The sequence below is a fragment of the Pinus tabuliformis genome, chromosome 2_1 (assembly GCF_031772625.1).
Source record: "Pinus tabuliformis cultivar Carrire ecotype Pingquan chromosome 2_1, CPIR1, whole genome shotgun sequence".
Lineage (NCBI taxonomy): Eukaryota > Viridiplantae > Streptophyta > Pinopsida > Pinales > Pinaceae > Pinus > Pinus tabuliformis.
The window spans coordinates 24,981,223-25,039,985 of NC_142299.1; the positions used below are offsets into that span (position 1 = coordinate 24,981,223).

Genomic DNA, 58,763 nt, shown 5'->3' on the forward strand with positions numbered 1-58,763 from the left:
CGGGAGGATTCTGGTGCCCATAAAAAACGTGAGTAACGGGATCATATGTAACTTCCAACGGCTCCGGGTTCTCCTCGAAAGGACGACGAGGCAGGGACGAAACGTTCTCGAGGTACTGACCGTTAGCATCATAATAAAAGAGTGGACCTTGGTAATCTGGGTCCACAATGGGCTGCCCATGGGCATCATACGGCCCTGCTCCTGGAACACCACCAGAAGAGGGCTGAGCACTTTGTGCAGGATCAATGACTCCAGACGAAACCCCTGGCTGGCCCTGGTTGTAAGAGGGACCAGCTCCAGGGTTTGTGGATGAGGATGTTGTCACAGCACTGACGACCGGAGTCGGGCGCGCTACACAAACGGTTGGATTGGTGGGAACTGAGGTAACAGGTGTATTAAGACCTGAAGTAATAGGCGTATTAAGAGGTCGCGAAATAAAGGGCCCCGTGGTGGCAATAAGACTAGGATCCCATATAGTCGTAGAAGTAGTTCTAGCAGTTATCCTATCCCTCATTGACTGATATCGTGGAGGGAGTGGAGAGGAAGCCGGGATCGGAGTTTCAATGTTTGTCACCATGGGTGTCTCACCTGTGCTGGAAAATGTCTCATCCATGGGGGAAGTGGACATTGGAGACGACATACCGAGAGGAGTACGAGGGGTATAATCGCTGTCAGGCTCCTAGATAGGATTCCAATCTTCTATGTAATCTTCGTCGCCCAGGGCACGTACATTGATAGGCTGGATACTCGGGACAATGGGAAGAGTATCGCTTACAACTGGTACCTCTGGAGCAGCAGAAGATGGAGAACCTTGATCACTTGGACCGGGAGTTGACGGGTCAGCCAGGATGACAAGACCCCTTAGAAAACCTAAAGCAAACTAACGATAAAAACCCTACTCAAAACTAACGCACACAAGATCTAACCAGGTGATGTTATCATGGTCGAATAAATTTTAAGACACAAGAACCAAACTTGACCTTTTCATGTTTCAAGAGTCGAGAAAAAGACGAAAAGATGACTCCAGTCTCCTTCGAATGTTTAATGAGCACGAAGTGACAAGACGCTCGCAGGCACCTTTTCATTTAGGGAGTCCGAAAAGGATCAAAAGTGACTGCTCTGGAGACTCTAGGTATAGGGTTTACCAAGCGACCTGTAAAACTGCTTATACACCTTAGCAATCGTATGAGAGCCAAGGACTTTCCGTACTGCAGTCAATCTTCCCGAATGCTGTGTTCGGTGCGTTACGGTTCACAAGGCGGCAGACTCGGCTTCCTATGGATAAAGGATAAAAGCCTAGTGGGGTCTCCCTATATACGCGACGGTACGTGGGAGCACAGTCCGTGTTAGACCACTATCGAGTCACAGAAGGAGGAATCACCCAACCATAATGTGAAACAACAGTGACTATGTTTAAAGACGCCGGAACACGTCTCTAACCTAGACCTCTAGATGTTTGCGTTTAATTCCAATGCGTTTTTAGATTCATTCGGTTCATTTTATGGTTGATCTTGAAATTAAGTTTCGATTTCAGGCCCTATCGTATGGTCTCTCACAATTTCCTAGATGCAAGCTATATGCCAAAGAATACCATTTTGTTCGATGAATTCTAACTATGAGAAGGTTAAGAGCTTTTCAATCAAACAAAATGAAATCAAACCATCAAACAACCTAATGCAGCTAATGACAAAGAAATGAATTTTTTTTTTTTTTTTTTTGTAAAACACAAATTACTAAAATGCTCTTCTTTTCATTAACTATTGAATGCAAAAGATTTAGTTCGATTCTCTTTCAATGGCACTAATGCACTTTAAAACGAATTTTGAGAGACAAGAACACCAAGCAAATCACTTAATGAAATCACACAAAGTTCCCAAAACATCCAAAAAAGATCTCCAAATCAAAAGGAAAAACCAAGTTTCGCACGAGCTATGTGATCTAAGCTCGGCAAGACAAGCAAGGAAGAAGCAAAAAACCGCTTGGAAACACAACCAAAATCACTTCAACAATCGCTGGACAAGTGTAAAAAACAAATCTGAAGTTGGCTGATCAAACAAGAGAACAAGATCCTTACGGAAGGCTTGACACACACACGGCCACTAGATGCCCTAGGGCTAGAGTGCGAAATCAATGGAGAAAAGCAAACACCCGGAGGATAAGAGTCCCAACCAGTCAATTAGAGATTCAACACAATCCAGCAACTGTAAAAGTGATGGCGGAAATACAAACCAAGCAGCGAAAGCAAAGAGGAAGGTATTTGCAAAACCGAAAAATGAGCAAAAACGAAACCCTGTGGAACAAGACTTCGCAAACAAGTAGCTCAGAGTTCAGGTAATGAAAAACAAGTCACAAACCAAGTGGAGAGAAGAGGGGAAAGTCAAAGCAACAGGTTCAGGAGGCTAATTTGGACAAAAATGAATTCTACAGGATCAGCGCGGGTAGCCTTCAGCAACTCGGCGCTGACAAGAGAAGGCCTGTAGCAACTTTGCGACGTCAGCGCGGAAGAACATGGATAAAGCGCGCTGTCTCAAAAACGAGGTCAGCGCGACTGTTAATCGTACAAGGGCGATGACAGGGAAAACAAAGAAGATGGTGTGCGACGTCAGCGCGTCTGTTTTGAATTAAATCGCGCTGAGGGTAAAAACGAGTAGAATCAAAGCAAAAACTCCCAAACAAAAGGCAGAAACTCTTTTAAAAATTAAGCCACTTCCCAGATGGACCCAGGAAGGCTACAAGCAGAGAAACAATCCCCAAAACTTGAAAAGAGAGAAAAATTAAATTCAAACACAAAGAATGGACACAAGAGACAAAAGGCTGATCCCCAGCGGAGTCGCCAAATTGTTGGAGAGGTAAATCCCCTCTACGGATAGAGGCGATCCCTACTAGCCCAGCAAGGGTCTAGCAACAATCAGTCAATGCTACTATGCAAGTTCCTAATTGCAATTAAACAAGAGGTAAAGAGCACCTACTTGGATTCCAGCGCTGTTGTTTGATGAAGAGATGCCACCTTCACTCCTTCGCTCTGGCTGGTCACGATCCTCCGCGATCTCCGCGAATAGACACCTGCACACACGAAGAGGAAACAAACACAAGCGTGAAATCTAATAAAAGCAACCATACATCAGTCAGAAAAGATGTAATTCACATTTAACCATTGCATAGACAAATGAGAATGGAACAATAATAGTAGTCATCTATTATTAATCAAGCAGAGAAGAGTACAACCAAATGTTCTGACGTCGGTAACCTTCTCAGGAGGGGCCAGTCAGCAAGTGTCTCAAGCATTCACCTTTGGAAATGATTCTCCCAAGACAAGAAACTCTCTCTCTCACACAAGCAACACAACACAACCTTCCCTAAGCTATCATGCCCTTCCACACTTATCACACCAAATACCTATAGTAGCAGCATTGTGAGCACTATAAGCTCTACACAATCCAAGCTATTCCAAACTAGCTGCTCATGGTAATGGTGGAAGTTCATATAGGAGAAGGAGCCTCCTAAAAGGGTGGAAGGATGAGCTTATCCTCAAGGGAAGTGGTTGCAAAGGGTCGAAAAGACATGCCATAGAAGGGAGTCGATACTCACAAGGCCAACAACCAAGTCTGGATCAGCACGGGTGCATAACTGGTATGGCGCGCTGACGTCGCAAAGACATAATGGAAAAGGTCGTGTCAGCGCGGGTAGGTACAAACAGAGGCTGCGCTGGTCATGAAATTCGACCAGCACGGGAAAGGTGTGTGCTTCCGCGCTGGCAGCGCACGCGGTCTGCCAATCATCGGGGATATTTTAGAAACAGATGCGCTGATGAGGAAAACTTTGGAAAAGTGGGTTTTTGGCCAGTTCAGAAGGCATGAACTTGATTATTGTGAATTCCTGACACAATAGGGTGACTGACAGGGAGACAGTGACAAATTACTGTGTAACAGCGCCCACCCATTGCCCTCCGTCCAACGCTGTTCGCCGTGGCGCGGGAGCTCGCCCTCTTCCCCGACTTGGCGGCACGCCCCGCCCCGCCCCGCGGGCAGCCAGCGGACCAGGGGAAGAACGAAGGGGGGAAGGAAAGGGAAGGAGAGAGGGAGGGGAGAAAAAGGCGTAAGTTCCGCGACCACCGACGGCGCTGCGTGGAGCTCGCGCAGCCTTTCCGTGCGCGATCCGCGGCTCTCCCCAAATTCGGATTCCCACAAAAAGCACATACAATTCAACAAACCTCTTACCCACTCTCCCCCGCGTCATCTTCGCTACAGTGACGCGAACGGTCCTAGATTCATCACCCACTGCCGCAAATGCGCTCCGATCCCGCTCGCGACTTCCGACTAGGGTGATGAATCCGTGCCCCGTTCCCGAGTTTCCCTCGGAGCAGTCCTCTGTTTCCCTCAGTGGCGCTCCCCCTCCCCCCTTAATGCTCGGGCGACCTCCTCATTCGCGGGATTCCATTGCGCATCAATATATAGGCAGCCCCGCGCCGCAAAACGAGACGAACACGCGACGCGACCCAATAAAACTGTCAAGTGCGCCTGACCACGGAGTTCCGCACTAGCGCCGGCGCGATCGCACCCGCGAGGATACCTTCCACTGGCTCCGCTGCGCCGCACAAAAAGGGGGGAGGGTGCAACACTAGGACTTCCTGGGAGGTCACCCATCCCAGTACTACTCTAGCCCAAGCGCGCTTAACTGCGGAGTTATGATGTGATCCAGTGCATTAACGCTGGTATGATCGCACCCGCAAAGATCTCGCCCCCTCCCCCTCTTCAAGGGAGACCGTCGAGCCATGCGCAGGGCATGGCGCCCACCCATGGCCCTCCGTTCGACGCCGTTCGCCGCGGCGCGGGAGCTCGCCCTCTTCCCCGACTTGGCGGCGCGCCCCGCCCCGCCCCGCGGGCAGCCAGCGGACCAGGGGAAGAACGAAGGGGGTAAGGGAAGGGAAGGAGAGAGGGAGGGGAGAAAAAGGCGTGAGTTCCGCGACCACCGACGGCGCTGCGTGGAGCTCGCGCTGCCTTTCCGTACGCGATCCGCGGCTCTCCCCAAATTCGGATTCCCACAAAAAGCAGATACGATTCAACAAACCTCTTACCCACTCTCCCCCGCGTCATCTTCGCTACAGTGACGCGAACGGTCCTATATTCATCACCCACTGCCGCAAATGCGCTCCGATCCCGCTCGCGACTTCCGACTAGGGTGATGAATCCGTGCCCCGTTCCCGAGTTTCCCTCGGAGCAGTCCTCTGTTTCCCTCAGTGGCGCTCCCCCTCCCCCCTTAATGCTCGGGCGACCTCCTCATTCGCGGGATTCCATTGCGCATCAATATATAGGCAGCCCCGCGCCACAAAACGAGGCGAACACGCGACGCGACCCAATAAAACCGTCAAGCGCGCCCGACCGCGGAGTTCCGCACTGGCGCCGGCGCGATCGCACCCGCGAGGATCCCTTCCACTCGCTCCGCCGCGCCGCACAAGAAGGGGGGAGGGTGCAACACTAGGACTTCCCGGGAGGTCACCCATCCCAGTACTACTCTAGCCCAAGCGCGCTTAACTGCGGAGTTCTGATGGGATCCGGTGCATTAACGCTAGTACGATCGCACCCGCAAAGATCTCGCCCCCTCCCCCTCTCAAGGGAGACCGCCGAGCCACGCGCAGGGCATGGCCCTCCGTCCGACGCTGTTCGCCGCGGCGCGGGAGCTCGCCCTCTTCCCCGACTTGGCGGCGTGCCACGCCCCGCCTCGCGGGCATCTAGCGGACCAGGGGAAGAACGAAGGGGGGAAGGGAAGGGAAGGAGAGAGGGAGGGGAGAAAAAGGCGTGAGTTACGCGACCACCGACGACGCTGCGTGGAGCTCGCGCTGCCTTTCCGTGCGCGATCCGCGGCTCTCCCCAAATTCAGATTCCCACAAAAAGCAGATACGATTCAACAAACCTCTTACCCACTCTCCCCCGCGTCATCTTCGCTACAGTGACGCGAACGGTCCTAGATTCATCACCCACTGCCGCAAATGCGCTCCGATCCCGCTCGCGACTTCCGACTAAGGTGATGAATCCGTGCCCCGTTCCCGAGTTTCCCTCGGAGCAGTCCTATGTTTCCCTCAGTGGCGCTCCCCCTCCCCCCTTAATGCTCGGGCGACCTCCTCATTTGCGGGATTCCATTGCGCATCAATATATAGGCAGCCCCGCGCTGCAAAACGAGGCGAACACGTGACGCGACCAAATAAAGCTGTCAAGCGCGACCGACCGCGGAGTTCCGCACTGGCGCCGGCGCGATCGCACCTGCGAGGATCCCTTCCACTGGCTCCACCGCGCCGCACAAAAAGGGGGGAGGGTGATGTTAACGCTTGAGATTTCACCCTAGGCTGAGGAAGGTAAACCTTCAAGGCAACATCAAACCATTTCACCTCGTAGCTAGCCCTACGGGGTATGAGAAGGCTCTCTCCGGTCAAACTCGGTAGATCTTTCAATAGGATGAGCTGACCCAATTAGGAACACTGATATTAGGCTAGTAAACTGATAAGGAGGGTTGATTTAAAGTTTTTGGGGTTTTTGGTGGCAATTGGAGGGAGTGCAATTCAGGGTGTGGGAATTGAGCTCAGTTTTTGCAGGTGGGTCTTTGGGGCAAGGAAGGAGTTTGCGTTGATGCCTTAAGTTGAGATGGATGATCAAGGAAGAAAGAGAGGGAGCTAAAGAGGGCAACCAATGACTCTGAATCCTCTTTAGACAGTGGAAAACATAAATATTAAACAAAATTGAAAGCTGAGCATGGCATGCATGAATTCAAACTTTATCACTTCTTTTGTTTAATTAGCAGCAATAGAATAAGAGATGGAACACATAAACACACTTACAATGACAAGTAGGAAACACACCATCAACACAATAATCCACAATAATCCACAATGATGTCTGCAAAACCCTGGCCTTCCTTTTCCTCAAATTGCAGAGATACAAGTAAAATATACAATAGAGCTTCTCCCTCAAGAGTCCAACCATGAAAATGAGCAAGAGAAGGCATAATATAGACCATCTAACTCCTTTCCCCACCTCTAGGGGTCGAGCTCAGCTTCGTAGGAGCAGTTTGAACTAATTCTAAACTTAGCACTAGATAATAGGCAGTCAAAACAACTTGCCTCTAAAACTTAGCTAACTCATCCATGCATTAAATATTCACTATTTACATCAAGGAAGCTTCTAGAAGGGTTAAGAGAGATTAAATCTATCAATGTGCCATGAAAATTATCCATACATCCATCATTTACAAGTACAAATGATTAACCAAGGTAAAAAACAGAGTTTGCAGGCCTGAAAAGTCAAAACTGGCAATTTTAGCTCGAGTGGTCGCGCCCCCTACTCGAGTGGTCGCGCCCCTTTGCAGCACGTTTTGAGTGGGTTCCAGTTGTCCAAATCAAGTGCAAGATGGCTCATTGGAAAGCTCTGTGTGTCTACTTTCCATCCCAAGTGGAATTTCTAGATTTGAAGTTGATTTGACCCCTCAAAAGTCAATTCTCCCAAGGTCACTTTCTGCAACTGAAAAAGTGGGCAGAAAGTCAAAATTTTGATGTATTTTGAGCTTTTGGAGGCCCAAATCTCAAAACCAAGTTGACCCCAAGTATAGGTAATTCTAGTTTTTTCATGCCCTTTCCAAAAATGTCAACTTTTTGTGATTCTGAGCAGTCCTCCCGAGTGGTCGCGCGCGGGGTGAGACCACTCCAATGGCCAAAACCTGTAAATTGCACCAAAAATTCACAAATGACAAAATTTTCTCCAAATTTCTTGAAATTTGGGCTGGGAGTCCCCAATCAAGTACCATGCTCAGTCAAAGAGGCTTTAGCCAAAGTTTGGAGTGGATCGGGCGTTTTCCTTCGTTTTTGTGCTTTGGCCAACCGTCCTTGGAGCACCTTCGTTCTCGCCGGTATTTTTGACATTTCTCTCAAACCATGACACCTGTGTAAAAAGTGAAAGAGGTTTTTCTTCCTTGGCATGTTGTGGACAAAAACCTCTCTCAATTTTCCAAAATTCATCTTTTATTGCTCTGAAACAGCTTTTGAGTGAAACTTGTCCCGATGTGTGAAACAAGGGATTTTGTCGAAATGGAGCGAAATGAAGGGGATAGAGGGCTTCTAAATTCTTGGGGAAATTTTTGGGAGTGGGTAGGGATGTTAGGAAGCAGGGGAAAGTGGAATCTCAGAGATTGAGTGAGGGGAAGGGGTCGAAAAGGACAAAACACAGGCCAAACCTAGAAAATCGCCAGATTGTAGCTAGAAACTAGGGTTTGCGCAAAAATGAGGAATTTGGCGGATCTAAGGGATGGGAAGTATTTGATAAGGTACTTTAAGGATAGGGGAAGGTGTATGAACATCAGGAAACAAGTTTTGCCGGTGATTTGACCATCCAATAAAAATTAGCTTACAAAACCCTAGGAGAGGGAAATGAGCTTGCCTAAGCACAACTGAAGCATGAACAAGATGTAAAATGACCCATTAGATACTGACATGACGATGAAAACCCTCTGAATGATGATACACTCAGGTGAATGATGACATAGACTGACATTTGGGCAAACCCTAGGCCTAATGCCTAGTGACCAAATTTTGCTTGAAGACTCACTGAAATGACAAAATTTGACCTTGACACCTCAAAATCACTTTGTAAGAGCACATTTGATCACTGGAGGAAGGCTGGAAAGGCTGACACTAACATTGGCTCCAATGGGGATGGTAGCTCCTTGGAGGTGCCAAGAACCTCAGACCTCTGGGAGAGCAGACCAGTGCCTTACAATTATTGGGCAATGGAGTCAAAAACTCAAGCTGAAATGCATGACTGAAAACTGACACAAACTAACTTAACAACAAGATTAAAAATTGACTCATAAAGGACTCATGACTCAACTAACAACTGACTTGATACTTAAACACAACCGACAAACTGAAAATGATGCTCAAAGTGTAGCTTATTCATCACAACCTACTCTAACAGTTTCATTCATCACCTGATCAAGTGAAATGAAACAACCAATGCAACCAAGTAAGTATCCCGTCTGTTGTTCGAATTCTCCACAAGTGTTCGCTTATGAACAACAAAAGAGAACTAATAAAATGCAACTCCCATGACAACTTAGAAACAAATCCGTGGAATGATATGAATTCTCTATCCACCTCCAAAAACACTGCATAAGGATCTTGAAATTCAAGCACACTGGAACTTAGCTCATCCAATGGATTACTTCTTTTCTCCTCATACCATGAATGCAAATGTTGATCTGAACCTTGTGATGAGACCTCTGCTGAAAATGACGAAGAAGCTGGCTGCCAGATCAAATTCATATCAGCACATTTTTCAAGCTCACATGTAGTCAATGGAGATAGATTTTGACTACAAAACTCATCCAAAACATCAGCTATGGGATCATGAAAAACTTGAAAAGACTGCTGCAATGTATCCATTGAAAATGCATGACATCCTTCTAGCTGTTCATCTTTTTCTTGAGAGATTTTACGAAGATTCTTCCTTATAAACTGAAATGCTTCGAAAGAAAAGGGTATAGAATCTTCCTGTATCATCAAATCATGTATTTCGGCTGCCATACCTTCATCTGTAATCTGCCTTTCAATTTCATTTGGTAGCTGCAAATCTGAATATGTAAAGTCTAGAACAAGGTTTTTATTGCCTTCAAGATGGTCTAGATCAAGACTTGTTGACAGCTGATTTCTAATTTCATGGAAGTTGTCTCTAATGAATTGACATGAATCAAAACAAAAAGGCAAAGATTCTTCACTTACTTCAAAATTTGCTGCACTTTCCTCGTCAATGTCATAGCTGATATGTGATGGCTGAACATTGTATTCAAGCTACTGAAAATGAACTTTTTCCTCCCACCAACTAGCTACTGATTTGATTGCAAGATTAGCTTCTGTTTGGAGAACATAATCATCGTCATACTCATCAAAATGAGGCAAATCATCACTATAAAACACATCATCAAGCGTGCATGTTATATCAATAGATCTCTCTTCTCTAAGGTGATCTACAAAACAATCATTATCAGATCTATGACAACTAGGAAAAGAAACAAAATGTTTTGGATCAGCAACTTGTTCTTCTTCAATCAGCGAGCCTTGATCTTCAACATCATAAGCATTTCTTGCATTGATCTTGTACATCATCTCTTCCACTGCACTTACCAAAATATCAAGCTTCATCTCTAGAGATGACGATTCTTCCGGATCTATGTTTTTCATCTCTTCTTCTTTCAACCTTGCCCTTCGGATCAGCAGATGAGCCTCTACACTTACTGCACTGTTTTGCATCTCGTGAAGTGTTGCAATATCCCTTTCTCTCAGCTGAAACTCCATCTCCGGATCAAAGGCGCCCGGGTAGTGCAAGAGAGCAGATCTAGGAGTAGGTCTTATATCAACTGGCATTGAATAATAAACTTGATTAAATCTGGCCGAAAACTGTTGTACTGTCTCACCTGGCAATCTTTTCAACTGGTTATACTCTTCTACAATCAAGAAAAGGTTCTGCCCGATCATCCACCTATCGAGAAAAACTTTGACAAACTGCTGGAAATCTGAGATGCTCGCATCAGGCAGGGCTTTGAACCAACTCTTCACTTTGGCTTGCAAAGAAAGAGCAAAAAGCCTTATACTAACATCTTCTTCATCAACTTCAAAAAGATCAAGAAAGGACTCAAAATTCTGTACATGTTGCTCAGTGTTGACATTCTTACCTTCACCATCAAACATCGGCAAGTATAGATCATAGTTTTTGGGGAAAACATGAAGAACAGAAGGCAAAACAAGAGGTTTATACCGATCTGGAATTTTACAAGGTGTAGGGGTATGTACAGCAGGTATAGAATCAGTCTTGGTTGCTTGGGATTCATCAATTAGAAGATGGCCATCACAAAATTCGGAAAAAGGATCTTGATCAAGCTCAAAGGTATGCAAATCTTTGGTATTCACAGTCTTCAAAGGGAAAGAATCAACTGCAGGACGAGGCTCTTTTCTCAAGCATAATATACTTTGCAAAGCCTTCTTGACATTCTTGGGAAAAGAGAAGAAATAATTTATGACACAGAACAAAATGTCTTGGATGAAATTCCAACTTGAATACCTGATTTTGCCATATTCTCCTTTCATGTTTTTGTTGGTCGGGATCATCCTCCAGTGGAGTCTTTAGATCTGATCTTCAAAACTGATTTAGAGTCGCCAAGTGAATGATTTCAGCCTTTCAAGTGTCTGATCGTTGTTCACCATCAACAATCAGATCTGAACTTGATACATGTACTGGGGTAAACTGCAAATGAAGTGGTCGTATTCACAAGCTCACGGAGATTGACTGAAGCAACGTTTATCTACTAACGCTGATGTAAAACAAGAGCGTTTTCGAAGGCTACCTGGCGTACTTCAGGCTCCGTCTAAGACTTATGAAATAACACGTCAATGAGCAAACGATCAGTTGTTCTCCCCAGTATGGTCGCCACTATGTTAGCGCTTGAGATTTCACCCTAGGCTGAGGAAGGTAAACCTTCAAGGCAACATCAAACCATTTCACCTCGTAGCTAGCCCTACGGGGCATGAGAAGGCTCTCTCCGGTCAAACTCGGTAGATCTTTCAATAGGATGAGCTGACCCAATTAGGAACACTGATATTAGGCTAGTAAACTGATAAGGAGGGTTGATTTAAAGTTTTTGGGGTTTTTGGTGGCAATTGGAGGGAGTGCAATTCAGGGTGTGGGAATTGAGCTCAGTTTTTGCAGGTGGGTCTTTGGGGCAAGGAAGGAGTTTGCGCTGATGCCTTAAGCTGAGATGGATGATCAAGGAAGAAAGAGAGGGAGCTAAAGAGGGCAAACAATGACTTTGAATCCTCTTTAAACAGTGGAAAACATAAATATTAAACAAAATTGAAAGCTGAGCATAGCATGCATGAATTCAAACTTTATCACTTCTTTTGTTTAATTAGCAGCAATAGAATAAGAGATGGAACACATAAACACACTTACAATGACAAGTAGGAAACACACCATCAACACAATAATCCACAATGATGTCTGCAAAACCCTGGCCTTCCTTTTCCTCAAATTGCAGAGATACAAGTAAAATATACAATAGAGCTTCTCCCTCAAGAGTCCAACCATGAAAATGAGCAAGAGAAGGCATAATATAGACCATCTAACTCCTTTCCCCACCTCTAGGGGTCGAGCTCAGCTTCCTAGGAGCAGTTTGAACTAATTCTAAACTTAGCACTAGATAATAGGCAGTCAAAACAACTTGCCTCTAAAACTTAGCTAACTCATCCATGCATTAAATATTCACTATTTACATCAAGGAAGCTTCTAGAAGGGTTAAGAGAGATTAAATCTATCAATGTGCCATGAAAATTATCCATACATCCATCATTTACAAGTACAAATGATCAACCAAGGTAAAAAACAGAGTTTGCAGGCCTGAAAAGTCAAAACTGGCAATTTTAGCTCGAGTGGTCGCGCCCCCTGCTCGAGTGGTCGCGCCCCTTTGCAGCACTTTTTGAGTGGGTTCTAGTTGTCCAAATCAAGTGCAAGATGGCTCATTGGAAAGCTCGGTGTGTCTACTTTCCATCCCAAGTGGAATTTCTGGATTTGGAGTTGATTTGACCCCTCGAAAGTCAATTCTCCCAAGGTCACTTTCTGCAACTCAAAAAGTGGGCAGAAAGTCAAAATTTTGATGTATTTTGAGCTTTTGGAGGCCCAAATCTCAAAATCAAGTTGACCCCAAATATAGGTAATTCTAGTTTTTGCATGCCCTTCCCAAAAACGTCAACTTTTTGTGATTCTGAGCAGTCCTCCCGAGTGGTCGCGCGCGGGGTGAGACCACTCCAATGGCCAAAACCTGTAAATTGCACCAAAAATTCACAAATGACAAAATTTTCTCCAAATTTCTTGAAATTTGGGCTGGGAGTCCCCAATCAAGTACCATGCTCAGTCAAAGAGGCTTTGGCCAAAGTTTGGAGTGGATCGGGCGTTTTCCTTCGTTTTTGTGCTTTGGCCAACCGTCCTTGGAGCACCTTCGTTCTCGCCGGTATTTTTGACATTTCTCTCAAACCATGACACCTGTGTAAAAAGTGAAAGAGGTTTTTCTTCCTTGGCATGTTGTGGACAAAAACCTCTCTCAGTTTTCCAAAATTCATCTCTTATTGCTCTGAAACAGCTTTTGAGTGAAACTTGTCCCGATGTGTGAAACAAGGGATTTTGTCGAAATGGAGCGAAATGAAGGGGATAGAGGGCTTCTAAATTCTTGGGGAAATTTTTGGGAGTGGGTAGGGATGTTAGGAAGCAGGGGAAAGTGGAATCTCAGAGATTGAGTGAGGGGAAGGGGTCGAAAAGGACAAAACACAGGCCAAACCTAGAAAATCGTCAGGTTGTAGCTAGAAACTAGGGTTTGCGCAAAAATGAGGAATTTGGCGGATCTAAGGGATGGGAAGTATTTGATAAGGTACTTTAAGGATAGGGAAAGGTGTATGAACATCAGGAAACAAGTTTTGCCGGTGATTTGACCATCCAAGAAAAATTAGCTTACAAAACCCTAGGAGAGGGAAATGAGCTTGCCTAGGCACAACTGAAGCATGAACAAGATGTAAAATGACCCATTAGATACTGACATGACGATGACAACCCTCTGAATGATGATACACTCAGCTGAATGATGACATAGACTGACATTTGGGCAAACCCTAGGCCTAATGCCTAGTGACCAAATTTTGCTTGAAGACTCACTGAAATGACAAAATTTGACCTTGACACCTCAAAATCACTTTGTAAGAGCACATTTGATCACTGGAGGAAGGCTGGAAAGGCTGACACTAACAGGTGCAACAATAGGACTTCCCGGGAGGTCACCCATCCGAGTACTACTCTAGCCCAAGCGCGCTTAACTGCGAAGTTCTGATGGGATCCGGTGCATTAACGCTGGTATGATCGCACCAGCAAAGATCTCGCCCCCTCCCCCTCTTCAAGGGAGACCGCCGAGCCACGCGCAGGGCATGGCGCCCAACCATGGCCCTCCGTCCGACGCTGTTCGCCGCAGCGCGGGAGCTCGCCCTCTTCCCCGACTTGGCGGCGCGCCCCGCCCCGCCCCGCCCCTCGAGCAACCAGCGGACCAAGGGAAGAACGAAGGGGGGAAGGGAAGGGAAGGAGAGAGGGAGGGGAGAAAAAGGCGTGAGTTCCGCGACCACCGACGGCGCTGCGTGGAGCTCGCGCTGCCTTTCCGTGCGCGATCTGCGGCTCTCCCCAAATTCGGATTCCCACAAAACGCAGATACGATTCAACAAACCTCTTACCCACTCTCCCCCGTGTCATCTTCGCTACAGTGACGCGAACGGTCCTAGATTAATCACCCACTGCCGCAAACGCGCTCCGATCCCGCTCGCGACTTCCGACTAGGGTGATGAATCCGTGCCCCATTCCCGAGTTTCCCTCGGAGCAGTCCTCTGTTTCCCTCAGTGGCACTCCCCCTCCTCCCTTAATGCTCGGGCGACCTCCTCATTCGCGGGATTCCATTGCGTATCAATATATAGGCAGCCCCGCGCCGCTAAACGAGACGAACACGCGACGCGACCTAATAAAACCGTCAAGCGCACCTGACCGCGGAGTTCCGCACTGGCGCCGGCGCGATTGCACCCGCGAGGATCCCTTCCACTGACTCCGCCTCGCCGCACAAAAAGAGAGGAGGGTGCAACACTAGGACTTCCCGGGAGGTCACCCATCCCAGTACTACTCTAGCCCAAGCGCGCTTAACTGCGGAGTTCTGATGGGATCTAGTGCATTAACGCTGGTATGATCGCACCCGCAAAGATCTCGCCCCCTCCCCCTCTTCAAGGGAGACCGCCGAGCCACGCGCAGGACATGGCGCCCACCCATGGCCCTCCGTCCGACGCCGTTCGCCGCGGCGCGGGAGCTCGCCCTCTTCCCCGACTTGGCGGCACGCCCCGCCCCGCCCCGCGGGCAGCCTGCGGACTAGGGGAAGAACGAAGGGGGGAAGGGAAGGGAAGGAGAGAGGGAGGGGAGAAAAAGGCGTGAGTTCCGCGACCACCGACGCTGCTGCGTGGAGTTCGCGCTGCCTTTCCGTGCACGATCCGCGGCTCTCCCAAAATTCGGATTCCCACAAAAAGCAGATACAATTCAACAAACCTCTTACCCACTCTCCCCCGCGTCATCTTCGCTACAGTGACACGAACGGTCCTAGATTCATCACCCACTGCCGCAAATGCGCTCCGATCCCGCTCGCGACTTCCGACTAGGGTGATGAATCCGTGCCCCGTTCCCGAGTTTCCCTCGGAGCAGTCCTCTGTTTCCCTCAGTGGCGCTCCCCCTCCCCCCTAAATGCTCGGGCGACCTCCTCATTCGCGGGATTCCATTGCGCATCAATATATAGGCAGCCCCGCGCCGCAAAACGAGACGAACACGCGACGCGACCCAATAAAACCGTCAAGCGCGCCTGACCGCAGAGTTCCGCACTGGCGCCGGTGCGATCGCATCCGCGAGGATCCCTTCCACTCGCTCCGCCGTGCCGCACAAAAAGGGGGGAGGGTGCAACACTAGGACTTCCCGGGAGGTCACCCATCCCAGTACTACTCTAGCCCAAGCGCGCTTGACTGTGGAGTTCTGATGGGATCCGATGCATTAACGCTGGTATGATCGCACCCGCAAAGATCTCGCTCCCTCCCCCTCTTCAAGGGAGACCGTCGAGCCACGCGCAGGGCATGGCGCCCACCCATGGCCCTCCGTCCAACGCCGTTCGCCGTGGCGCGGGGGCTCGCCCTCTTCCCCGACTTGGCGGCACGCCCCGCCCCGCCCCGCGGGCAGCCTGCGGACCAGGGGAAGAACGAAGGGGGGAAGGGAAGGGAAGGAGAGAGGGAGGGGAGAAAAAGGCGTAAGTTCCGCGACCACCTATGGCGCTGCGTGGAGCTCGCGCTGCCTTTCCGTGAGCGATCCGTGGCTCTCCCCAAATTCGGATTCCCACAAAAAGCAGATACGATTCAACAAACCTCTTACCCACTCTCCCCCGCGTCATCTTCGCTACAGTGACGCGAACGGTCCTAGATTCATCACCCACTGCCGCAAATGCGCTCTGATCCCGCTCGCGACTTCCGACTAGGGTGATGAATCCGTGCCCCGTCCTCGAGTTTCCCTCGGAGCAGTCCTCTGTTTCCCTCAGTCGCGCTCCCCCTCCCCCCTTAATGCTCGGGCGACCTCCTCATTCGCGGGATTCCATTGCGCATCAATATATAGGCAGCCCCGCGCCGCAAAACGAGACGAACATGCGACGCGACCCAATAAAACGTCAAGCGTGCCTGACCGCGGAGTTCCGCACTGGCGCCGGCGCGATCGCACCCGCGAGGATCCCTTCCACTGGCTCCGCCGCGCCGCACAAAAAGGGGGGGGTGCAACACTAGGACTTCCTGGGAGGTCACCCATCCGAGTACTTCTCTAGCCCAAGTGCGCTTAACTGCGGAGTTCTGATGGGATCCGATGCATTAACGCTGGTATGATCGCACCCACAAAGATCTCGCCCCCTCCCCCTCTTCAAGGGAGACCGTCGAGCCATGCGCAGGGCATGGTGCCCACCCATGGCCCTCCGTCCGACGTCATTCGCCGCGGCGCGGGACCTCGCCCTCTTCCCAGACTTGGCGGCGCACCCCGCCCCGCCCCGCAGGCAGCCAGCGGACCAGGGGAAGAACGAAGGGGGGAAGGGAAGGGAAGAGAGACGGAGGGGAGAAAAAGGCGTGAGTTCCGCGACCACCGACGGCGCTGCGTGGAGCTCGCGCTGCATTTCCGTGCGCGATCCGCGGCTCTCCCCAAATTCGGATTCCCACAAAAAGCAGATACGATTCAACAAACCTCTTACCCACTCTCCCCCGCGTCATCTTCGCTACAGTGACGCGAACGGTCCTAGATTCATCACCCACTGCCGCAAATGCGCTCCGATCCCGCTCGCGACTTCCGACTAGGGTGATGAATCCGTGCCCCGTTCCTGAGTTTCCCTCGGAGCAGTCCTCTGTTTCCCTCAGTGGCGCTCCCCCTCCCCCCTTAATGCTCGGGCGACCTCCTAATTCGCGGGATTCCATTGCGCATCAATATATAGGCAGCCCCGCGCCCCAAAACGAGACGAACACGCGACGCGACCCAATAAAACGTCAAGCGCGCCTGACCGCAGAGTTCCGCACTGGCGTCGGCGCGATCGCGACCGCGAGGATCCCTTCCACTGGCTCCGCCGCGCCGCACAAAGGGGAGGGTGCAACACTAGGACTTCCCGAGAGGTCACCCATCCCAGTACTTCTCTAGCCCAAGCGCGCTGAACTGCGGAGTTCTGATGGGATCCGGTGCATTAACGCTGGTATGATCGCACCCACAAAGATCTCGCCCCCTCCCCCTCTTCAAGGGAGACCGTCGAGCCATGCGCAGGGCATGGCGCCCACCCATGGCCTTCCATCCGACGTCGTTCGCCGCGGCGCGGGAGCTCGCCCTCTTCCCCGACTTAGCGTCGCACCCCGCCCCGCCCCGCGAGCAGCCAGCGGACCAGGGGAAGAACGAAGGGGGGAAGCGAAGGGAAGGAGTGAGGGAGGGGAGAAAAAGGCGTGAGTTCCGCGACCACCGACGGCGCTGCGTGGAGCTCGCGCTGCCTTTCCGTGCGCGATCCGCGGCTCTCCCCAAATTTGGATTCCCACAAAAAGCAGATACGATTCAACAAACCTCTTACCCACTCTCCCCCGCGTCATCTTCGCTACAGTGACGCGAACGGTCCTAGATTCATCACCCACTGCCGCAAATGCGCTCCGATCCCGCTCGCGACTTCCGACTAGGGTGATGAATCCGTGCCCCGTTCCTGAGTTTCCCTCGGAGCAGTCCTCTGTTTCCCTCAGTGGCGCTCCCCCTCCCCCCTTAATGCTCGGGCGACCTCCTCATTCGCGGGATTCCATTGCGCATCAATATATAGGAAGCCCCACGCCGCAAAACGAGACGCACACGCGACGCGACCCAATAAAACCGTCAAGCGCGCCTGACCGCGTAGTTCCGCACTGGCGCCGGCGCGATTGCACCCGCGAGGATCCCTTCCACTGGCTCTGCCGCGCCGCACAAAAAGGGGGGAGGGTGCAACACTAGGACTTCCCGGGAGGTCACCCATCCCAGTACTACTCTAGCCCAAGCGCGCTTAACTGCGGAGTTTTGATGGGATCCGGGGCATTAACGCTGGTATGATCGCACCCGCAAAGATCTCGCCCCCTCCCCCTCTTCAAGGGAGACCGCCGAGCCACGCGCAGGGCATGGGGCCCATCCGTGGCCCTCGATCCGAAGCGGCTCGGCGCAGGAGCTCGCCCTCTTCCCCGACTTGGCGGCGCCTCCTGCCCCGCGGGCAGCCAACGAACCAGGGGAAGAACGAAGGGGGGAAGGGAAGGGAAGGAGAGAGGGAGGGGAGAAAAAGGCGTAAGTTCCGCGACCACCGACGGCGCTGCGTGGAGCTCGCGCTGCCTTTCCGTGCGCGATCCGCGGCTCTCCCCAAATTCGGATTCCCACAAAAAGCAGATACAATTCAACAAACCTCTTACCCACTCTCCCCCGCGTCATCTTCGCTAGTGACGCGAACAGTCCTAGATTCATCACCCACTGCCGCAAATGCGCTCCGATCCCGCTCGCGACTTCCGACTAGGGTGATGAATCCGTGCCCCGTTCCCGAGTTTCCCTCGGAGCAGTCCTCTGTTTCCCTCAGTGGTGCTCTGCTCCCCCCTTAATGCTCGGGCGACCTCCTCATTCGCGGGATTCCATTGCGCATCAATATATAGGCAGCCCCGCGCCGCAAAACGAGGCGAACACGCAACGCGACCCAAGAAAACCGTCAAGCGCGCCTGACCGCGGAGTTCCGCACTGGCACCAGCGCGATCGCACCCGCGAGGATCCCTTCCACTAGCTCCGCCGCGCCGCACAAAAAGGGGGGAGGGTGCAACACTAGGACTTCCCGGGAGGTCACCTGTAACGCCCTAGCGTTTTGGGCAGGAGCGTGCCTTCACCTGACGGGCGACCCGGGTGGGCAACCCGTGGGCGACCCGTGCACGACGGGCGATCAACCCGGGTGGGCGACCCGCGGGCGACCCATGCACGACGGGCGGGCGCCCCGGGCGCGCGACCCATGCACGACGGGCGGGCGCCCCGGGCGCGCGACCCGTGCACGGCAAAACGAAAGGCAGGTTCGGGCGAGCAGGACAACCGGTGAACGAGGACGAGCTGCGGGCAGACAAGGGCGAGCTGCGGGCGGACTGTACACGGGTGCAGCTACCCGAACCAGCAGAACAGAATGCGGTTAAGGCTCGGGCGAGCCGAAACGGCGAGTCGACCCGAGGGCGACCCGCGCCCAGCGGGCGGGCGACCCACACCCGATGGGCGAACCGGCGAACAGTGGCATGACCGCGAGCTGGTGAACGGAGACATGAACGCGAGCTGGTTTAAACATAAGTGTGGGCAATTGGGCGTGTGGACGTGAAAAAAGGGAGGACGAACTGGGCAGGCATCCATCCATACGACGGGCGGACAAGACACGACAGCTAAACGAAATACGACAGCGAGTTGGCAATGCGGCGTAAGGTGGGCGCGGCGAACAACACACAGGTGATGGATGGGTGCGACGAACTTGGGAGCATTTACAAATTACATATGAAATATTGCGATGGAATTGCGAAGTTTATAAGGGCGTAGGTCGCCGACCTGCCCATAAGATAAAAAAGAGGCTTCAATGCATTCGTTTTGGGGTCGGCTTGTAAAGATGACACCCCTCGATGGATAAGTTAGGATGGCTATAAGTAAATGGCGCAGAAAGCTCATTCTATGAAGCAAGCACTTCGCATTCTCTCTTGGGTTCGATCAAGGAACAAGAAGGACGCAGAGTGCGCATTCCTCATGCGCAAAAGTGAATAAGTGCGCAGGACGAACCGGGATTAGTTTGGAGGTCGAACGGTCACGGTGATAACAGTTTGGTGCAGAAATTAATTCGGTTGAGTTCTAAGAGGCTCGGGTGAGCTCGCTCTAACCGAAGGCGGTTTGGTATCAAGTTGTAAACGGCATTCTTGCCTTTGTTGTATAAATTCTAAGTGTTGGCCGTGGGCTGCCCGGCACACTTGTTGTATCATTGAAAGGAAAAAGATTCATAATATATTTGGGCGAACTCGTTCGGGAGTTGCCCCTCCCATTATAATTATGTGTCAATGTTATGTGTTCGGTTTACATTGCATTTGATTATATTGGTTATGAATGTTTATGAAGTTTTATGCGCTCTACTTAGTTAAAGAAGACAAATTAAGTGTATAAAGGTGTAAGGCGTAGTCTACATGTATGAGTATTACGAAAAAGAAAATACATGGTAGTGCCGCACCCCGCCAGATAACGGTTGAAAGATCACCGTAGACTCAGGGGCGTGACAGGTGGTATCAGAGCTCGGTCTAGAGCTGGTGAGCAGGGTTGCTCACACACTTGAAGTTGGCAGTTGACAAGGTTCTTGCAGGTGACTTGGGGAAGCCGATGAATGGTCGAAACAAGGTCGCAAAAGAAGATGGTCACTAACTCTCAAGCCGGGTCTAGCCATACAATGAAGGATCCAGTGAAGGATCCCCATCTTGAGTTTATGGGAAAGGTAATCGAAAGGGTGGAGACTTTGGAGTCTTCTTGGAACCAAGATGTGGACTCGCTTACTAAAGAACGAGAAGCCATCTCGAAGGTTAGAGAAGAACTTGAAGAACTCCGGACACAAAACGAAGAGCTCAAAGCACAATGTGAGTACAACGATCTTATGTGTACTCGGTTGGAAGGAAGGGTCAAGGAAGTTGAAGAATCAAGAGACCAGGGTCTTGCAGTGATCACGAACTTGAAGAAGACTCTTGACAAGGTGAATAAAAGCCTTGATGAAGCAAAGGACGAGATTGCGGTATTGAAGAGAGCCATGAGGTATAACTCAGGTGGAGGAGTACCTCATGTAAAGGTCAAAGAGCCGGAATCTTATGACGGTACAAGGAGTGCAAAAACTCTTGGTAACTTCTTGTGGGACATGGAGCAGTACTTGGAACGGTTAAGTCTGCCTGATGGGGAGACACAAGTCAAGGTGGCCGCTCAATTCCTAACAAATGATGCCAAGATGTGGTGGCGAAGGAGGGTGGATCAGATTATCAATGGAAATGCTGATGACATCACTTCATGGGAAGACATGAAGAAAGCTTTGCAGAACCATTTCAGTCCTCAGGATGAAACATGGGAAGCAAGGACAAAGATCAAGTTCATCAAACAAACCGGGAGCTTACAAGCATATCAGCGAGAGTTCTCAAGTGCAGCTTTGGAACTTCCCGATATGGCGGAAAGAGACAAGGTGTTCAACTTTATTATTGGGTTGAAGCCTTGGGCACGCAATGAGGTGAAGAGACAAAAGATTAGAACACTTGAGGAGGCATTTGCTGCGGTTGACAGGTTGGTGGACCACTATGATGAGACTTCTAATAAGGAAAAGAAGCCCGACAAACCGAAAGACAAGAAGAAGGAGGATACTCCGAAATCAGATGATGGTGCAAAGATGAAGAAGCCTTTGAAGTGTTGGTTATGTGAAGGGCCACACACGGTGAAGAATTGCCCATCTAAACCAAAGATAACTGCTGTTACACAACCTGCTGAGGAGGATGACAATGCTTCTGTAGGGATGATGCAGATACTTGGTGCAGCTGCTACTACGGAAGTGCCTTCTAGAAGGGATCCAGAAAGGAACAGGTTGGAATATGTTCAAATGAAGATTGGTGGAGCCGATATACTCACTATGGTTGATAGTGGGGCTTCACATAACTTCATGAGTGAAGACACCGCAAGGAGACTTGGGCTGAAATTTGTACCTGTGAAGGCACAAATGAAGACAGTTAATTCTCCTCCTATGGCAATCCTTGGTATGGCCGAAAAGGTGGACACTACACTTGGTGCATGGACCGGAAAGGTGGACTTCACCATAGTGCGGATTGATGACTATGAGGCAGTATTGGGGATGGAGTTCATGAAGCAGTTTGAAGCTATGGTTGTGCCACATTTGAGGAAGCTCTTCATTTATGATGGAAGGGAAGATGTGCCCATTGGTGTTCCAACCATTGGTGTTACAAAACCCGATCATAAGTTAGGAGGAATGCAGATGGAGGACAAGGTAAAAGTAGACAAGCGGTTGTCTACGATGGAGGCAAAGATTGCAGAACAATCTGTGGTCATCCGAGCACTTTCAGATAGCATCTCGGACCTATCGAGAAGGCTAGAGTTGGTGGAGGACGATGATGATGATGACGAGCTATATGTGAGGCCGAACATCCAGAAGGAAGATCGGGAAGCATATCTACAAAGGATGGAGGTTGAAGATCCGGACAGATGGATCGAGTTGATTAGTGAAGGAGAGCCTCCAGGCTCTTCTTGCTCCACATCTTCTTAGATGACATAGAAGATGGGCTCATTGTTAAGCTGCTCATGGCAGTGAGCCCTCAAACTTGGTTGAGCAGGTATGGTGAAAACAACATGCTGCAGAAAGATGGGGTTTCCATGGACCTGGGCATGGAACCGTGAAGATAAGTGTTGACACATGGTTAGGATGTGTAACACCTGTTATACATGGGCAATTGGCACATGGAGATGTCTTGGTGAAGGAATCACTAAGATGGAATGTTGTCGGGACGACAACGTCTTCAGGTGGAGGAGAGTGTAACGCCCTGGCGTTTTGGGCAGGAGCGCGCCTTCACCCGACGGGCGACCCGGGTGGGCAACCCGTGGGCGACCCGTGCACGACGGGCGGGCGACCCGCGGGCGACCCGTGCACGACGGGCGGGCGCCCCGGGCGCGCGACCCGTGCACGGCAAAACGAAAGGCAGGTTCGGGCGAGCAGGACAACCGGTGAACGAGGACGAGCTGCGGGCAGACAAGGGCGAGCTGCGGGCAGAGTGTACATGGGTGCAGCTACCCGAACCAGCAGAACAGAATGCGGTTAAGGCTCGGCGAGCTGAAACGAAGAGTCGACCCGAGGGCGACCCGCGCCCAGCAGGCGGGCGACCCACACCCGATGGGCGAACCGGCGAACAGTGGCATGACCGCGAGCTGGTGGACGGAGACATGAACGCGAGCTGGTTTAAACATAAGTGTGGGCGGTTGGGCGTGTGGACGTGAACGAAGGGAGGACGACCCGGGCGGGCGTCCATCCATACGACGGGCGGACAGGACACGACAGCTAAACGAAATGCGACAGCGAGTTGGCAATGCGGCGTAAGGCGGGCGCGGCGAACAGCACACAAGTGATGGACGGGTGCGACGATCTCACGAGCTGGTTGCGACGAACTTGGGAGCATTCACAAATTACATACGAAATAATGCGATGGAAGTGCGAAGTTTATAAGGGCGTAGGTCGACCTTGCCTTTAGGCAAGGGCCGACCTGCCCATAAGATAAAAAAGGGGCTTCAACGCATTCGTTTTGGGGTCGGCTTGTAAAGTTGACACCCCTCGATGGATAAGTTAGGATGGCTATAAGTAAATGGCGCAGAAAGCTCATTCGATGAAGCAAGCACTTCGCATTCTCTCTTGGGTTCGATCAAGGAACAAGAAGGACGCAGAGTGCGCATTCCTCATGCGCAAAAGTGAATAAGTGCGCAGGACGAACCGGGATTAGTTTGGAGGTCGAACGGTCACGGTGATAACAGTTTGGTGCAGAAATTAATTCGGTTGAGTTCTAAGAGGCTCGGGTGAGCTCGCTCTAACCGAAGGCGGTTTGGTATCAAGTTGTAAACGGCATTCTTGCCTTTGTTGTATAAATTCTAAGTGTTGGCCGTGGGCTGCCCGGCACACTTGTTGTATCATTGAAAGGAAAAAGATTCATAATATATTTGGGCGAACTCGTTCGGGAGTTGCCCCTCCCATTATAAATATGTGTCAATGTTATGTGTTCGGTTTACATTGCATTTGATTAAATTGGTTATGAATGTTTATGAAGTTTTATGCGCTCTACTTAGTTAAAGAAGACAAATTAAGTGTATAAAGGTGTAAGGCGTAGTCTACATGTATGAGTATTACGAAAAAGAAAATACATGGTAGTGTCGCACCCTGCCAGATAACGGTTGAAAGATCACCGTAGACTCAGGGCGTGACATCACCCATCCCAATACTACTCTAGCACAAGCGCGCTTAACTGCGGAGTTCTGATGGGATCCGGTGCATTAACGCTGGTATGATCGCACCCGCAAAGATCTCGCCCCCTCCCCCTCTTCAAGGGAGACCGCCGAGCCACGCGTAGGGCATGGCGCCCACAAATGGCCCTCCGTCCGACGCCGTTCGCCGCGACGCGGGAGCTCGCCCTCTTCCCCGACTTGGCGGCGCGCCCCGCCCCGTCCCGCGGGCAGCCGGCGGACCAGGGGAAGAACGAAGGGGGGAAGGGAAGGGAAGGAGAGAGGGAGGGGAGAAAAAGGCGTCAGTTCCGCGACCACCGACGGCGCTGCGTGGAACTCGCGCTGCCTTTCCGTGCGCAATCCGCTGCTCTCCCCAAATTCGGATTCCCACAAAAAGCAAATACGATTCAACAAACCTCTTACCCACTCTCCCCGTGTCATCTTCGCTACAGTGACGCGAATGGTCCTAGATTCATCACCCACTGCCGCAGATGCGCTCCGATCCCGCTCGCGACTTCCGACTAGGGTGATGAATCCGTGCCCCGTTCTCGAGTTTCCCTCGGAGCAGTCCTCTGTTTCCCTCAGTGGCGCTCCCCCTCCCCCCTTAATGCTCGGGCGACCTCCTCATTCGCGGGATTCCATTGCGCATCAATATATAGGCAGCCCCGCGCCGCAAAACGAGACAAACACACGACGCGACCCAATAAAACCGTCAAGCGCGCCTGACCGCGGAGTTCCGCACTGGCGCCGGCGCGATCGCACCCGCGAGGATCCCTTCCACTGGCTCCGCCACGCCGCACAAAAAGGGGGGAGGGTGCAACACTAGGACTTCCCGGGAGGTCACCCATCCGAATACTACTCTAGCCCAAGCGCACTTAACTGCAGAGTTCTGATGGGATCCGATGCATTAACGCTAGTATGATCGCACCCGCAAAGATCTCGCCCCCTTCCCCTCTTCAAGGGAGACAGCCGAGCCACGCGCAGGGCATGGCGCCCACACATGGCCCTCCGTCCAACGCCATTTGCCGCGGCGCGGGAGCTCGCCCTCTTCCCCGACTTGGCGGCGCGGCCCGCCCCGCCCCGCGGGCAGCCGGCAGACCAGGGGAAGAACGAAGGGGGGGAGTGAAGGGAAGGAGAGAGGGAGGGGAGAAAAAGGCGTCAGTTCCGCGACCACCGATGGTGCTGCGTGGAGCTCTCGCTGCCTTTCCGTGCGCGATCCGCGGCTCTCCCCAAATTCGGATTCCCACAAAAAGCAGATACGATTCAACAAACCTCTTACCCACTCTCCCCCGCGTCATCTTCGCTACAGTGACGCGAACGGTCCTAGATTCATCACCCACTGCCGCAAATACGCTTCGATCCCGCTCGCGACTTCCGACTAGGGTGACGAATCCGTGCCCCATTCCCGAGTTTCCCTCGGAGCAGTCCTCTGTTTCCTTCAGTGGCGCTCCCCCTCCCCCCTTAATGCTCGGGTGACCTCCTCATTCGCGGGATTCCATTGTGCATCAATATATACGCAGTCCCGTGCCGTAAAACGAGACGAACACGCGACGCGACCCAATAAAACCGTCAAGCGCGCCTGACCACGGAGTTCCGCACTGGCGCCGGCGCGATCGCACCCGCGAGGATCCCTTCCACTGGCTCCGCCGCGCCACACAAAAAGGGAGGAGGGTGCAACACTAGGACTTCCAGGGAGGTCTCCCATCCCAGTACTACTCTAGCCCAAGCGCGCTTAACTGCGGAGTTCTGATGGGATCCGGTGCATTAACGCTGGTATGATCGCACCCGCAAAGATCTCGCCCCCTCCCCCTCTTCAAGGGAGACCGACGAGCCACGCGCAGGGCATGGCGCCCACCCATGGCCCTCCGTCTGACATCGTTCGCCGCGTCGCGGAGGCTCGCCCCCTTCCCCGACTTAGCGGCGCGCCCCGCACCGCCCCGCGGGTAGCCGGCAGACCAGGGGAAGAACGAAGGGGGGAATGGAAGGGAAGGAGAGAGGGAGGGGAGAAAAAGGCCTAAGTTCCGCAACCACCTACGGCGCTGCGTGGAGCTCGCGCTGCCTTTTCGTGCGCGATCCGCGGCTCTCCCCAAATTCGGATTCCCACAAAAAGCAGATACGATTCAACAAACCTCTTACCCACTCTCCCACGCGTCATCTTCGCTACAGTGACGCGAACGGTCCTAGATTCATCACCCACTGCCGCAAATGCACTCCGATCCCGCTCGCGACTTCCGACTAGGGTGATGAATCCGTGCCCCGTTCCCGAGTTTCCCTCGGAGCAGTCCTCTGTTTCCCTAAGTGGCGCTCCCCCTCCCCCCTTAATGCTCGGGCAACCTCCTCATTCGCGGGATTCCATTGCGCATCAATATATAGGAAGCCCCGTGCCGCAAAACGAGACGAACACGCGACGCGACCCAATAAAACCGTCAAGCGCGCCTGACCGCGGAGTTCCGCACTGGCGCCGGCGCGATCGCACCTGCGAGGATCCTTTCCACTGGTTCCGCCGCGTCGCACAAAAAGGGGGGTAGGGTGCAACACTAGGACTTCCCGGGAGGTCACCCATCCCAGTACTACTCTAGCCCAAGCGCGCTTAACTGCGGAGTTCTGATGGGATCCGGTGCATTAACGCTGGTATGATCGCACCCGCAAAGATCTCGCCCCCTCCCCCTCTTCAAGGGAGGCCGCCGAGCCACGCGCAGCGCATGGGGCCCATCCGTGGCCCTCGATCCGAAGCGGCTCGGCGCAGGAGCTCGCCCTCTTCCCCGACTTGGCGGCGCCGCCCGCCCCGCGCGGAGCCAGCGAACCAGGGGAAGAATGAAGGGGGTAACAAAAAGAAGAACGAGAGAGAGCGGGACGAAAAAGGCGTAAGTTCCGCGGCCACCGACGACGCTGCGTGGAGCTCGCGCTGCCTTTCCGTGCGCGATCCGCGGCTCTCCCCAAATTCGGATTCCCACAAAAAGCAGATACGATTCAACAAACCTCTTACCCACTCTCCCCGCGTCATCTTCGCTACAGTGACGCGAACGGTCCTAGATTCATCACCCACTGCCGCAAATGCGCTCCGATCCCGCTCGCGACTTCCGACTAGGGTGATGAATCCGTGCCCTGTTCCCGAGTTTCCCTCGGAGCAGTCCTCTGTTTTCCTCAGTGGCGCTCCCCCTCCCCCCTTAATGCTCGGGCGACCTCCTCATTCGCGGGATTCCATTGCGCATCAATATATAGGCAGCCCCGCGCCGCAAAACGAGGCGAACACGCGACGTGACCCAATAAAACCGTCAAGCGCGCTTGACCGCGGAGTTCCGCACTAGCGCCAGCGCGATCGCACCCGCGAGGATCCCTTCCACTAGCTCCTCCGCGCCGCACAAAAAGGGGGGAGGTTGCAACACTAGGACTTCCCAGGAGGTCACCCATCCCAGTACTACTCTACCCCAAGCGCGCTTAACTACGGAGTTCTGATGGGATCCGGTGCATTAACGCTGGTATGATTGCACCCGCAAAGATCTCGGCCCCTCCCCCTCTTCAAGGGAGACCGCTGAGCCACGCGCAGGGCATGGCGCCCACCCATGGCCCTCCGTCCGACGCCGTTCACCGCGGCGCGGGAGCTCGCCCTCTTCCCCGACTTTGCGGCGCGCCCCGCCCCGCCCCGCGGGCAGCCAGCGGACCAGGGGAAGAACGAAGGGGGGAAGGGAAGGGAAGGAGAGAGGGAGGGGAGAAAAAGACGTGAGTTCCGCGACCACCGACGGCGCTGCGTGGAGCTCGCACTGCCTTTCCGTGCGCGATCCGCGGCTCTCCCCAAATTCGGATTCCCACAAAAAGCAGATACGATTCAACAAACCTCTTACCCACTCTCCCCCGCGTCATCTTCGCTACAGTGACGCGAACGGTCCTAGATTCATCACCCACTGCGCAAATGCGCTCAGATCCCGCTCGCGACTTCCTACTAGGGTGATGAATCCGTGCCCCGTTCCCGAGTTTCCCTTGGAGCAGTCCTCTGTTTCCCTCAGTGGCGCTCCCCCTCCCCTCTTAATGCTCGGGCGACCTCCTCATTCGCGGGATTCCATTGCCCATCAATATATAGGCAGCCCCGCGCCGCAAAACGAGGCAAACACGCGACGCGACCCAATAAAACCGTCAAGCACGCCTGACCGCGGAGTTCTGCACTGGCGCCGCCGCGATCGCACCCGCGAGTATCCCTTCCACTGGCTCCAGCGCGCCGCACAAAAACGGGGGAGGGTGCAACACTAGGACTTCCCGGGAGGTCACCCTTCCCAGTACTACTCTAGCCCAAGTGCGCTTAACTGCGGAGTTCTGATGGGATCCGGTGCATTAACGCTGGTATGATCGCACCCGCAAAGATCTCGCCCCCTCCCCCTCTTCAAGGGAGACCGCCGAGCCACGCGCAGGGCATGGCGCCCACCCATGGCCCTCCGTCCGACGCCGTTCGCAGCGACGCGGGAGCTCGCCCTCTTCCCCGACTTCGCGGCGCGCCCCGCCCCGCCCCGCGGGCAGCCAGCGGACCAGGGGAAGAACGAAGGGGGGAAGGGAAGGGAAGGAGAGAGGGAGGGGAGAAAAATGCGTGAGTTTCGCGACCACCAACGGCGCTGCGTGGAGCTCGCGCTGCCTTTCTGTGCGCGATCTGCGGCTCTATCCAAATTCGGATTCCCACAAAAAGCATATACGATTCAACAAACCTCTTACCCACTCTCCCCCGCGTCATCTTCGCTATAGTGACGCGAACGGTCCTAGATTCATCACCCGCTGCCGCAAATGCGCTCTGATCCCGCTCGCGACTTCCGACTAGGGTGATGAATCGGTGCCCCGTTCCCGAGTTTCCCTCGGAGCAGTCCTCTGTTTCCCTCAGTGGCGCTCCCCCTCCCCCCTTAATGCTCGGGCGACCTCCTCATTCGCAGGATTCCATTGCGCATCAATATATTGGCAACCCCGCGCCGCAAAACGAAGCGAACACGCGACGCGACGCGACCTAATAAAACCGTCAAGCGTGCCTGACCGCGGAGTTCCGCACTAGCGCCGGCGCGATCGCACCCGCGAGGATCCCTTCCACTGGCTTTGCCGCGCCGCACAAAAAGGGGGGAGGGTGCAACACTAGGACTTCCCGGGAGGTCACCCATCCCAGTACTACTCTAGCCCAAGTGCGCTTAACTGCGGAGTTCTGATGGGATCCGGTGCATTAACGCTGGTATGATCGCACCCGCAAAGATCTCGCCCCCTCCCCCTCTTCAAGGGAGACCGCCGAGCCACGCGCAGGGCATGGGGCCCACCCATGGCCTTCCGTCCGACGCCGTTCGCCGCGGCGCGAGAGCTCGCCCTCTTCCCCGACTTGGCGGCGCCGCCCTGCCCCGCGGGCAGCCAGCGGACCAGGGGAAGAACGAAGGGGGGAAGGGAAGGGAAGGAGATAGGGAGGGGAAAAAAAGGCGTGAGTTCCGCGACCACCGACGGTGCTGCGTGGAGCTCGCGCTGCCTTTCCGTGCGCGATCCGCGGCTCTCCCCAAATTCGGATTCCCACAAAAAGCAGATACGATTCAACAAACCTCTTACCCACTCTCCCCCGCGTCATCTTCGCTACAGTGACGCGAACGGTCCTAGATTCATCACCCACTGCCGCAAATGCGCTCCGATCCCGCTCGCGACTTCCGACTAAGGTGATGAATCCGTGCCTCGTTCCCGAGTTTCCCTCGGAGCAGTCCTCTGTTTCCCTCAATGGCGCTCCCCCTTCCCCCTTAATGCTCGGGCGACCTCCTCATTCGCGGGATTCCATTCCGCATCAATATATAGGCAGCCCCGCGCCGCAAAACGAGGCGAACACGCGACGCGACCCAATAAGACCGTCAAGCGCGCCTGACCGCGGAGTTCCGCACTGGCGCCGACGCGATCGCACCCGCGATGATCCCTTCCACTAGCTCCGTCGCGCCGCACAAAAAGAGGGGAGGGTGCAACACTAGGACTTCCCGGGAGGTCACCCATTCCAGTACTACTCTAGCCCAAGCGCGCTTAACTGCGGAGTTCTGATGGGATCTGGTGCATTAACACTGGTATGATCGCACCCGTAAAGATCTCGCCCCCTCCCCCTCTTCAAGGGAGACCGCCGAGCCACGCGCAGGGCATGGCGCCCACCCATGGCCCTCCGTCTGACGCTGTTCGCCGCGGCGCGGGAGCTCGCCCTCTTCCCCGACTTGGCGGCGCGCCCCACACCGCCCCGCGGGCAGCCAGCGGACCAGGGGAAGAACGAAGGGGGGAAGGGAATGGAAGGAGAGAGGTAGGGGAGAAAAAGGCGTGAGTTCCGCGAGCACCGACGCCGCTGCGTGGAGCTCGCGTTGCCTTTCCGTGCGCGATCCGCGGCTCTGCCCAAATTCGGATTCCCACAAAAAGCAGATACGATTCAACAAACCTCTTACCCACTCTCCCCCGCGTCATCTTCGCTACAGTGACGCGAACGGTCCTAGATTCATCACCCACTGCCGCAAATGCGCTCCGATCCCGCTCGCGACTTCTGAGAGGGCTCTCTCAAAGGGTTAATGATATTGATTAAAGATATGGATAGATGGCTAACTCTATGGTTTGGATTTTATATGTTTGTAGATTGGAAGATGGAGACTTGCTACCATTGGGCTATGGAGTCAGTGACAGAGATAAGGACAACAAATAGCTCTTCTTATAAAACTGAGGCTTGTATATACTTCAATGAAAGAGTGACACATTCAAGAAAGTCTCAATAACTTGAAGTTCATAGGAGTCAGAGCATGTGGGCATGAATTCTGAGTAATGATACATCAAGGTATTCAAAAGGAAAGAATTTAAAGCGATAGCTCATAGTTTAATACCTAAAGGAAGTCAGGGCATTTAGCATTTAAACATTCAGAACATAAACTCATATGGGACCACACAGTTTATAAATGTATACAGGAAGTCAGAGCACATTCAGTGAATTCTGAGTGATTATACATCCATACCACTGTAAGAATTATGGAAAGGACAACATCACATATTCTGAACATAAAAAATCCTTCATGAATCCTGAGTAATAAGCATTAAGACTATGGAAGTAAAGCATTTCAAAGATAAAAGATGAAGCTCACTGAAGTACACTAAGAATCTCAGCTTCATAAAAGTCCAACTGCTTCAGTATATATCAATCCCTGCATAGCATTTACAAAAGTAGCCTTTTTCTCTAACATTTTCCAACCCCTAATACATTATTTCTTCTCCCATATATAGAGTTCATGTAGATTCCTTCCTCCAGCATGAGGGGAATTCGAATTCCTCCTAATTTGACACCTATTGACACTTAAAACTAACTATTTAATACAAAGGACAGCTAACTAGCAGTCATAGAGACCTAATACAACTAGGAGTGTATCTCCTTATCATGATTACAACAACCTTATCTAAACATTTAAAACATTCTTTGACACCTAAAACTCCATGAAGTCGAATTTGATGGTGCTCATAACCTTCCAGCTGGCCCTTGATGACTCATCCTTTTGTTGTTCCTAGAAACTAGGAGACTGTCCCTTGCTCTGTTCTGGCTGCAAAATAGGTCTTGGGACAGAGCTCATAACTTCTCATAAAAACTGTATTTGGAAAAACTGAAGGAGGCTTTTGTGAACCAATCCATGCTGAACAAAAACCTATCTTGGTTTTTTGAAACACCTTCCCTACCGCCCAGAATGTGTCTTTGAAAAACAGGTGTAAAACAGGAGATGAAAAACTGCACCTACAACAGTTTCATAGCGCAGCTTTGGTCATTAATTTCTCTCAGATCGTAATTGATTTGAATAAAGTGGAAGAGGTTTTTGTACTTTAGTATCTTAGGAATTAAAACCTCTTTCACTTTTCAGAGATGGGTTTTAAACTACTCAAAACTTCTTCTAGAAGTTGACTAGTAAAAACAGGGAAACAAAACTCCTCCCTTTTTTTTTTTTTTTGGTCTCCACAAGGATCTTCTTTGATTACACAAAAATGTATTGAAGTGCCATGTTCTTCATGTGCTGTAGACCTTGTCCATGCACCCGTGTGAAGATAAAACCTCTTTAATGCTGCCTGAAGGATAATGAACAATACTAGCTGTGATCACTTTTATAACAAATGGTTTATGATTCATATATGTTTTTCCTTTGCCTGTTTTTCCCTTGTTGGATATTTGTATTGTGTAAATGACCCTTATTTAGAAACTCTCTTTAAAAAATGTTTCCCTTTTGTCCCTCAAAATTGGTCAACTATATCAAAATATGCAGCTACAGCAGTTTCGTAGCGCGCTACGAAACTGCTGTGCATTAGGCATTATCTTCAGCAGTTTCGTAGCACGCTACGAAACTGCTGTGCAATCACGAAAACACAGCTTAATGCCAAAATTCGACTGTCTTGAGTTTCTTTATCCTGGAATGTCCCTTTCATCTGTCCTAAAGTTGTTCAAAACTGAATGTAGAGGCATCATTCTTCAAGGAAAAATTCAACAAGGTAAATCATCAAAATTTGAGGACTTGACCTTACTTGCTACGTGACTTTCCTTAGTTAAGGAAACCTTTCCCACTGGCTTAGCTGTGTCTTCAGATCTTCAATTTTCCTTTTCAATTGCATGTTTCCTTGCACTTTCCTTGAATTGGGCAATCTCAAGGTTGGTAGACATCAATTTCCTTTTTGACTTCCTCAAAGCTACATTCTTCTTCTTGAGTGCTAACTGCCTTGCTTGAATTGAAAGGGAGAACTCTGGTCTATGCTGACCCTGAGCTTGCCAAGTGCTTCTTATGCATGAAAAGAACACGAAAGTGACCAAGACCAATTCTTCCTCACCTTACCCCTTTTCTTTGAAATTTGTTTAGTGATAACAAGCTGCATTCGATTGTTTGAATTCGTTTTGTTTGATTGAAAACTTTTAACCCTCTCATAGTTAGAATTCATCGAACGAAATAGTATTCTTTGGCATGTAGTTTGCATCTAGGTAATTGTGAGAGATCACACGATAAGGCCTGAAACCGAAACTTAATTCAAGATCAACCATAAAATAAACTGAATAAACCTAAAAACACATTGGAACTTAACGCAAACATTTAGAGGTCTAGGTTAGAGACGTGTTCTGGCGTCTTTAAACATAGTCACTATTGTTTCACATTACGGTTGGGTGATTCCTCCTTCTGTGACTCGATAGTGGTCTAACACGGACTGTGCTCCCACGTACCGTCGCGTATATAGGGAGACCCCACTAGGCTTTTATCCTTGATCCATAGGAAGCCGAGTCTGCCGCCCTGCGAACCGTAACGCACCGAACACAGCATTCGGGAAGATTGACTGCAGTACGGAAAGTCCTTGGTTCTCATACTGTTGGAGAGGCAAATCCCCTCTACGGATAGAGGCGATCCCTACTAGCCCAGAATGGGTCTAGCAACAATCAGTCAATGCTACTATGCAAGTTCCTAATTGCAATTAAAAGGTAGGCAAAGAACACCTACTTGGATTCCAACGTTGTTGTTTGATGAAGAGATGCCACCTTCGCTCCTTCGCTATGGCTGGTCACGATCCTCCGCGATCTCCGCGAATAGATACCTGCACACACGAAGAGGAAACAAACACAAGCGTGAAATCTAATAAAAGCAACTATACATCAGTCAGAAAGGATGTAATTCACATTAACCATTGCATAGACAAATGAGAATGGAACAATAATAGTAGTCATCTATTATTAATCAAGCAGAGAAGAGTACAACCAAATGTTCTGACGTCGGTATCCTTCTCAGGAGGGGCCAGTCAGCAAGTCTCTTAAGCATTCACCTTTGGAAATGATTCTCCCAAGACAAGAAACTCTCTCTCTCACACAAGCAACACAACACAACCTTCCCTAAGCAATCAAACACTTCCACACTTATCACACCAACTACCTATAGTAGCAGCAATCTGAGCACTATGAGCTCCACACAATCCAAGCTATTCCAAAACTAGCTGCTCATGGTAATGGTAGAGGTTTATATAGGAGAAGGAGTCTCCTTGAATGGTGGAAGGATGAGCTTATCTTCAAGGGAAGTAGTTGCAAAGGGTCGAACAGACATGCCATAGAAGGGAGGCGATACTCACAAAGCCAACAACCAGGTCTGGAGTTATCTGGAAGGCTGGCTGTTGGAACAAATTCGCCCAAACTGGATCAGCGCGGGTGCATAACTGGTCTGGCGCGCTGACGTCGCAAAGACATAATGGAAAGGGCCATGTCAGCGCGGGTAAATACAAACAGAGGCTGCGCTGGTCATGAAATTCGATCAGCGCGGGAAAGTCGTGTTCTTCCGCGCTGGCAGTGCACACGGTCTGTTATGAAGCGCCAGTCATCGCGGGTATTTTAGAAACAGACGCGCTGATGAGGAAAACTTTGGAAAAATGGGTTTTTGGCCAGTTCAGAAGGCATGAACTTGATTATTGTGAACTCCTGACACATTAGGGTGATTGACAAAGAGACAGCGACAAATTACTGTGTAACAGATGCCCCCTTAAGCATGAAGACCGAGAGAGTGGGAGGGGTGAAATGCTTTACAAAACTCGTTGAACTGAACACCACCAGGAAGGACCGAATATCTCTGATAATCAAGGACATGCAGTCTAGGCATGGGCGCAGCAATCCGAAAGACATGCGAAAAGGTCTGTGGAATGGATGCAGCCACCCAGCTAAAGAGACCAGAATAATGATAAGGTATGGTCGCAGCCATCCATGAAGACTCAGGTATGGGCGCAGCCATCCATCAATGAGTCATGTAATGATCATCCACAAAATCGCAACCTGGATCATAACAGACAGAGATCCAGGGTCTTGCGCTCCATCCCGACCCGAACAAAGTACAAGTCCAAGCATGTGAATACATGAGCTGAAGTCGAACATGCATGAACATCGTCTGATTACCAGTCAATGATGAGAACCGTTAACAGACGCGAGAGGTACCACCAATAATGACAATGGTCCTCAAGGTACTATAGGCACAATCTGCAGCGTGTGAATCAATGAGCTGGTGTCGAACACCCGCAGAATCATCCGATCGGAGGCCAATGATGAAAACCTCGCGTCGAACACGAAGAACCTGCTATTGAGGCATGCAGGCTCTAAGGCACCTGAAGGGAGTCTCTAAGTCACCTTCCTGGATAATGAGCTGAAGTCGACAGGAAGTGACCTTGATCGAAGGTGGGCCATAATGTTTCCCACATCATCGACACGAGACAGAGGTAAAATGATTTGTGTGAGATAGCAGATGAGATTGTATTATTGCAGAGGTCAACTTCTATTGAACATATTGGCGGCACGACAGTGGATTTGGCAGTATTTGACATCAAATGAGCAGAGGGTATGATGACGACGGCAATGAGCAAATGAGAGGTCAAATAGGATAACCCGCACCCACGGAGGTCAGTTGTGAAACAAAATGAGAAATTCCCACCCGACACGAATGCAGACCAGTGCCATGTTCAAGAGCGACATACTGCCGACACAACAATTGCAGTTCCATTTTCCCCACCATTTCTGGCAGGTACCCCAGTTATTTTTGGATGACAAGCTTGACGGGGATAGCATATGCTTGAAGAGTGTCATTTCGACGATGTCCGATGTCATCAAGTGTTTAACGAGCCTGACAAAGGAAAAACTCGGCGTCTTTTCTTGTTTAGAGAGTCTGAAAAGACAGCGGAAAAGGAAACTCCAGGGGGGTCCTTTTTCGTAAAGTTGTGTCTCTCGAGCCCGAAAAAGTATAAAACAATGCTCGAAAGAACCGCCCGACCATTACGATCGAGGAGTACTTTTCGTAAATAGTGCCTTCGACCCGAAAAAGTAAAAAAGCGGTCGAAAACACGTCGTTTTAGAGCCAATAACGAGTGCGAAACGACAAATACCCGGCAATCTTTTTAAGTTACACGGTCGGAAAAAGAGCTTAAAACGACCGCCTCTCATTCCCTTTAACAAGCCGAAAGGAAGATCGGCAATCTTTTCTTGATTTATGTCAGAAAAGAGCTCAAAGACGACATTTTTTTGGGACCAAGTATACGAAAGACTACTTACGACCATGCCGGTTACCTGACCTGCACAAGAACACCACCCGCACAAATCCGTTCGATATGCATAAAAACATAGCAAAACATGCATAAAGGCATAATTAAGTGACATTAGAGCTAAATCCATGGTAAAAATACGACAAAAACCCACATTGACAATAAATTATAGAAAATTATGAGTTTTTTACCATAAATAGGGGGGTAAAAGTCATTTTTTACCATTGTTACCATTTTGGATCGTGAAGAACGTTGAGGAGCTGCAAATTTGACGGAGCGATTTCCAGCCCATGCGGACACCATTCATCCGGCAGTTTCTTCCAGGTAGGTTCTCCTCTCCCTGCGTTTCATTTTGAGCATTTTTTTGAGCAATTCCATGGTGGAATGTGGCCATTTGGGCAAATTCTTTGAGCGTTGGTGCGCTCTCGGTCAGCGCGGATTTCCCGCGCGGGACCGCGCTGATCGACTTATTTTTACACGTACCACCTCTTGGGTCAGCGCGGGAAACACGTGTGCTTCCGCGCTGACCCAAGGAAAAAACAAAGCGACACCATTTTCAGCGCGACTGTTTTAAAAACAGTGGCGCTGGCGCGGAAAAATTTGATTTTTAATAAAATGAACGTTCAAACTTCCACAATTAGCACTCTAATATTTTTTCATGGTCTTGCAGGGCAAAATGTCCATGATGACGAGGATATAGCGGCTTATGCACTTCCCGAATGCCGAAACGCAATGCGGGCATGCGGTTTCCTGAAATTCTTCCTGACTCCGCGCTTGAGGGCGCAACCTAACTTACTGGAGTTCCTAATCAGAGCTTGGAACCCCGTAGATGGGAAATTCAGAATCCGTGGTGAGGATATCGAGTTTGACTCCACGGACATTTACTTTTTGACTGGATTGTCACGCCGGGGTCAGATGCCCATTCTGGAGGGGCAGCGACCCAGCGGTGAGACACTGGACCAGCTGATGGCTCGAGTATGCCGGGAGCCGCGAAAACACGGAGTGGGAAGGTTGGTATCCCGACAGTGCGAGACATGCCTCTTCGCACTATACTCTTCCTAGTGACACGAGCAGCGGGTTCTTTGGCCAATCATGAGGCCTCAAAGAACCAACTACTGCTAGCTTTGGAGTGCCTACAGCCCACCATTTTCAACTGGGCGACGGCTGTGACTAACAGCATGAAGAGGCAACTAAACAACTGCCGTCGAGGAGAGACGAAGCAGTTTGCATACAGGTCGCTTCTTCTTCCGCTCATGCTGGAGCGGGTGCCAGCTCTACAGCTACAGACGATGGCTGTGGATCCACCTAGAGGTCCCCGGGAGACGAGGGCCAGCCGATGGGCCCGTGTCATGCCACGTGGAGGTGGAGGCCGCCCAGTATGGGAGTGTATTTCAGAGAGTGGCTGGACCGCCAGGTTGTCATTATGGAGGACTGGCCATATGCTGGCATGGACTTCCGCAACGATCCTGACATGCCACTGCCCGCAGGAGAGCATTGGGACGACGGAGGTATGATACTTGATCTTTTTTTTTTTTTTTTTTAATATTTTTTAATATTTTTGATTTTTCATGTACACGTCTTAATAAATGTCACTGTATGCAGATGTGGGACCCGTGAGACCCATTGGCCTAGACCCAACGGCACGGAGAGAGGGGCAAGGAGCTGGAGCCCTGGCCTTAGTTCCTCCAGGAGTGGATACGTCGGAGACTGTGGCTCGCAACCTTGAGGGTTTGCTGGAGGGAGTGCCGGATTACCAGGGGGTCGAGGAGGTCCCTATAGAGCATCAGATCCACACAGTGGGGGTGGCACCCAGGATGCACCGCCTTTTGAGGCGGGTGGCACGAGCAGCTGTATGCTACTGAGTGCACGAGCAGTAGTCGCCTAGGTTTACTTCCACTGATGTTTTGAGAGGCATGTCTCGGATGTATTGAGGACCATGACTCTATTTTTGACATATACACTTATTTTTTAGCGCCTTAGTGCGCCACACGATATATATATATATATATACATACCGATTTTTGGATGGATCTTGTTACATATGATGATGTTTTGTTTATGCTATGCAAATGTTCAGTACAAATGTAATCTTATGTATGAATTGCACAACACATGACCCATGTATTTTAAAATTTTTTTAAATGCAAGCTTAAAAGCACACACGGCACGCATGCAACTATGCTTGGAAAATATCTTATTTACATATGCTTTATTCTATGGTCTTATTATGCTTTCTATGTTTTCTTATATGATGTTTATCTATTTCGCAAATGTCTGTCTAACACATGATTTGCCAATGCATCAGTCAACGTGTTTAATCGTCTTGGGATATGTTGATATGTGATATAGTCAAAATTCCTTTCTAACAATCTGACACGTAGATACAACCTTAGGATACGTTGGTCTCTGACGGAATATCGCCCGTTGAGTTGATGAACGACAAGCTGGGAGTCCAGGTTTACCATCATTGCACGAATGTCAAGATCAACTGCTTCGGCTAGTAGCTCAATTACGGCACTGTATTCGGCAACATTATTAGTGGTACGACCGAGGTAGACTCCTTGAAGATCTAGCAACTCTCCGTGAGGATCATAGATTGCCCACGCCGCAGAGGACAAATTGCAAGTACTACGGCAGGCGCCATCAGCGAAACCAACATAAGGTGCACTAGACATCTGCACAAGAAGGAGAAAACACAATAAGAGGCAAACACGCCTTCACACCAAAGCAAAACATGAAATCATGCACACAAAACACACTAAACACGCGTATGTACAAACTGAGTGCACGAAGTCATGCATAATATTTCTTCAAATAAAGCCCGTTGCGGGGCTTGTCAAGAGGATTTCCTTCGTAATCAATCAACTCATATGCGCCCTTTTGTAAAACTCTCTTCACGATATAGGGACCTAGCCACATGGATTCGAGTTTTCCTGCTCCCAGCTTATCTTTAGCTTGATCATAGAGCAGTACTAGATCTCCCTCAACGAAGGAACGAGGATGAATGTTCTGGTCAAAGTGAGCCTTGACTCTCTTCTTTTGCGCTTCGATAGCCAGAGAAGCTAAACGACGAGTCTCGTCCAACCGTTCTAGGTAAAGAAGCCGTTCCTCCATCGGAGTGGTGTTGGGAAGCAACTCGACAGCTAATTTCAACGAAGGAATCTCACATTCGACGGGAAGGGTGGCCTCCAGTCCGTAAACCAACTGAAACGAAGTGAAACCGGTGGCGTCCTTCACAGAAGTCTGGTAGGCCCACAAGGCTGGGAACAACATCATATGCCAATTAGACTTGTGTGTATTGACGGTGCGTTGAAGCATAGTGATCAAAACTTTGTTCACGGCCTCGACTTAACCGTTGGATTGTGGATAGTACGGTGTCGAACTATCTTAACGCAAGCCTAGTTGGGTCGTTAGTTCCGTCATCATGTGATTACGGAAATGCTTTCTGTGATCCGTGACAATAGCCTGAGGGACTCCGAAACGAGTAATGACATGATTAAATAAAAACTGCGCTGCTGTGTAACCGTCTTCGTTCAATGTAGGCATCGCTTCGGCCCACTTGGTGAAATAGTCCACGGCAACGATGATATACCCATGCCCCCCGGCCGAACGAGGGTTACAGGACGTATAATCGATGCCCCATTTGGCAAATGGACATACGGTGACAACAGGGTGCAGTGGTGCAGGAGGAGCACGCATTTTCCGGTGGTATACTTGGCATTCATGGCATGCACGAACGACAAGAATGCAATCTTTGAAAATAGAAGGCCAGAAGTAACCAGCACGGAGAATTTTCTGGGCGGTAGCATATCCGGACATGTGACCGCCACAAGCACCAGAGTGGCAGTCATTCAACACCCGCTCAGCCTCCTCGAGAGTCAAGCATCGGCGGAGAACAGAATCAACGCCGAGGCGGTACAGGGTATCGCCCAAAATGCGATAGGGTTGAGATTGGTGACGAATTCGCCGTCGAGCATCTTTCGATACATTTGGACGGAAGGAAGACGTCTGCAAATATACGATAATGTCCCCGTACCACGGGTCGAGGGTGTTGATGAGAAACAATGTTTCATCCGGGATATGCTCCTCCGGACGAGATGGTGCAAAATGAGATGGTAAGGAACAGAGCAGTTCAACAAAGACCAGAGATTTCTTAGACTTGGCCGCAGTGAATTCCAAGTCGAACTCTTGGAGGATTACAATCCACTTCGAGTATTTGCCCCCCAGCAGTTGACGCGACAAAATGTAGGTCATGGGGTTGCAGTCAGAGATCACGGTCGTTGTGCGCAACAGGATATAATGCCAGAATCGTTGGACGGCGCAGACAGCTGCCAATGCCAACTTCTCGACATATGCGTAGCGAGTTTCCGTATCCAGAAGGTTGCGACTAAGATAATAGATAACGTGCTCGGTGCCGGCATCATCATCCTGCACTAGAACCATGCCGATGGTAGTGTCAGCGGCAGCTAGATAAAAAGTGTAATCACGGTGGTAGTTCGGAGGTCTTAAGAGCGGAGCTGAGACAAGAAGGTCTTTAAGGCGCGCGAAAGACTCCTGGGCGATAACATCCCAACGAAAGGGTGTGTCTCGCTTTAATAACCGTGTGAAACCCTTAGCCACCTCGACATAATTCAGAATGAATCGTCTGAGAAAATTAGCTTTACCCTGCAAGCTCTGCAATTGCTGCAAAGAGGCAGGGGGAGGAAGATTCAAAATGGCCTCGACTTTGAGGGGATCCAGACGGATGCCTTCCCGGGAGACGATGAACCCGAGTAGTCGGCTAGATTCTACGCAGAAGACACACTTATGCGGATTGAGTCGAATACGGTAGTGTCGACAGCGGAGAAAAATTTCGCGTAGATGAGATGGATGGTCTTGACGCTTAGCTGAATGAGCTGGGAGGTCATCCAGGTAAGGCTGTACGATGTGTCGAATATCATGAAAAGCATATGACATCGCACGCTGGAAAGTGGCACCGGCATTTTTGAGACCGAAAGGGAGCTTCTTATAGGCGAAGTGCCCCAAGGACAAATGAAAGCTGTCTTATGCTGGTCTGCAGGGGCTATGTTGATCTGGTTATAGCCAGAGAAGCCGTCCATAAACGAATAAATCTCACTTCCTGCGCAGTCATCAATGAGCTGATCAATGAAAGGCGTAGGAAAGTTATCTTTTGGACAGGCGCGATTGATATCGCGGTAGTCAACAAAGACCCGGATAGTGCCCTGCTTTTTATTCACAGGGACTATATTGGATACCCACTCCGTGAGAGGAATGGCATAGATGAAACCAGCTCGAAGAAGCTTTTCAACTTCGGCCTTGATGGCTGCAGCCTTTCGAGGGTGCACTGGGCGTAAGCGCTGACGAACAGGCTTCGCATCTGGATAAGTAGGTATTTCGTGCACCACAATACTAGGGTCGATGCTGTGCATTTCCTCGTAAGACCATGCGAAGACATCACGGAACTCATGAAATAAAGCAGTATAGAGTTGAACTTCCTCAGGAGTGCATGTGACTCCAATGAAAATATTCTCGACAATCCCTGGTTTGACAGAGATGTCGATAGGCTGGGTTTGCGTGATGTTACCCATATTGCCCTCCGAAGACACTTGATATAGCTGAACAGGTGTTTGGAGGGGCGGAGATGGGACACATGAAGCAAACCACTCGAGACATGCGACCATTTCCGAATGTGGAGGGAGAAACGAAGAGCGATGGTGGTGATCTGACCAAGGGAGTTCTTCGAGAGACATAGTCTCTATGATGGCCTCATCGGAGGGAAATGTTTCCTTTAGGGGATCCGAAGTTGCCTCATCTCCCAGCCAAGGGAAATGATCATATGAATCGGGAACACTGCTTAGAAAAGCAGGTTCAGGAGGGGGAGCCGATGCAGCGACAATCTCGATGTAGTTGAGCTCGGCAGGACTCAACGGCATCATATCACCCCAAGAGTCTTCCTGATTCAAGGGAGGAAGAACCCATGGATCAGAACGTACTGAAATCATGTTGACAGGGGCGAGATTTGGAGGTGGGAGGGGAAAGACTCCCATTAAGGAGGGATCTTTGAACAGTCCGGCACCCACACTCACTAATGACTTGGAGGTATGCTCCACGAACGACACGTTACCTTCAGAAGAAGAAGCAAAAAAGGACAGCTGGTCCACCGTGACGATTCTCCCTTGGTGAGGGAAACGAACGACACGGAACAAGGAGGAAGCCACAGCTTGCATGGCGTATGTCCAGCTTCGTCCAAGGAGGAGGTTGTAAGTGAGATTAGCGTCTACAACTTCAACCTCTACTTCTACGGGTTTCCCTTCTAAAGAGATAGGCAATCGTGGGAGGATACCATATGGACGAGATTCTCTTCCATCGAAAGCTTCCAGGGTCGTAGGAGACTGGCTCAGAGCAGGAGAACCAATAGCCTTCCAGCAAGCAACAGACATGATGCAGGTCGAGGCACCCTCATCAATGACTGTACGATGAATCGTTTTGCCATTGATGAGGACCTGTATAAGGAAAGCCACTTGGTGAGGCAGTCTCTGTGTGAAACCCTCGAGATCAAAAGAAATTAAATCCGAATCTGCGAGGTCGATGCCACCAATGGCTGATAGCAAGGACTTCCTCTGGGAGGGGCAGCTCTGGAGGACTTCTAACGCGGACATAGAAGATGGAGCCTGAGCTAAGTCCTCGACAATGCTATAGTGCTGGGCAGCACGAGCATTGGGGTTATAAGATGACTTCCTGAGTACACCTTTGGGGGGGGGTCGGGGGATCGTCTCAGTGCTGGGCCGTTCGATGTGAAGGGGACCAGAACTGGACGGAGGAGCGCTGGAGGGAACCTCCGGCTCTTTCCCGGCTTGAGATGGATAATCTTTCGCTCGAGTCGAAACATGGATGGGGATCGTTCCAGCCATGAACACTTGAGAACCGAACGAGGAAGAGGATTAAGACGGATCTGCCACCATTTGGGTCTGCTGGGAAGGGAAAGGCTCTTTAAGCACAGCAGGAGGCCCTGGAGCACCTTTCAAAAGCTGACTAACTTCGGACCGCCTTGGGCAATCCTTGGTATAGTGATCCTCATCGCAGATGAGACAAGGATACTTAGGTTTCTGCTTAGCTCCTTCCTCGGAGGGAGGCTTAGGGGGATCCTGCTTGGGCTGTCCAGATTTGTCTTTAGCTTTCCCTTTCTTTTTCCCTTTTGAGGATTTGTCCGCCGCGGTGGACTGAACGGCGTTTACCTCGGAGGTACTCCCAGAAATTGATTGGCCTTGAGAAGCATTTTTGTTAGAGGCGTTCTGTTTCTGCTTCCCAGGGTTCGCGACCGATTTCTTTGATGACGAGTTCACAGAACCAATGATTCCATCAACATAAGGCTTTGGTGGAGCCTTGGGCTGTCCAGGCCTCGGGGCATCTGGCAAATACTCATACAAAGTACCCGACTGAGAGTACACTAAGTCGAGGTACTGAGCTCGCGCGATTGCTTGCTCTTCAGTTACACACGCTCCCATTGCGATGTCTTTTGCAATCTTAGGGACAAAGGAAGTCGTGAACCAATCGGTCAGGAGTTGATCAGGAATCCAAAATTTGATCAAGCGACGACGCCTTCTCCATTCATGTATATGATCAGAGATGTGCGTAGCCGTATCCTGTTTGAGAGACGTGAGGAGATGTGTCCCAGTCTCGTACCGAATAGGTAACTGAAAATGAGTCAAGAAGGCCATAGCCAACGAATTGAAATCTTGAAACATGCCGCGATTCAGCTCGATGTACCACTTAGTGGCTGAACCAGTGAGAGTTCTCTGAAAGAGGCGAAGCCGGATAGAATCATCAAGCCATGAGTTCGATGAACACCAAAGGTGATAAGTCATCACATGGGCCTGAGGGTCTTCACCAGCTTTGCCATCAAACTTTGGACAATCACCTGGTATTTTGGTTGGAACCGGTGGCCAATATGGATTATGCAAAATAGGATCATTTGTTAACTTGGACACATCAGGCAGTTCCAACGTTGCTAAGAACGGTAACTGCGGGTTAAAGGACATTTGTGGTTGTGGATTCGAGGCAACATTAGGGTTCCAACCAGGTGGTGGTTGCCCCCATGGGCTCTGTCTAGATGGACCCGGCCCGAAAGGGCCTGGTGCATAGGGACCTTGCCCATAGGAGTTCTGTCCATACGGATTCTGGCCATATGCGGACAGTTGTCCCTGTGTCTGCCCCCCAGCTCCCCATGTATTAGCAACTTGCCCTACAGGTGCAGCATACTGATAATTTTGGTAAGGAGTGACCTGTGGCTGTTGATAATTTTGATAAGGAGCAAACTGAGTTTGCCCCTAGGGTTGCTGGTAGCCATATGACTGCTGGGCCCCATACTGAGCCTGATAGGGAGGCTGCATCTGGTAAGAAGGTTGAGGCTGTGGCCCACCTTGCATTTGATAACCCATTTGAGTTTGAGGCCCAGAGTAATGTCCTTGAACCGGCTGGGCTTGGATCATCTGGCCCGAAGGTTGACTTGGTTGGATTTGAGATGGACCTGGCTGGCCAGCAGGATGAACTTGCTGGGTGCCAGGTTGTCCGTGGACCACCAAGGGTTGTCCTTGCGGTACAGATGACTGAGCCGGCTGAACAGTTGGTTGACCCTAAGGTTGGCCAGCTTGTCCAGATGGATGATTAGGGCGGACAGCGGGTTGACCTTGTTGCATAGAAGGTTGGCCCGTCTGCCCCCGAGGGTGCACAGACTGAGCAGAGGGCTGGCTTTGCTGTATAGCAGGCTGCCCCCCTTGGTGCATAGGCTGAGCAGTGGGTTGGCCTTGCTGTATAGTAGGCTGCCCCCCTTGCCCAGAAGGATGCATGGATTGAGCAGTGGGTTGACCCTGCTGAACGTAGGGTTGCCCACCCTGCCCAGAAAGAGGATATCCCTGCTGGACTGCTGGTTGACTTTGAGGAGTATAAACTTGCCCAACTTGTCCAGATGGGTACCCCTACTGGAAACCGGGTTGGCCTTGTTGAATGTAAGGTTGCCCTGGTTGTCCAATTGGGTAACCTTGCTGGGTACCAGGTTGCCCTGGATATCGAGAAGGTTGACTCTGATATGAAAACGACGGACCCCCAACGGCCGAGGGTTGTCCCGGGTAGGGTTGTCCCTGCGGGCCCCTAGATTGTCCTGGGTAAGGCGGGCCATAAAGTGGTTGCCCTTGAGGGGTTTGCACATAAGGCGGCTGGCCTTGATTTGGTGGTCCTTGGGGCTGTTCGGGAGGATTCCGGCGCCCTCGAAAAGTATGAGTAATGGGATCATACGTAACGTCCAACGGTGCCGAGTTCTCAACGAAAGGTTGACGAGGCAGGGATGAAACGTTCTCGAGGTATTGACCGTTAGCATCATAATAAAAGAGTGGACCTTGGTAATCTGGGTCCACAATGGGCTGCCCATGGGCATCATACGGCCCCGCTCCTGGAACACCACCAGAAGAGGGCTGAGCACTTTTTGCAGGATGATGACTCCAGACGAAACCCCTGGCTGGCCCTGACTGTAAGAGGGACCAGCCCCAGGGTTTGTAGATGAGGATGCTGTCACAGCACTGACGACCGGAGTCGAGTGCGCTACACAAACGGTTGGATTGGTAGGAACTCAGGTAACAGGCGTATTAAGCCCTGAGGTAAGAGGTCGCGAAATAAAGGGCCCTGTGGTGGCAATAAGACTAGGACCCCATATAGTCGTAGAAGTAGTTCTAGCAGCTATCCTATCCCTCACTGACTGGTATCGTGGAGGGAGTGGAGAGGTAGCTGGGATCGGAGTTTCAATATCTGTCACCACGGGTGTCTCACCTGTGCTGGAAGATGTCTCATCCATGGGGGAAGTAGACTTCGGAGACGACATACCGAAAGGAGTACGAGGGGTATAGTCGCTGCCAGGCTCCCAGATAGGATTCCAATATTCTATGTAATCTTCGTCGCCCGGAGCACGTACGTTGATAGGCTGGATACTCGGAACAATGGTAAGAGTATCGCTTACAACTGGTACCTCTGGAGCAACAGAAGATGGAGAACCTTGATTACTCGGACCGGGAGTTGACGGGTCAGCCAGGATGACAAGACCCCTTAGTAAACCTAAAGAAAACTAACGATAAAGACCCTACTCAAGCTAACGCACACAAGATCTAACCAGGTGATGTTATCGTGGCCGAATAAATTTTAAGACACAAGAACCAAACTTGACCTTTTAATGTTTCAAGAGTCGAGAAAAGGACGAAAAGATGACTCCAGTCTCCTTCGAATGTTTAATGAGCACGAAGTGACAAGACGCTCACAGGCACCTTTTCATTTAGGGAGTCCGAAAAGGATCAAAAGTGACTGCTCTGGAGACTCTAGGTAAAGGGTTTACCAAGCGACCCGTAAAACTGCTTATACACCTTAGCAATTGTATGAGAGCCAAGGACTTTCCGTACTGCAGTCAATCTTCCCGAATGCTGTGTTCGGTGCGTTACGGTTCACAGGGCGGCAGACTCGGCTTCCTATGGATAAAGGATAAAAGCCTAGTGGGGTCTCCCTATATACGCGACGGTACGTGGGAGCACAGTCCGTGTTAGACCACTATCGAGTCACAGAAGGAGGAATCACCCAACCGTAATGTGAAACAATAGTGACTATGTTTAAAGACGTCGGAACACGTCTCTAACCTAGACCTCTAGATGTTTGCGTTTAGTTCCAATGCGTTTTTAGATTCATTCGGTTTATTTTATGGTTGATCTTGAATTTAGTTTCAGTTTCAGGCCTTATCGTATGATCTCTCACAATTTCCTAGATGCAAGCTATATGCCAAAGAACATCATTTCGTTCGATGAATTCTAACTATGAGAAGGTTAAGAGCTTTCAATCAAACAAAATGAAAACAATCAATCAAACAATCTAATGCAGCTAATGACAAAGAAATGAGACTTTTCTTTTGATAATGCAAGTCAACAAAAAATGCTCTTTCTTTCGATTAACTATTGAATGCAAAAGATTTCAGTTAGATTTTCTTTTCAATGACATAATGCACTTACAATGAATTTTGAGAGACAGCAACACCGAGCAAAGAAAACAAAAAATCACTCAATGGAACACACAACAAGCGTGAAAAGAGCTGGTTGAACCCAAGCAATTGTAATCTATGTCTGGGTGGCGAAGAGTAGCCGAAACAACCGAAGGGCTGGTTCGAGGACAGTCACCTAAACAACCAAGCAAAGAAAGAAAAAAAGGAAGGTTTACGCAGTAGCAAAGGCAAGCAGCAACGAAATTTTGCGAACAAGTGAACAAAACAAGGTTGGTCCAGTGAAAACTGGATGATGGCACTAGGTCACGGGGCGCAAAAATGAGATTCGTTCGACAAGGCTTTGCAAGCAAGTGTGCAACAGTTTAAACAATGAATATCAAGTCACAAACCAAGTAGAAAGAGCTGGAGATAGCTAAACCAACAGGTTCAGGAGGTAAAACTGAGACAATTTCAATTTTACAGGATCAGCGCGGGTAGCCTTCAGCAACTGTGCGCTGAAACTAGGTCACGCGTAGCAACTTGGCGCTGTTAGCGCGGAAGGACACGGGTTAAGCGCGCTGGTTCGATTTCAGAACTGTCGCGACTGTTTTACGTACAAGCGCGCTGACAACAGGTTTAAAGAAACAGCTAAGCGCTGTCAGCGCAACTGTTTTGAAATAAACCGCGCTGAGTTTAAAAAAGAGGCAAAAACAAGCCAAGAACTCCCAAACCAAGGCCAGAACTCTTTTAACAATTCATACACCTCCCAGATTGACCCAGGAAGCCTAAAAACAGAGAACTAATCCCCAAACTCGAAAAGAGAGAACAATCAAATTCAAACACAAGAATGGACACAAGAGACAAAAGGCTGAACTCCCCAGCGGAGTCGCCAAATTGTTGGAGAGGCAAATCCCCTCTACGGATAGAGGCGATCCCTACTAGCCCAGAATGGGTCTAGCAACAATCAGTCAATGCTACTATGCAAGTTCCTAATTGCAATTAAAAGGTAGGCAAAGAACACCTACTTGGATTCCAACGCTGTTGTTTGATGAAGAGATGCCACCTTCGCTCTGGCTGGTCACGATCCTCCGCGATCTCCGCGAATAGATACCTGCACACACGAAGAGGAAACAAACACAAGCGTGAAATCTAATAGAAGCAACTATACATCAGTCACAAAGGATGTAATTCACATTAACCATTGCATAGACAAATGAGAATGGAACAATAATAGTAGTCATCTATTATTAATCAAGCAGAGAAGAGTACAACCAAATGTTCTGACGTCAGTATCCTTCTCAGGAGGGGCCAGTCAGCAAGTCTCTTAAGCATTCACCTTTGGAAATGATTCTCCCAAGACAAGAAACTCTCTCTCTCACACAAGCAACACAACACAACCTTCCCTAAGCAATCAAACACTTCCACACTTATCACACCAACTACCTATAGTAGCAGCAATCTGAGCACTATGAGCTCCACACAATCCAAGCTATTCCAAAACTAGCTGCTCATGGTAATGGTATAGGTTTATATAGGAGAAGGAGTCTCCTTGAATGGTGGAAGGATGAGCTTATCTTCAAGGGAAGTAGTTGCAAAGGGTCGAACAGACATGCCATAGAAGGGAGGCGATACTCACAAAGCCAACAACCAGGTCTGGAGTTATCTGGAAGGCTGGCTGTTGGAACAAATTCGCCCAAACTGGATCAGCGCGGGTGCATAACTGGTCTGGCGCGCTGACGTCGCAAAGACATAATGGAAAGGGCCATGTCAGCGCGGGTAAATACAAACAGAGGCTGCGCTGGTCATGAAATTCGATCAGCGCGGGAAAGTCGTGTTCTTCCGCGCTCGCAGCACACGCGGTCTGTTATGAAGCGCCAGTCATCGCGGGTATTTTAGAAACAGACGCTCTGATGAGGAAAACTTTGGAAAAATGGGTTTTTGGCCAGTTCAGAAGGCATGAACTTGATTATTGTGAACTCCTGACACAGTAGGGTGACTGACAGAGAGACAGTGACAAATTACTGTGTAACACATACGATTGCCAAGGTGTATAAGCAGTTTTACGGATTGCTTGGTAAACCCTTTGCCTAGAATCTCCAGAGCAGTCACTTTTGATCCTTTTCGGACTCCCTAAAAGAAAAGGTGCCAGTGAGCGTCTTGTCACTTCGTGCTCATTAAACATTCGAAGGAGACTAGAGTCATATTTTCGTCCTTTTCTCGACTCTTAAAACATGAAAAGGTCAAGTTTGGTTCCTGTGTCTTAAAAATTTATTCGGCCACGTTAATATCACCTGGTTAGATCTTGTGTGCGTTAGCTTGAGTAGGTTTCTTTTTGTTTGCCATGGTAGCTTTTCCGGGGTTCACCAACCCAAGTTCCCCTCCTGACGGGAATCCTGGTCATTTCCCTCATCTCGGGAATGTTGGTGCTCCTTATATGGCAACGTTATCCCTTCCGGGGTTAACTGTCGGGTTGCCTGTTTGGTTGTTTTCAACCTCTTTGGTCCCTGCCGAATCGGCTGCTAGTCCATCAGTCCCTCCACCTGAACAACATCATGTTGATCCTAAGGTGGATCTCTCCCCTTCGAAGCCTACTTCTACGTCTTCCTCTTGTACTTCGCCTGGTGAAAGTCTCGATTCGAATAACCAGGTGGCTAAGAAGAAGAAGAAGAAGACCAAGAAGAAGAAGTCTCCTAAGGGAGATGCTACAAGTATAACTCTTACTCCTTCAAGTCCCCCTGAAGTCGGGCCACCTTCTGCTCCTCCGCGGAAGGTTAAGTTTCCTTGTCGATTATGCAAGGGAGACCATCTTCTTCGCGATTGTCCTGGCATTCCCAGGGTACTAGAAATATGGTCTCGCGATCTAGCCCACCCCTCATCGTCCTCTGAAGCTCACGGCGATGCTACCTTATCAGGTGGGAATGGTAAGGGAAAAGGGAAGATTCGAATCCCCTGTAGACTTTGTGAAGGCAATCATCCCCTTCACCTTTGTCCACTCATGGATAAAGCCTCCAGTGTCTTGGAAAGTCTCCCAGCTCCCTCACCCCAACTCCCCGTTGGATATCAATGTCTTTCTGCAGCTGCAGATCATCCGCTTCCCGACAATGAGATTGGTTCACATTCTTCTCTTCCCGAACCCGGCTGTGTCCAGCCTGTCCCAGACCAACCATTGGTCAGAAAGCGTGTCGACTCGAGTCCGCCGCTCGCTCACTCTGTTTCGGAAGAGAATCACGCCCATGTTCTTCTCGTCTCTTCAGATTCTCCTGAGTCCCGAAATGACTCTCCTAACCCAGCTTCTCCCGAAGGTTCTCCTTCGGTTCCTTTAGCACATGGGGGCAGTCATACGATTCCCCCACCAAGTAGTTTGGTCGCTTCCTTTGATTGGAATCGCTTGATCGCCGGTCGCCTTCCATCCCATATGCATTTCCAGATCATAGTACATGCCTGTGCTAAGGCAGTACCTGGCATTGTTTTGGATGAAGGGGCGTTTGTCAGTCTTATGCCGTACACTACTTGGCAAGCTTTAGGTTCCCCGCAGCTTGGGCCAGTAACTCAGAATCTGTTGGCCTTCGACGGAGGAGCCTGTCCATCTCTAGGAGTTCTTCCAAAGTTCCCTATTACTTTGGGAGGCAAAACCGTCTATATAGACGTCTTGGTTACCCAAGGTGTTTTAGACTTTAGTCTTCGCCTTGGTCGCGACTATGTTTACGCCATGGGGGCACTTGTTTCTTCACTTTTCCGTGTGGTTTGTTTTCCACACGATGGAAGAATTGTGACTATCGATCAATTGTCGTTCGTTAGTCCCCCAATGCCTCCTGCGCAGTTGTCGCCCCCTCCTAGTTTTTATCCACCAGTTGTATCTGCCCCACCACAGATCAACTACGTGGCCACCTATCCCATACCTAGATCCAGTGATGCCACCATCGTGCATAGTGTCCTGGGGGCATTGGGCCCTGACTTCCAAGATGTTTCCCTTCCATCGGGAGTGGCAATCTTGGAAGCACCGACTTCCTGTCCATTATAATGCAGTTCGGTGGAGCATAGTTCACTTTCCTATGCCAAGCTCCCTAAAAAATGAAATTAGGTCTGGTTGGAGCATAGTTCTTTTCCTGTGTCACGCTCCTTAAAAAATGAAACTAGGTCTGGTTGGAGCATAGTTCCTGAACTTGTGTCAAGCTCGTTAAAAAATGAAACAAGGGTTATGAGGATAGTTCTTTTACTGTGTCAACCTCATTAAAAAATGAAACAACTCCCTTTCCAAATCGAGTCTTTTGATTAAGATCTCGTAAAATACAAATCGAGTCTTTCATAGATCTCGAGAGTGAACCTTCATTCCATCCACTTTGTTGAATGCAATGAAGCTTGGGGGGCATGTACCTCGATTTGCGTTATTATGCTAGGGGCATGCGACCTGATAACAAGCATAGTTTTTCGTTTCAAGCTTGTGTAAACATGAAACCGAATCCAAGCAGAGTTCTCCATGGTTCAAGCTTGTGTAAAAATGAACCCATACCTGATTTACATCTTGTGATTGCCTTTTATCTGCTGATTTTTGTTAGATGAACCTTGGTTGTTCCATTCCATCACCACCATCTCTTTGGCCGATCATATGCTCTCACTTGGTTGTTTACCCTTTCCTGAGGAACCGCAGCGATGAGTGGTTTTATTAGCCAGCCTCTTGACCATTACATGTTTTGAGCAGTTCCACCATTACCAGAACCAGTTGCTACCCTTTATACCACTCGTTCCTCCAAGACGAGTCTCCTTTTAAGCTCTTTTCTGACTCGTAAAAAATGAAAAGATTGCCGAGTATTTTTCCCTTTTTGACTCGTTAAAGAGAATAAAAATGGAGGTCTGCTTTCAGCTCTTTTCCGACCGTTTAAAGACGAAAAGATTGCCGAGTTATCCCTCTTGACTCGTTAAACGTAAATAAGAGGTGGTCGTCTTTAAACTCTTTTCCGACTGTGTGAAAACAAAAAGATCGTCGGACCTTTGTCGTTTCAGGTTCGTTAACGGTTTCGAAACGACGTGGTTTCGATCGCTTTTTTACTTTTTCAGGTCGAAATCACTACTTATGAAAAGTACTCCTCGATCATAATGGTCGGGCGGTTCTTTTGAGCATTGTTTTATACTTTTTCGGGATCGAGAGACACAACTTTACGAAAAAGGAACCCCCCCGGAGTTTTCTTTTCTGTTGTCTTTTCAGACTCTCTAAATAGGAAAAGACGCCGAGTTCTTCCTTTGTCAAACTCGTTAAAACTTAATGACATCGAACACTGTCGAAATGACGCTTCCCAAGCATATGCTATCCCCGTCAAGCTTGTCACCCAAAAATAATCGGGGTACCTGCCAGAAATGGTGGGGAAAATGGAACTGTAATAATGGTCATGTCAGCAGTATGTCGCTCTTGAACATGGCACTAGTCTGCATTCGTGTCTGGGTTGGGATTTCTCATCTTCTTTTACACTAGCCTCCGTGGGTTTGGGTTATCCTATTTGACCTCTCATCTGCTCATTGCCTTGTCACCATGACCTCTGCTCATTTGATGTCAGATACTGCCAAATCAGTTGTCGTGCCGCTGATATGTTCAAGAGAAGTTGACCTCTGCAAACTTACCACCTCCCTCTGATGTCTCACACAAAATATTTTATCCTTCTCTGTCTCGTGTCGATGATGTGGGAAACATTATGGCCCACCTTCGATCAAGGTTACTTCCTGTCGACTTCAGCTCATTATCCAGGAAAGTGACCTAGAGACTCCCTTCAGGTGCCTTAGAGCCTGCATGCCTCAATGGCAGGTTCTTCGTGTTCGACGCAAGGTTTTCATCATTGGCCTCCGATCGGATGATTCTGCGGGTGTTCGACACCAGCTCATTGATTCACACGCCGCGGATTGTACCTATAAGTACCTTGAGGACCATTGTCATTATTGGTGGTACCTCTCGCGTCTGTTAACAGTTTTCATTATTGGCTGGTAATCAGACGATGTTCATGCATGTTCGACTTCAGCTCATGTATTCACATGCTTGGACTTGTACTTTGTTCGGGTTGGGATGGAGCGCAAGACCCTGGTCTTTGTCTGTTGCGAACCAGGCTGCGATTTTGTGGATTGTTATTACATGACTCATTGATGGATGGCTGCGCCAATACCTGAGTCTTTTGGGATGGCTGCGACCATACCTTTTTATCATCATGGTCTCTTCAGCTGGGTGGCTATCTCCATACCACAGACCTTCTTCGTATGTCTTTTGGATGGCTGTGCCCATGCCTAGACTACATGTAATCGAGATATCAGTTGTACATACATGCAGGTCCTTCCTGGTGGTGTTCCAGTTCAGCAGTTTTGTAAAGCATTTCACCCCTCCCACTCTCTCGGGCTTCATGCTTTAGGGGGCATCTGTTACACAGTAATTTGTCACTTTCTCCCTGTCAGTCTTCCTACTGTGTCATGAGTCCAAGTTAATCATGCTCATGCTCTCTAATGTTTCCAAATGACCCACTTTGCCAAAGTTTTGCTATCAGCGCGACTTTTGTCGAAATAACCGCACTGATGGGCGCTCCATAACAAACCGAATGCGCTGCCAGCGCGGAAGCACACATGTTTCCCGCGCTGATCGAATTTCATGAGCCAGCGTGTTTGTTATTCATATCTTATCGCGCTGACATGACCTTCTTTGTTATTCAGCTGCGATGTCAGCGCTCCAGTGCAGTTATGGACCCGCGCTGATCTAGTTTGGGCGAGTTTGTTCTAACAGCCGGCCTTCCAGATGACTCCAGACCTGGTTATTGGCATTGTCAATGTCGCCCTCCCTTCTCTGGCATGTTTGTTTCGTCATTTGAGCCACCTTCCTTGGAGATAAGCTCATCCTCCCACCATTCATGGAGACTCCTTCTCCTATTTAAGCCTCTACCATGGCCATGAGCAGCTAGTTTGTAGTTTGTAGTTTTTGATAGTTTTTGGATAGTGTGGAATTCATAGTGCTTACACTGCTGCTGCTAGTAGGTAGTTGGTGTGACAAGTGTGGATTTGCTAGAGGAAGCTTAAGGAAGGTTGTGAGTATTGCTTGTGTGAGAGAGAGCTTTGTTTTGGGATAATTTACCTCCAAGGGTGAATGCTTAAGAGACTTGCTGGCTGGACCCTCTAGAGAAGGACTCAGCGTCAGAACTTTGGTTGTACCTTTCTCTGTTATTGATTAATAATAGATGACTACTGTTATGGTTCCATTCTCATTTGTCTTTGTAATGGTTAATGTGAATTACATCCTTTCTGACTGATGTATAATTTCTTTTATTAGATTTCACGCTTGTGTTTGTCTTTCTCTTCGTGTGTGCAGGTATCTATTCACGGAGATCGTGGAGGATCGTGACCGGCCAGAGCGAAGGAGCGAGAGCGACATCTCTTCATCAAACAATAGCGTTGGAATCTAAGTAGGTGTTCATTGCCTCTCTTTTATTTGCAATTAGGAACTTGCACAATAGCATTGATTGATTGTTGCTAGACCCATTCTGGGCTAGTAGGGAAACATTATGGCCCACCTTCGATCAAGGTTACTTCCTGTCGACTTCAGCTCATTATCTAGGAAAGTGACCTAGAGACTCCCTTCAGGTGCCTTAGAGCCTGCATGCCTCAATGGCAGGTTCTTCATGTTCGACGCAAGGTTTTCATCATTGGCCTCCGATCGGATGATTCTGCGGGTGTTCGACACCAACTCATTGATTCACACGCCGCGGATTGTACCTATAAGTACCTTGAGGACCATTATCATTATTGGTGGTACCTCTCGCGTCTGTTAACAGTTTTCATTATTGGCTGGTAATCAGACGATGTTCATGCATGTTCGACTTCAGCTCATGTATTCACATGCTTGGACTTGTACTTTGTTCGGGTTGGGATGGAGCGCAAGACCCTGGTCTTTGTCTGTTGCGAACCAGGCTGCGATTTTGTGGATTGTTATTACATGACTCATTGATGGATGGCTGCGCCCATACCTGAGTCTTTTGGGATGGCTGCAACCATACCTTTTTATCATCATGGTATCTTCAGTTGGGTGGCTGTGTCCATACCACATACCTTCTTCGTATGTCTTTTGAATGGTTGCGCCCATGCCTAGACTACATGTAATCGAGATATCAGTTGTACATACGTGCAGGTCCTTCCTGGTGGTGTTCCAGTTCAGCAGTTTTGTAAAGCATTTCGCCCCTCCCACTCTCTCGGGCTTCATGCTTTAGGGGGCATCTGTTACACAGTAATTTGTCACTTTCTCCCTGTCAGTCTTCCTACTGTGTCATGAGTCCAAGTTAATCATGCTCATGCTCTCTAATGTTTCCAAATGACCCACTTTGCCAAAGTTTTGCTATCAGCGCGACTTTTGTTGAAATAACCGCGCTGATGGGCGCTCCATAACAGACCAAATGCGCTGCCAGCGCGGAAGCACACGTGTTTCCCGCGCTGATCGAATTTCATGAGCCAACGCGTTTGTTATTCATATCTGATCGCGCTAACATGACCTTCTTTGTTATTCAGCTGCGATGTCAGCGCTCCAGTGCAGTTATGGACCCGCGCTGATCTAGTTTGGGCGAGTTTGTTCTAACAGCCGGCCTTCCAGATGACTCCAGACCTGGTTGTTGGCCTTGTCAATGTCGCCCTCCCTTCTCTGGCATGTTTGTTTCGTCATTTGAGCCACCTTCCTTGGAGATAAGCTCATCCTCCCACCATTCATGGAGACTCCTTCTCCTATTTAAGCCTCTACCATGGCCATGAGCAACTAGTTTGTAGTTTGTAGTTTTTTATAGTTTTTGGATAGTGTGGAATTCATAGTGCTTACACTGCTGCTGCTAGTAGGTAGTTGGTGTGACAAGTGTGGATTTGCTAGAGGAAGCTTAAGGAAGGTTGTGAGTATTGCTTGTGTGAGAGAGAGCTTTGTTTTGGGAGAATTTACCTCCAAGGGTGAATGCTTAAGAGACTTGTTGGCTGGACCCTCTAGAGAAGGACTCAACGTCAGAACTTTGGTTGTACCTTTCTCTGTTATTGATTAATAATAGATGACTACTGTTATGGTTCCATTCTCATTTGTCTTTGTAATGGTTAATGTGAATTACATCCTTTCTGACTGATGTATAATTTCTTTTATTAGATTTCACGCTTGTGTTTGTCTTTCTCTTCGTGTGTGCAGGTATCTATTCACGGAGATCGTGACCGGCCAGAGCGAAGGAGCGAGAGCGGCATCTCTTCATCAAACAATAGCGTTGGAATCCAAGTAGGTGTTCATTGCCTATCTTTTATTTGCAATTAGGAACTTGCACAATAGCATTGATTGATTGTTGCTAGACCCATTCTGGGCTAGTAGGGATCGCCTCTATCCGTAGAGGGGATTTACCTCTCCAACATAAATATTTTAGACAATGTAGCTACATAAATTTGAATCTATTGATGACTCTATGGATGATTGCGGGCTTTTGTTAATGGATCAACTTCTTTTGAGGGGATCTTTGTCCTCCACATTGTGATACATGTCTAAATTATTTTTGACATGCATTTTGTCTTCATTCCACATTATGATATTTGTCCATTTTGGATGTACTTCTTTATTGGATTATTTAGTCTCATCAATAAATTGTGCTCCTTTAGTTGACTTGCTTACTCTAGTGGATTTTACTTTCATACCACTACAAAGGATTTTGTATGCTCAATTATGGACTTGTTTTGGTATTAGTACTATGGCGTTTTGGGGAAGGATAGTTTTTCAGATAGCACATGTTCAACAATAAAGGGGATAAGGTTTGATGTAATGCTTTCTTTTCCTAGCTTCGTGTGTGTTTTTAGGGAGGATGTTGTGCATAGGGCCAACCTTATGTTGAGATGGGTATTTAACCCTCTCACTTATTTTTGGCTATGGTCGACCATGTTTCTAAGTTGGACATCCATGCACCAACTCTTGCTTATATTTGAGCTATGCAATCATAAACCCACTCTCTTCTATATTTTGGCCACAAACACTCAATGTGAAGTTGGGTATTTATAAACCCACTCTCTTCTTATATTTGAACTTTAATCTCTCAAGTACACCAAGCTAGGTATCCATAAATCTACATAGTCGTTGTTTTTTAGCATGCTTGGTTATTTCCAAGTTGTTCCATATACATAGAGTTTAATCTTCTCACTATCACTTGAGCTACAACTAATCTTACTTGAGGCGGGTACTCCTATTTCTTCTCTACTAAAAGTTGTTTATTATGAGATCTCTTCAAAAGGACAATGTAGTACCACTCCCTTGATATATCCCTAATATGGCAAGGATATATCTTCCCATCATCCAACCCTTGCTTGTATTTAAGTTGGTGAAATTAAAACCCACTCTCTTTTATATCTCGGGCACAACCAATTTATGTGAAATTGAGTATTTATAAACCCACTCTCTTCTTATACTCGAGCTTCAAGCTCTCAAGTGCACAACACTAGGTATCCATAAACCTACACACTTGATGTATTTCAACATGCTTAGTTGTATTCAAGCTATTTCATGTACATGAAGTTGAATCTTCTCATTGTCACTTTATCTACGACTATTCTTACTTGAGATGGGCACTCCTATCTATTCTCTAATACAAGTTGTCTCCTCTAAGATGTCTTCAAATAGACAATGTAGTACCACTTCCTTGATATATGCATAATATGACAAGTATTAATATGTAAATTGTCGTGGATATTCCACTAAAGAATTCTTCGCAACTATCTTTTAAAAAGAGCCAAAATCTATATTATGAAGGGTTAATTCCTTTAAATTTTAGATATGTTATTATTGATTTTGCTGTTTATGCATGCAATATATAAATTTTGGAGAATAAAGAACAATGAAATACAAACATACAACAATCATAATGAACACTAAGATGTGCTATTGGAAACCCTTTCAAGGGAAAACCTAGCTAGAAGGTGATATGGCTATTCTCTCATTTGTCTGAAATGTAGACAATGCAAATATAAAGGAGAAGGTACTCTTTGTGGAGTTACATGAGACTTGTGGCCCATGGGTTTCTTTAGAATACAAAGCCCCAATGTTTTGCTTTTTCGCTGACCACTCTCTACTCTACTGTGGAATAAAATGCACTCGAATAGATGGAACCCCTTTTCTTCCTAGTGACTCGGTTATGACACAACCTGATAGCCCACTAGGGATTAAGTTTGACTCCCTCAACTCTCAACTAGAGTTACAAATTTAACCCTTCTAGAGTTTCTTCATAGTCTGCATGTGGCTAGCTACTTTTCCATGAGTAATGTCATTGACGTGGCATCCTCTAAAATCATGGTGGACAAAACAAGAATGTGAACTTCCGAGTGGCGTAACTTTTGCATACATATTTCTTACACTGTTGGAAAGGTCTCTAAGTATAGAATAATGCTAGGGGGTATAACACGTGGGATTTTTGGACCCCAAAAAACTTCATTACCACCTCAAACTGCCTCTGAAAGGTTTCAGACCCAATTGTCCAAACTGGGACCCACTAGTGAAAATGGCCCTATAAGTCAATTCCTCCATTTTTTCCACTCTAGAGGCATCAATATGGATGGACAAT

The 58,763-nt window shown here is 49.3% G+C and overlaps 11 non-coding genes and 4 pseudogenes across 11 annotated transcripts; all 15 read right to left on the reverse strand.

The window, feature by feature from the left end:
* Window positions 1-4,606: 4,606 nt before the first annotated feature.
* Window positions 4,607-4,725, reverse strand: LOC149198580 (5S ribosomal RNA; annotated as a pseudogene).
* A 738-nt stretch (window positions 4,726-5,463) lies between these two features.
* On the reverse strand, window positions 5,464-5,582 carry LOC149198581 (5S ribosomal RNA). Its single transcript, XR_016254011.1, has one exon. It is a non-coding gene; the product is annotated as a 5S ribosomal RNA (ribosomal RNA).
* An 8,241-nt stretch (window positions 5,583-13,823) lies between these two features.
* On the reverse strand, window positions 13,824-13,942 carry LOC149198582 (5S ribosomal RNA; annotated as a pseudogene).
* A 743-nt stretch (window positions 13,943-14,685) lies between these two features.
* Window positions 14,686-14,804, reverse strand: LOC149198583 (5S ribosomal RNA). The gene has a single exon (XR_016254014.1). It is a non-coding gene; the product is annotated as a 5S ribosomal RNA (ribosomal RNA).
* Window positions 14,805-15,542: 738 nt separating this feature from the next.
* Window positions 15,543-15,661, reverse strand: LOC149198584 (5S ribosomal RNA). The gene has a single exon (XR_016254026.1). It is a non-coding gene; the product is annotated as a 5S ribosomal RNA (ribosomal RNA).
* A 735-nt stretch (window positions 15,662-16,396) lies between these two features.
* Window positions 16,397-16,515, reverse strand: LOC149198585 (5S ribosomal RNA; annotated as a pseudogene).
* A 732-nt stretch (window positions 16,516-17,247) lies between these two features.
* On the reverse strand, window positions 17,248-17,366 carry LOC149198586 (5S ribosomal RNA). Its single transcript, XR_016254010.1, has one exon. It is a non-coding gene; the product is annotated as a 5S ribosomal RNA (ribosomal RNA).
* A 738-nt stretch (window positions 17,367-18,104) lies between these two features.
* Window positions 18,105-18,223, reverse strand: LOC149198587 (5S ribosomal RNA). The gene has a single exon (XR_016254023.1). It is a non-coding gene; the product is annotated as a 5S ribosomal RNA (ribosomal RNA).
* A 6,749-nt stretch (window positions 18,224-24,972) lies between these two features.
* On the reverse strand, window positions 24,973-25,091 carry LOC149198588 (5S ribosomal RNA; annotated as a pseudogene).
* Window positions 25,092-25,829: 738 nt separating this feature from the next.
* On the reverse strand, window positions 25,830-25,948 carry LOC149198589 (5S ribosomal RNA). The gene has a single exon (XR_016254005.1). It is a non-coding gene; the product is annotated as a 5S ribosomal RNA (ribosomal RNA).
* Window positions 25,949-26,687: 739 nt separating this feature from the next.
* On the reverse strand, window positions 26,688-26,806 carry LOC149198590 (5S ribosomal RNA). Its single transcript, XR_016253994.1, has one exon. It is a non-coding gene; the product is annotated as a 5S ribosomal RNA (ribosomal RNA).
* Window positions 26,807-27,535: 729 nt separating this feature from the next.
* Window positions 27,536-27,654, reverse strand: LOC149198591 (5S ribosomal RNA). Its single transcript, XR_016254024.1, has one exon. It is a non-coding gene; the product is annotated as a 5S ribosomal RNA (ribosomal RNA).
* Window positions 27,655-28,391: 737 nt separating this feature from the next.
* Window positions 28,392-28,510, reverse strand: LOC149198592 (5S ribosomal RNA). Its single transcript, XR_016254013.1, has one exon. It is a non-coding gene; the product is annotated as a 5S ribosomal RNA (ribosomal RNA).
* Window positions 28,511-29,253: 743 nt separating this feature from the next.
* LOC149198593 (5S ribosomal RNA) lies at window positions 29,254-29,372 on the reverse strand. The gene has a single exon (XR_016254002.1). It is a non-coding gene; the product is annotated as a 5S ribosomal RNA (ribosomal RNA).
* A 734-nt stretch (window positions 29,373-30,106) lies between these two features.
* On the reverse strand, window positions 30,107-30,225 carry LOC149198594 (5S ribosomal RNA). The gene has a single exon (XR_016254018.1). It is a non-coding gene; the product is annotated as a 5S ribosomal RNA (ribosomal RNA).
* Between the last annotated feature and the right edge of the window lie 28,538 nt (window positions 30,226-58,763).